The following is a 64,575-nucleotide window of genomic DNA, read 5'->3' as shown; positions in this document are numbered from 1 at the left end:
TGTTAGGTACGTGCATAATAAATTTTGCTAGAAACAATAATATTTCTGAGACCCTTATATTGGCATAAGAAGTAAGTGCGAGGTTGGCATGCCCTAAACGCGTTTAACCCCCCAGTTTCCTTTATATAGGTTACAGACCGTTCCAAGGCGGTTGTTTTCTGTCTGTCTTGTATTTTGTGTTGCGTATCTTGTCTTGTTTGTTGTTAGCGTTTCTTTCCTCTTTCTCCTCACTCCCCCTATCACCCCCATCCTTTCCCCTTGCATTTGTGCTCCCTTGCTTTGGCAGTCCCTCCCCTTTTACTATAAGTAAGTTATCGTGCCCACATTAATTTTGGCTGCCGGAATCCTAAGGCGGTCTCCGGTTGTGTTTTTTTTCCTGCTTATATTTGTGTGCTTGTGCGTTTGTGTGTCTTGTGCGGTGCCTTACAGTGTTGTTATATCTTAATTGTCTGTTTATCTGTTATTTATTTGTGTGTGTGTGTGTGTGTGTGTGTGTGTGCGTGCGTGCGTGCGAGTATATTCCAGATGATTGGGATCTGAACTACAACCTGTAGAAGTAGAAATATGTATACATTGTATATGCATACTTTTAACAGGCGGTATGGTAGGAATTGTGATGTCATGTGTTCTTCTTTTCATTGTCTGTCTTGTTGGTGGCGTCTTCATCTGTAGAAGGTAAGATATTAACTGTTACATTTGTTACATTTTTCATTTTATATACAAAATTACATACTTTGCTAATGACTAATTGAGATTTGAATAGACTTGGGGAATATTATGTGCTGCATATAAAATTCAGCAGAACTATGGTACAGAGTAAAGAGATTTTTTAGTTAAACTGATAGATTATATGCTGACAAACTTATCTTGGCAAGGTATTTTTGACCCTGCCTTATACTTAAACTTTTTGAAAAAATTTATTCCCAAAATTAATCTCTGTGTCAAATCTTATTACACTGGTCCTATCCTGTAACTTGTTTCTACTAAGCACTTGTTCTATTAGAGAAATAATTAAAATGTTAAACATCATGTCATGTCTACGATGAACACTTTGTCCATTGTGAATTTGAATTAATTCTACGAATAATGAAATAATTATACAGTTCTAATCACCAATATTTTAGGCGTTACAGAAAGCAGAACGTTGGATGCAACAATGTTTTATTCACAGCCTCTCCTGCTCATGAAACACGGTACAGGGTCAAGGTCACAGATGTTGTAGCTGTGTCAGGTGCATATAATTGCACCTCTGATGATGCGGATGAGCACAGGTGAGTGCTATGGTAACAGTATACTCATATTGCTTCTAAACACTTTGATGGCCTCTCTGAAAGTATCAGCTGCTGATTGAAGAAGATAAGGTTGGTCATTAGTTCATGTTGCTATGGTAACATTAAGCTTGTGATACTGCGATAACAGAATACTATTTTACATTAAAACGTCCAAGATCACGAATAAGTATACTTCCGACAATATCAGCTAAAATGGCATGTCGGAGGTAAAAGGGTGGGGGGCACACATTAAAAAAATCAGTCAACTGAAATAGAAAAGTAGGGGACCAGCTAGGGGTGTCCGGGAGCATGCTCGCCCGGAAAAGTTTGATAAAATACTTCAATACGCACTATTCAGTCTGAAAAATGCATAAACCTTTATTATGATAGCCGCAACTCTGTGTTGCTATGGTAACAATGTATGTTTATTTTAGTAGTTTTTAAAGGCAGTAGGATAACCTATTTTAGATAATGTCTATTAAGATATGATAGTTAGTGTTACTGTGGTAGCATACCTATAGACTGTATCTGTGACTGTTTTATATTTCAGCATGTTGTTGTTGTTTTACATCTTATTCACATTTTGGTGAGCTCTTAGCTACAAAATCTCAAGCGAGGATACAATACCAAAAAAGCAAAAATGTACAATATTATTACCTGCTTAGAAAATGTATGACTCATTTCTATAAGTTTCATACTTTGTATATTTTTTCGATCTTTTATACATATGACTATATCATTTCAGGTATGATTATATTGATGAGGGAGCGGTTGGAGGGCAATATGACTATTTAGATTACCTCCCTGTAAAGATATAAACGTCTATGACACTGTCACTACACACGAAGTTGCGGGGCCTGAGAAAGATGAAATAGGAGCTTGTGGTGAAGATGTCCCGCCCCCATGCCCTGGAATGAATGTTATAGAGTTTGTTCCGGAATTTTTAAAGGAAGACACAAATGTGTCACAAGTTCCAATAATTTAATGGCTATAACAATTTACCATTTGGTTGATAAAACAGGAAAGATGGACAGTGAGCTAATTCAGTCATTTTATAGCCTTCTTAAAGAAGAGTATTATAATTCTCCAAAACTGAAGAGCCATAATCCTGTAATGCAAAGAGTCATATATTATGTTTATGATCTGCTAAGATATAAGTGTTTGCATCTTTTTTTACTTTTATAGCCATTGAATGGATTAACAGAAATATTTTCAAGAAATTGATTATTAAATGCTGTTTTTGCAAAAAAATATATATAACTAAGTTTGCTGAAAAATACAGAAGCCTTGTCATAATACGTGCTGTCGACATTAGGCAAAATCGAGAAAATTTGTCAATAGTCATTCATGAAAAAAAAAAAAGATCATGAAATGTCATTGGGTAGATGATAAAACTGAATACATTAAAATGGATGGTACTAGGTAAATGTTATATTCCATTTGTAATTTTTATGTAATATCCTGCCTTACCTATTGTAAACAAGTCAGCAATATCATGTAAATTATATTCACGATTCATCCATGTAAGAATGATGTGAGTTTTAGCTATTCCTTTCTTTAGGAGATGAAAGTTGGATCATATCTGATATATCAACTATATATCCCTTTAGTGCAGCAAACTTTTGTTTTGGGTGTTGTTTTACCTTTAGTCTGCTAAATTTCTAAACTGGACTAGTCCATCATTCTGTTTGCGCAATACCCATGATCGAGTGCGTGCTGGCTGGTCTTGGTCTGCAATGGTCGCAAAGGCAGAATCACTTGCCCCCAGCAGGCTAAAGCTTAAAATCAACTAAGTGTAATCAGGAAATGTTCACCCAGGGTTTATGTGAAGGGGAATTTAATCATTGTTTTTTTTCTACTAAGTATTGGGTATTATCATACCTCATTTTTATTGCCAATGAAAAATTCGCATATATTAAACAAACATTGATTATTCTTACTATTTCAACTTTAGCTGTCTATTTTTAGAAGGTGAACGACAAAATGTTGTAAACGTTTACTGCCAGAGAAACTTGAAGTTTTTAGTGATTCGCACATTTTTTTTTAATGCAGGGCAGCTCAGTAATGGAGTGTATGTCTCTTATAGATTAGAAACTTTGCAGATCCAGAATTAATTTGTATATATTTAAAAGCATTCTAGTTTTTGGTATAATACAATAAATATATTTATTTTCATCACATTGCTTTTCTTGGGAGAATTGAAAAGATACTTTCACCAACCTCATCTTTACCTCAATTGGCAGCTATCTCCTCACTTTGATAATATTTATTTTCTTACTCGAAGTTATGGGATGTTTATATATTTTCCCATGTTTTAGTGGTCAGCAACCTTCAAAGTGGCAAAGCCTATTTATATCTAAATAATCTTGAATTGTCCATTTTTTAGAATTTATGAATAATTGTGTGCAATATTCTTCATTTCTATAGTGATTTGAACTATAAGTCAGATGTGAATAGCTCAAGGTAAAGCTTAACTTAGTTGAGATAAAATAATTTTATTGTCAAGTATTTAGTATTATTGTGCTTTACATTAGGTCCTTCTTATTTCCCAAAAGTAGGAATATAATTATCGTTCACAGTGTCTGTATGTATGTTAGTTCATTCATCTGTCTGAAAAAAAAACTTTTAAGTCTGCTTGATAACTTAATTAATTCAAGCAATTCTTATGAAACATAAATGGTACCTGATGAGAAGGTATATGGCCTTTACCTCCGGGTCAATGTTACAAACAATTGTCTTCTATTTCTAGGGCATCTGTACCTTAGTCTTGGCATCATTTGTTTATTCTATTTTGTCTAGTTGAGGCTACATAAACATATACACATTTTCCGAGGTAATGTGTAGCTACATGCTAAATTCTTATAGTAAATATTAATGTCCTGTATGACATAGTTAGCATTATCTGAAGACGATATGATGTTTACATTGTAAGATCAATGTCAAGGCAAAAGATACCTTGTTGTCAAATACACTTATGTGTACCTTAAATTGTGTTGGTCATGAATATTCATTAACATGATTTGAAAATATATAATTGAAGACATTTAAACAGGTTTAGAAATAAAATACTTTGATCTGCCTAAGAGAAATACGTGTTTCAACAGAGAACAGTTTTGATTAGAACTATACCACAGTTTTACTTAAATGAACAGAAATCTTAGCTGCTCATGTTTCTGTAATAAAAGTATTTTTTCCTGGTATTGGTGTTTTCCATAGTAAAACATTCTCACACAGAACTTTTTCAGTACATACCAGAGTTAACAGACATAACGTTCATACCATTTTTCTTTCTTGTCATTCCATAGCTTTGTACTCGAACCAAAACATTCCTTTTTTACATTTAGATCAGAATTTACTAATGTATTCTTACAAATGGTACTAAGGCCTAAATCAATTCTGTATTCCCCATATATAAGTCACTTCAGATCTCATATTACATTTTTAGCTCGACTATTCGAAGAATAAGTAGAGCTATTCTTCTCACCACGGCGTCGGCGTTGGCGTCGGTATCGGCGTCGGTATCGGCGTCGGCGTCACAACTTTGTTTAAGTTTTTCGTACCAGTCCGTATTTTGTCAAAACCTTATTAGATAAAGCTTTGAGACTTTCAACACTTGTCCAATTTTGGGCAAGGGTACATAACTCCATCAAGGTCTTTGACTGAATTATGGCCCCTTTTAACTTACAAATCTTGGTTAAGTTTTTCTTACCAGTTCATATTTTGTGTAAAGTGTTCAACATATGGCTTTGAAAAAAAAATGTGATACCATTTCACTTTCTTATTATGCCATTGCTTTGTACTCGAGCAAAAATATTCCATTTTTACATTTGGTGGGACAAACAAACCTACAGGTTTCAAAGCGTATGAATAGCTACCGTCATAACATAAGAAATTATGATGAATCGATTTCAAGTTATTTGTCCAATGTCGCTGTTTACTTTAATGAAAATGATCATTCTCTTGAGGATTTTTCATTTATGCCGGTTGATGTTATTCATGATGATATGAAGAGACTATGCAAAGAAACTTTCTGGATACGCAAACTTAAAACATTATGTCCAGACGGTATGAATGCTAAAGTGATTTACCATGCTTAACGACTACATATATATTTTATAGAAAATTTTTGTATCTTACTGATCCGATAGCCAGATATTAAAACAAGAGCTGTCGGAGGACAGCAACGCTCGACTATTCAACAGCCTTGTCAATTGAATTAATACGAAAGTCGAAAAAGGGGCATAATTTTGTAAAAATGGGGAAAAGGGTTATGGAACCTTCACAGTGCTTATCAGCTCATAAAGTGAACAAGTGCGTGAAGTTTCAATCCTTTCCCATAGGTGGATACTGAAATACCAGCTTACATACAAAAACTTAACCAAAAACTGCTGAGTCGAAAAAGGGGTATAATTTTGAAAAAAATGCGAAGTAGAGTTATGGGACCTACACTGTGCATGTCAGATCATGACGGTGAACAAGTGTGCGAAGTTTCAATCCATTCCCATTAGTGGGTACTGAGATACCAGCTTACATACAAAACCTTAACCAAGAATTTCTAAATCGAAAAAGGGGCATAATTTTGTAAAAAAGCAAATTAGAGTTATGGAACCTTTGCAATATAGGTCAGTTTATCACAGTGAATAAGTGTGTGAAGTTTCATTCCATTCCCACAAGTGGTTACTGAGATATCAGCTTACATACAAAACCTTAACCAAATCGGGGCCCCGACGCGGACGCCGACGCAGACGCAGACGCCGACGCCGACGGTTAAGCGCATCCACGCAGTCTGGTCAGGATCCATGCTGTTTGCTAACGGTTTCTCTAATTGCAATAGACTATCAAAGCGAACAGCATGGATTCTGACCAGACCGCGCGGATGCGCAGGTTCGTCAGGATCCATGCTGGTCGCAAAGCCACTATGTTGGTTTTCTCATGGCGCGGCTCATATGTTGGGGCGATTCATTGATTGAGGTTTTATAAGATCAACGGCACTACCCAGGTACCTGCATCTGCCTGAAACTATGTTCAGAGAGAAAACTGGGGACGTCATCCACCATTTAAGCTCAAATGTTGCCCTAGCACCTAAAATTATCTTGGTATGACTTGTAAGCCAACAAGTAGAAACAAATACTTTTTTCTACCTTACTGCAGTTTTCATATTAATTTTCTCTAAAATAAGTGAAAAAAATAACGCTGATTACCTACTGACTTCAGAATTGTATATAAGCACAGTAAAATGAATTTAACTGTATTTTTACCAAAGATATTTTCTTATAAGTAAATGCTATTCACTGAACATAATGTTCATTGACCGAAGAATTGTGTTAAAGTGTGCTTTTACCAAAGATATTTTCATATGATTAAATAGTATTTGCTGAACATAAGTTAACTGGCCTAAGAATTGTGTAAATTTGCTGTAGATGGAATCTGTGTTTTTGTCGAAGATATTTTCTTATCAACAAAATAGCCCCATTCAAACCTGTGTCACGAAGAGCACTGGATTTCTGTCACCGGTTTCTTAGTTGTCTCAACAAAAACACAGAACTTGTCAGTAATTGAAAATAGATGTAACATAATAAACAGTTCTTAGAAATATATCATGTTTAATCTGTTGGCATATATGCCTTGTTACTATATTACTTGTGTAATTGTTAATGTTGACATATACCTCTTTTTTTCAATTATTTTGATTTAATTGCATTTTGTTTAATTTCAAACCTTGTATTACTGATAAAAAACAGAGATTTTATTTTTTAAAAATACGTGCATTTTAGGCTGTAATCTTAAGTATGAAATGTTTATGTTGTATAAACAGCAAAGTATGTATGTGCCAGTAAACTTTTATAGAAAAGTATATTTATAAACTGTGATTTTTAATAGTGTCCTTTTCAAGATTTTTAATCTGGAGAATCTGTATTGCTTTGAAAATCATGTATTTAAATTATCTCTTAAAAGACATTTAAATGAATAATGAATAAAATCCTCATTGAATGTCAAAACAGCTTTACATTTGTTGTTAGAGCTGTTATAAGCTGAAGATAAATGTGCACATTTGTATATATAAATTATATAAAATATATAATATAATATATAAATATATATATATATATATATATAATATATATATGATATATATATATAATATAGGATTATGATTATTTCATGTATTATGATTTGTTTACTTAGTTACTCTGTATATATTTCCAGATGTTGAAGATTGGTAATGTCAATAAACATTAGAAATCATTCACCAAATAGATGTCAGTCTTATTTATCTTCAACATTTCAACAGGACGCTGATTTCAAATCTCACAGTATAACGACAAATCGCAACCGCTGGTAACCATCTTCAAAATGCCGGAAGTATCCTGCCCAGTTCCTGGCTGCGACTACAAGACACCGGATGTGGATGCCAGTATGATTGTTGAACTTATTAAGGCTCATAGTGTGACGCACCCAGCTGCTCCACCTGCTGCCGTCGCAAAAGTTGAACGAGTGCGCAGACCAGTCGTTACAGCTGCTGGAACTTCTGAGGATTGGGCTTACTTCCAATCTAGGTGGAATGACTATGTTACGGCAACAAAGATTGATGGACCTGATAAGGTCATCCAACTTATTGAGTGCTGTGATGAACCGCTTCGCAAAGATCTTACCCGGTCAGCTGGCGGAAGCCTTAAGGACAAAACTCATGATGAAGTTATGGCTTCTATTCGTAAATTAGCGGTGAGAGAAGAGAACACTATGGTAGCTCGTGTAACGTTACATAATATGCGACAGGATAGAGATGAGACAATCAGGAGTTTTGGCGCACGTTTACAGGGTCAAGCGAACATTTGCAAGTTCATCATCAAGTGTGCTAACTGTAACGAGAATGTTAACTATACAGAAGCTATAATGCGCGACGTTTTAAGCAGAGGCTTGTGTGACCCTGAAATACAAATGGACCTTCTTGGTGATCAGAATCAAGCTATGTCATTAGAGGATGTGTATAAATTTGTTGAAGCTAAAGAGGCAGGCAAGCGATCTGCATCTCGCCTCTTTGACACACAAGCTGTAGAAGCGTCATCTAGCTCATATAGACAATCTAAACAACAAGCGAACAGAACTGAACAGGAACTCTGTAACTATTGCGGGAAGCGCGGTCATGAGAAACAATCTTCACCAGCCACTCGCCGGTCAAACTGTCCAGCATATGGCCACAAGTGTGACATTTGCTAACGTGATAATCATTTTGAGACAGTGTGTCGCAGCAAGGACAAACCCTTCTCAAGACATCCATCCCGTGGTAGACCACCAAAGCCAACATCAAGCGAGGATGCTGTGTTTGATAATTTCTGTACTGTGTTTGATACATCCCCATTATATTCAAACAGTTCAAATTCTGAAGTGTGCTCTGTTAATAAAACTGTTCCTCTTGATCACCACGTGTATGACACGTTACATGACTCATGGGTACGACGGAACTCAAAACCACAACCATTTATAAATGTTGTTATTCAGACACTGTCACATGATTATGCTGTACTTGGTTTAGATACTATGCATGTAACCTCTATCTCAGCTCCTGTTACTGCCTTAGCCGATACCGGATGTCAGAGCTGCCTTGCCGGACTTAAGATAATCCACCGCCTTGGACTCAGCGAAAAGGACTTGGTACCTGTAACCATGCGCATGCATACCGCAAACAATGACGGCATAAAGATACTTGGCGCCATCCTCCTGCGCATATCTTGTACAGATCCTAATGGACGCACTGCAGTTACGAAACAAATGACTTACGTCACTGACAGCTCAGATAAGCTCTTTCTCAGTAGGGAAGCCTGTGTGGACTTAGGAATTATCCCACCCAATTTCCAACAAATGAATGTCCCAGTGGCAAAGAGTCTCAATGCCATCCATGATCCTACTGTAGCACCTTGTGGTTGCCCTTCACGCCAGCTACCCCCTCCATTACCGAAGACGCTACCCTTCCCTGCTACAGTTGAAAATCGTGAAAAGCTTCAACAGTACCTCCTTAACTACTATGGAGCATCCACATTTAATACATGTGAGCACCAACAACTACCTCTCATGGAATGTCCTCCAATGAAGTTAATGGTTAACCCAGATGCTAAACCGATAGCTCACCATACGCCCGTGCCAGTCCCACTACACTGGAGGGATGCTGTTAAGGATGGACTCGACCAAGATGTTCGACTGGGTGTTCTAGAGAAGGTTCCCATTGGTGACCATGTTACATGGTGCCATAGAATGGTGGTATGTGCTAAAAAGAATGGCAAACCGAGGCGTACAGTTGATTTCCAAGCACTGAATGTCCACGCTACTAGAGAAACACACCACACCGCCTCCCCATTCCTACAAGCCAGATCTGTACCAGCCGGCAAAAAGAAGACTATATTTGATGCTTGGAATGGATACCACAGTGTCCCACTCTGCGAGGAAGACCACCACTTGACAACCTTCATCACTCCTTGGGGAAGGTACCGTTACAGAACTGCACCTCAGGGCTACATTGCTTCTGGAGACGGCTATACTAGACGTTACGATGAGATTGTTGCCGACATAGCCGACAAAACTAAGTGTGTAGATGACGCATTACTATGGGCAGATACCATTGAAGACAGTTTCCATCAGGCTGCTAACTGGCTAGACGTCTGCGGAAGGAATGGCATTGTTCTTAACCCAGAGAAATTTGTCTTTGGTGCTGACACAGTAGAATTTGCCGGTTTCGTAATATCTCCAACTGAAGTTCGTCCTAGTCCAAGGTACATTCGAGCTATCACTGACTTCCCTGCCCCCAAGGATCTTACTGATGTCCGGTCATGGTTCGGTTTAGTTAACCAGGTATCTTATGCTTTCAGCATGGCGGACCGCATGCAACCATTCAGAAACCTGCTCAAACCAGACGTCCGTTTCGAATGGACTGACCAGCTACAAGAACTTTTTGAGGAATCTAAGAATGTGATTGCCAGAGAGATTGAAGAGGGTGTTACCATTTTTGACCCTGCTAAACTTACATGTCTGGCAACTGACTGGTCTAAAACAGGAATTGGTTTTTGGCTCTTGCAAAAGCACTGCTCTTGTCCTACTGTTAAACCGTTTTGTTGTCACATGGTATGGAAGGTTACACTTGTAGGTAGTAGGTTTACCCACTCTGCCGAGTCCCGCTATGCCCCAATTGAAGGTGAAGCCCTTGAAGTTGCAGATGCTCTTGAGAAGGCCAGATACTTTGTCCTTGGTTGTTCCGACCTTGTCATCGCTGTGGACCATAAGCCCCTTCTTAAGATATTCAATGACAGATCCCTTGAAGACATTTCAAACACTCGCTTGCGGAATTTGAAAGAGAAAACCTTACGTTACAGGTTCAGAATGATCCACATACCTGGAGTGAAACACCGAGCAACGGACTGCCTCTCAAGGCACCCTACTGGTGAAGCAGTGCAACTGGTCCTTTCTGACGATATTGCTATGGTAGATGTAGAATTTAGTGTCGTGTCCACTGCAGTACTGACTTTAAACGCTTTAAGCATCAGATCAGTCACATGGGATAGAGTGAGAACAGCCACTGCAAGCGACTATGATATGCTCCAGCTTTCTGACTTAATTGAACAAGGTATGCCGGCGACCCGCAGCGAGATGTCTGAGTCAATCCGAGACTTCTTCCAATTCAGAGAAGACCTGACCACCGTTGATGGCGTCATCCTGTACAAGGACAGAGTCGTTATTCCAGGCTCACTCAGGGATGAGGTCTAGCACCTGCACGCGGCACATCAAGACGTTACATCATGATTATCAAGGGCTGAGGTTCCGTTTTTTGGCCTGGCATCACCCAAGCTATCAGTGACATCAGATTGGAACTGCACCCATTGCAACCGTATTAAACCTTCCAATCTGTGCTCCACCCATACCACCTACCCTTCCTGAATATCCATTCATGCATTTGTGCAGACTATTCAAACAAGCATCCTTACGGATATTGTGACCTACTACTCAAATGACCAATATGGAGGAAGCACAAAGGTGCAATGGTCTAGTATCCTGTTTAGAGAACATGTTACATATGGTACTTCCGGACGAGCTTGCTAGATGGCGACCAGATTCATTGCCACAGTTACGCGTACATTCCTTCAAGACTGGGGTGTTCACCACAGACTGTCCTCAGTGGCATTCCCACACAGCAACTGCCGCGCTAAACTTGGTGTAAAATCAGTTAAACGGCTTTTAATGGACAACACTACAGAATCTGGCGGCATAGACACTGATAAGGTGCAACGCGCAATGTTACAACTGCGAAACACTCCTGACAGAGACACTAAACTTTCTCCTGCGATGTGTGTCTTTTGTCGCCCGATTAAGGACTTTATTCCAATACCTCCTGGCAAATACAAACCCCACAATACTTGGCAATCTACAGCTTTAGCTCGTGAAGATGCACTAAGAAATAGACATATGAAGTGTGCTGAACGTCTCAGCGAACACACAAAGCGTTTGTTACCTCTAGCAGTAGGGGATTACGTTCGTATTCAGAATCAAGTTGGTCCTCACCCCCTGAAGTGGGATAAGACTGGAGAGGTCATAGAGGTTAGACAATATGACCAATATGCTGTGCGCATCGATGGTTCAAGACGTGTCACCATACGCAACCGTAAATTCCTGCGTAAATACACTCCTGTACAGTTACCAGCGAAGAGACTCACAATCGAAACAGATTTAAGCATCACCAAGCCATCTCAGACCCCACCCGCACCTGTCACGCCCTATTTGCCACCTGTAACTCCCAATGTTCAAACCCCTCCACGGACACCAGCTGAACTTGCACCAAGCCCCATTGGCAAGATACCAAAGACAATACAAACACCAATAGGCTCAAGAACGACATCACCTGTCAGGTCTGCTGTCCACAAGGGCTTTGGACGCCGCCTGTCTTTCCCCACACACCCCTCGAGTCCCGACAACCAACCACAGAGTGGCAGTCATGATGACTCACAAACTGACATTGGAAAGACACCAGCCCCTCCAACAGACCCTATACCGACACTTGCACCCGTGCAGCCAAATCCTCGACGGTCAACCAGATCCAAGATTCCGCCAATTTGGCAGCAGGATTATGAACTTGACATGAGCTCAGTGCCATAGACAGACTGTTTTGTTGATGTGTACTTTTGTTTATTGTTCACATTGTTTATTACTATATACATGTATGTGCCAGTTTGTTAACTTTAAGTAAAAGTTTGGTTAATCAACATTGGACATCTAGTGAAATATATCAATTAGAGGATCATCATAGTGTTGGACTACATAACATGACAATCAAAATGATTATAAACATATATACATGTCATTTTCTTAAACTAGTCTTGTCATAATTATTTTATGTTTGATTCATTTCATTTTATATCTAGTCAGTCTTTGTTTCATACATAACAATACTTCATGCCCAAAGACTTGTGGGGAGATATAGGATTATGATTATTATTACATGTATTATGATTTGTTTACTTAGTTCACTCTGTATATATTTCCAGATGTTGAAGATTGGTAATGTCAATAAACATTAGAAATCATTCACCAAATAGATGTCTTATTTAATATATACCATGTTAATTTTAGATGAAACCTTCTGCATATTATATTGATATTTATGTATGTTCACGCATTCAGGTAGTTACGAGTGTAAGTTGAAAAAACAAGAAAACAAGTTTAAATGCTTCAGTAGGTAAAGAGCGGTGTTAAATACCTCTTTCTAATAAAGTTCAACTCCAGATAGATATGTTCGATACTATAGAAGCTGTACTAGAAAGTTTATTATGTCAAAAGGAACAGGATTTGGTTCATCTCAGAATTTCAGAGAAATTTATGTGTAGAAAAATACACAATTCTAGCTTCATAATTAAAATGGGCTGAAGCGACTTGAGCTGAAAATGACATATGAAAGCTTTTTTGGGTATTTTTGTCTAAAGTACACACTTTTAAACTTTCAAGTCGAGAACATTAATTAGTGAAATGTGTCCTTGTACCAGTGTTACAAAACTGGGTTTGTACAGTAATCTCTCAATACCTCTTCATTTGCCATTGGTTAATCAAAATTATGTGCCAAAAAAAGCTGCCAATCAGTTGCTGAAAATAGATACTGATCGTCAAGCTAAGACATAGGACTTTTGGAATGTAAAATCCTTTGATAATGTAACTTTGTACCTAAATGATATAAATAGTATAATGACTAAAGATTACATGAAGTAGCTTTAAGCATTTGGTCCTCTCCAGTCACATGGTAATGAATGCTGAATACAGGAGTTTTGAGACCAAAAGGTAGCACCTGATTTGACATTTCTAAGCTCAACAATGAAACAAACAAATTGCAGTTTAGCAAATGTTTGAAACTTGTTTTTAGATTTCAGTGGCGGAGCTTCCTGTAGGAAAGTGACTATTCATTTTTTTCGCAAAATTTGCCAAAACGTGCAATTGATTTTCTTTACATATCCCTCAAAATGCCAACAGAAGGTACATGCAACATTCTAGTATTTCAGAATTTTGCCAGAGGACATGCCTAGACTCCAAGGTAGCTGTGCCTGCACATTTTTGTGTATTACACATTATGCTATGCCCAAGGACTTTGTAACAATGGAGGCTACTTTTATTGGGATTTAAAAGCTACCTACTAAAATTTTACTAGACCACCAATTTTACACCATATATGTTATTTATTATAGTTTAGGATGGTCAGATATACATAACTTGCACAAAACCCTCTAAGAAAACAATTACGTTGTACTTGACATATTCGTTGGAATTATTTGCAAATAGAAACTAGTATTAAAAGGAAACTCAAAACTTAAAGTTGACAACTGTTCAGATACATAGCGTACCTTGTGATTAGAAAGGACCAAAACCTTGAATCTCTATGTCAAAGGACGGGATATGATAAGGTATGCAAAATGGCCCCCTAAATGATTAGAATATGAAAACTCCATAATTGAAATTTTAACTGTCTAAAACAAAAAAGAAGATCATAATCGTTAAAACTATGACTTTTAAAAACTTCAAAACCAAGTTATTTGTACGACTCAGACCTTTAAAATACTCGAGGTCCGTGACTTTTACCGTTTTTACACGCAATTTACACACTACATGCTCGAATTTCATTGGGAGCCGGAGCTGGTGTCAGGCTGAAGTTTTGCTGAGAAAATAAGGTTACTAAAATATACATTTTCAGAAAAAATCAGCTTGACACTCGGTCCGGCTCATATTGAATTTCCACTTTTTTCGCAATTTTTAGCCTCATTTTTCTTTGAAGGAAACAGGATAATGTGCTCATCTCTAAGCAACCGAGCATCAAACAGATACGCGGGAGTTTTGTTCTAATCATGAAACTGATACCCAAGAGTTGTTTTTTATAAGAAAATTAAATGTTTAGAGACGAGTTTTATGCAAAAGTGAAACTGAAAGTAGATCTAGACATTTTAATGATCAGTTACATGTTTTAGATCTACTTGAACTGTATTTCGGGATTATATTCAAGTTGATTTTATTTAAGCGGCATTTTAAAAGAAAGAATAAAGTGTAATTAAAAAGAAAATTGTTATTGTTTACATAAATGTTATAGAGACAAGAAAGATAACTCATGCACACCGCAACTAGAAGACACATGTAGATAGTTATTTTATGTAAAAATTATGACGTAGTTTGTATACAAGTCTCAGTGACGCAATCGGTACGCACGACGGTTGAAATGAAATTTTATGCCTGGTGTCATAGGTATGCGAGATCGATTCCCAACAAATCCTGTAAAACTTTTTTTTCTGTCAAAAACGACAGAAAGTACTATTCTTTGATGGTGAGTTGCAAACCATATTTAGATTTTAGATTTTTAGCCGCGAGTTAAAATATTTTAAACTATTTAACCGCGTTATTTCTATAATTAGTCAATTATTCTTTTACTGTATGTCTGTGATAAAGTTATAAACATGTGTTTTTATACTTCTATTTTGTGACGTATGAAAAATAGTAAGTCAACAACTCAGAATTGTTTCATCAATTTTAAAATACTCCGTTTCATCGCCGTACGAAGTTTCATAAATAAATGTATGTTGAGTCAATTAATGTCACTGACACGTCATTTCCGGTGTGAAATATTTTATTTTATGAATAAAAGATAAAATCCCTATATAACCATTTTTAAAACACAATAGCTAAGCTATATTTGTGTTTAAAAATATCTAAAATATCGAAAGACGCGTCATCTTATAATTGTTTTTAATAATTTATTGTAGGTTGATTGTGATTTGTTTTGTTTTGCGTTTTAACGCCGTTTTTCAACAGTACTTAACGGACAATTAACTTAACCAGAGTTCCTGGATTCCGTACCAGTAAAAACCTGTTCTCCGCAAGTAGTCGTCAACTTCCCACATGATTATGAGATGGAGGATGAATGATTATAGTAGATAGATAGATAACTTTATTACTTTCATATAGGCTACAAAAACCCATGATGACATATAATTTACATAATACAAGATATAGCAAAACAGTGGTGAACATCACACTATGCGATTTTTTTTTAATTGGAATTTAAAAAATTCTGTTCCGGAGAAGGTCAGAAATAGCTATGAGAAAAAATCTGTCCTCTAACCTTTTCATAGTAGTCGCAACTTGACCGCGATGGTTGACCTTAGGCTGATTATTCATATCGATTATTACATTGTAGAAATCAAGGGTGCTTAGGGTAGCCGTGTATATTTACGTGGAGTTAGTTTGTATACGATGCAGTATTAAAGTATATATACTTTCATTTGATCACTTAAAACTTTCCAATACACCAATTTATATTTACACAAATTTGTATTTCCTTTTTCTCGTGCAGCTCGTGTTTTACGTACACTCCTTTTCAATAATAGATTGTGCTTCATTATGTATTATAATGCAAAGGTCAACCATCGGGGTCAAGTTGCGTCCACTATACTACTGAAAATAATGCAAAAAAAAAACAACAAAAAACAAAAAAAACATTTACTGTAAATTGTTAAACAATTTGGGACTCGTGGCAGTAACTGCTCCAAAAGTGTTTGTTTTACCTGACCTTCAGTATATGTGTGTGTGTTCGGGTTTAACGTCTTTTTCAACAATTTTTCAGTCATATAAACGACGGTGTCTACTTGTAGCAGTGAGCACAATGCCCAACTTTATAGTGCTGCCTCACTGGAATATCACGCCGTAGACACGTGGCATGATACCCCACCCAGTCACATTATACTGACACCGGGCTGACCAGTCCTAGCACTATCCCCTTAATGCTGAGCGCCAAGCGAGGAAGCTGCTAGTACCATTTTTTACGTCTTTGGTATGACGCGGCCGGGGATCGAACCCACGACCTCCCGCACTCGAAGCGGACGCTCTACCACTAGGCTTCCGAGGCGGTTGACCTTCAGTATAAAAAAAAAGATACTCTTAGATATTTCTGACATTATCAAAATACCGACAGTGTAAAGAGTGCAAAATTTAGACTTGTTATCGGTATATAATAGATACATTTACATACATGAAAACAATAACAAAGACATATTACACCTATCTATACAGATATGCATGTGGCACATATCAATATATAATTAAAAGATTACGAAGAAAATTACACTCACAATTTTACATATACATACATATAATTATGTAACACATATAATATAATAACAGCATGTAATAACAAATATATTTTGTTAAAAATCAAAATTGTTGTGAGGTATATTAAATCTATGTTTATTATGTCCAGTTGCGCACTCGTACTTCTCTATATCTTTGATCCGTTCTCTACTTTTCTCTCTATCCTTGTTCTACTACCCTTTTGTCTTAGTCACTTTAGATACTGGTTAACCTCACCCTATGAAGCATTTAGTCCTGGTATTACCTAATGGCTATAGAACTAACCATGTATAGGGTGAGGATTGGACTCTTTGCCTTTTTTCAGATGAATATAAAGGGACTACGCCACTTTACAAATTTTGAGCTGATAACCTGGATGTCCATGATACTATTATGTGCTGGTGATATTCACAAGAATCCAGGTCCTGATTCATGTAGCACACTCTCATCTGTTCTATCTGTTTCTGAAGTCTTAGAAGACTTTCGAAATTCTCCCTCACTTGTACACTATAATGTTCAAAGCTTTTTCAATAAAAAGGATATTTTGCAAGGAGAACTTCAACATTTTGACGTCATTTCTTTTACCGAAACATGGCTAGGCAGTAATGCTGAGTCGGGTTCCATTAGCTTTGAAAATTTTACTGCTCCATTCAGAAAAGACAGATCAGGAGATAAGCATGGAGGGGTCCTTGTTTATATAAAAAGTCATATACCAGCTATTCGAAGGTATGACCTGGAGCCGGATGGAATTGAATGTATTTGGATAGAACTTAGAACTGGTCACAAGAAATTTCTTTATAGAACATTCTACCGTCCTCCCAACTCCACTCCTCTTGTTCTGTCCAGTATAGAAAACTCAATTGGTCTTGCTTTTGACACGAACATAAGTAACATAATAATTTTAGGTGACTTCAACTTAGATATGCTTAAGCCTGGAACACAAAGAAAAATTAATGATATAGCCACACAATATAATATGACACAATTAATAAATGAACCCACACATTTCACTGAATCATCTAACTCTCTCATAGACCTTTTTCTTGTTTCATCCTCATGTGATGTGTACACGTCAGGTGTTGGAGATCCATTCCTTGATCAAAATATCAGATTTCACTGTCCGATATATTGTTGTCTCAACTACTCTAAGCCCCAACTAAAGACTTACAAAAGAATGGTATGGAAATTTGACCAAGGTGACTACGACAACTTAAGACAAGAGGCAGCATCTACCAACTGGGACTCCCTAGCAGACGATGATATTGATACATATGCAAATAATATCACTCAACATATCATTTCAATATCAAAAAAACATATTCCTAATAAAATAACTACAATTAGACCAGCCGACCCTCCATGGATGCACAATGAAATAAGAAAACTCATCAGAAAAAGAAAAAGAGCATACGACAAGGCAAAACGTACACAGAGCGAACATCACTGGACCAAATACAGACAAATAAGAAATAAAACAACCCAGCTCCTCAGAAATGCAAAAACACATCATTCTCAAAAACTGTCAGATAAATTAAAAAATGAAAATCTCAAACCAACAGATTATTGGAAAATATTAAAGAAATTCATATCACCTTTAACTAACCCAGCAGTTCAAACCTTAAATGATAATGGTAATCTTATCACATCAGACACTGACAAGGCAAACCTACTTAATAACTTTTTCCAATCGCAAACATTACTTAAGGACAATAACAAAACACTGCCACACATACAATTAAATCCGAATCACGCAACACTAAACTCTATCAATATCACAGAAGATGAAATAACTGTAACACTCAAGTCACTTTCAACAGGAAAAGCAGCAGGACCAGACAATGTAAATAATAGAATCCTAAAGGAACTATCACAGCAATTAGCAAATCCATTTTGTAAACTCTTTAACATGTCACTTCGCACTGGAAAATTACCATCACAATTGAAACTTGCACACGTTTGTGCTATCTTTAAAAAGAATGACCCGCAATTAGTATCAAATTATAGACCAATATCTCTACTTAGCACCATCAGTAAAGTATTAGAAAAAATCATCCACAAACATGTTTTCAATTTCTTCTTAGAAAATAACTTTATTTCTTCTCTCCAATCTGGATTTGTCCCCAACGACTCAACAACAAACCAACTTGTCTCGATATACAATACATTCTGTCAAGCACTAGATGAAGGAAAAAAAGTCCGTGCAGTCTTCTGTAACATCTCTAAAGCCTTTGATCGCGTCTGGCACAAAGGTCTTCTTTTCAAACTCGAATCCACAGGTATCTCTGGACGTCTTTTAAACTGGTTTCGTGACTACTTATCACAAAGAAAACAAAAAGTAGTTCTTCCTGGTGGCTCTTCTGATACAGTTGTAATCTCTGCTGGTGTACCACAGGGCTCTATTCTGGGACCTCTTCTCTTTATTGTTTTCATCGATGATATTGTTCATGACATACACTCTACCATCAAAACCTTTGCTGACGATACAAGTCTATATATCATTGTAGATAATCCAATATCTGCTGCTGAATCTTTGAACTCTGATCTTTTAAAAATAACTAAATGGTCGAATGACTGGCTAGTAGATTTTAATCCAAATAAAAACAGAGTCTCTTCTTATCTCTCGTAAAGTTAATAAACCCTTACATCCTCCTTTAACCATGCATGATGTCCAGATCAATGAGGTTGAATCCCACAAACATCTTGGAGTTGTCCTCTCTAAAGACGGAACATGGCACGAACACATAGATAGTATCAAGGAAAAGGCGTGGAAACGTATCGGTATCATGAGAACCTTAAAGTTTATTCTTGATCGCAAATCCCTCGAAATTATCTATCTGTCTTTTATACGACCTCTTCTTGAGTATTCTGATGTGGTATGGAGTAATATTACCCACCAGGAAGAATTTGAACTTGAGAAAATTCAACTGGAAGCCTGCAGAATCATTACTGGAGCAACCAAATTAGTTTCTTTTGAGAACCTGTACAATGATACTGGATTTGAGCCCTTAAAATCAGGAGAAACAAACATAAACTGATCCTATTCTATAAAATGACTAATCTTCTGACTCCCCATTATCTCTCCTCCTTGGTTCCAGATGCCGTTGGCCAAACATCTGTATACAATCTAAGAAATGCAAACAATATCAGACACTTTCAGTGTCATACACAACTATATGCTAACTCTTTCCTACCATCAACCATAACCGAATGGAATCAATTACCACTAGATCTGCGAAACTCTCCCACACTAGCCATCTTTAAAAGGAGACTCTTTTCTGGAGGACATAAAGCCCCCGACCACTACTATGTTGGAGACCGCAAATACCAAATTCTCCATTGCAGACTCAGAACACATTGTAGTTCTCTAAATGAAGACCTCTTTTCCAAGAACATCGTTAATAGCCCACTATGTACATGTGGCGAGGTTGAAAATACATACCACTATTTCTTCAACTGTCCTATTTACATAAGAGAGCGCACGGAATTATTCAACAGCGTCCAATTAATTTCCAACATAACACTACATACTTTGCTATATGGTAATTCAACAATCACAAACACACAAAATAATTCTATCTTTCTACACGTACAAAAATACATACAGCAAACAAACAGATTTAAAACATAACACGACTCCAAATTATCTAATTTCTTAATTCAGACCCTTTATGAGTATGATATAAGTCCATCAAACATAACCAAGTGCTCTAAAGTGACCACTACGACCTATCTTTTCTTGCTTCTTGCTTTTCTGTCCTTCCTTTCCTGTACGTTCTCATAGATATGTTTTTGTCTTTACATTTGCTTTAAATACTAAATGAATACACGTATATTTATTTTCCTTCATTTTATGTCTAACCGGTTTACATACAATACTGTTTATTGTGAAGTTAACATGTTACCGAAACAAAATACCAAAATACGCAAGGAGAGAGTTTCAAATAAGCTTGGCTTTCTACTCAATCCTTCATGCTGTAACTACGTAAAGTTTCATGTTGTAAATATATATGAATAAAATATTGTTTAAACCAATATAATAACAAAGATGATATGTGACTATAAAACAGAACAAAACTAAACAGTTAACCTTTAACGAAAGGAGACAAAAGACAAAGGATAACTGAATGAGTTTCATTCCGACGAGATAGTACAAAAATTCAGGGTTTTTTATTAATTTATTTTATTATATATATATATTTTTTTCTTTTGGTAGCTCTTACCGAAAACCGAAAGCGTAAGAGTTTTTTTTTTTTTTTTTTTTTTTCAATTTGCACACAATCGATGCTTAAAACAAAAGTCGTTCCTAAATATTTTTAATGAAGATGAAAGCAAACTGTTTTGAAAATGTAATGTCCTACAAAATTGTTTTTCTGATTTCAAATGCATTAAGTATGAATTTTCCTAAATTTCGTACTATATTTTGATTTTCTGAATTTAAAAGTTCTACGAATTTGAACATATTCGGTCTGTGCCAGTATCTTTTTGGTATGAATTGTTTTCTTAAGTCCTTAAATATTTGACACTCTAATACAAAGTGATACTCGTCTTCAAGTGTTTGACATACAATACATTTTCTATCATTTACAGGAATACTAACTGGTCTAACCCATCTTCCTGCCTCAATCTGTAACCTATGAGAGGAAACTCGTAAACGCGAAATTGACTGGCAAAATTTATTAGTATTGAAACAACTAAGATACGGTTGAAATCTAAACGACGAAATGTGTCTGTACAATAAAGCTCTACTTGAATTATTTAGTCTTGAATTCCAATTTTGAATAAAATGGTCACTTAGTCGTTGTTTAACTAAACACAAGAACATATCTGAATTGCCAACACCCTGAAATATCCAAGCATCAACAAAACCTAAAGAACACAGTAAATCTTTAATTAAAGAACACCAATTACGTACATTGTTTTGTTCAAGATCATCCTTTAACAAGTTATATGTCATATACACATACTTATTGTGACTAAGTTGTAGTATTTTAACCAGTATTTTATAACATTATACATATGAACTGTTCTAAAAGAGACACGACCTAATTCACCATATATAAAATCATTTTGTGTACACTTTTTAACGCCTAAAAGTTTTTTACAAAATTGCATGTGTACTCTTTCAACTGACGGATCGTTAACAAAACCACGTACTTCACTACAATAATTCAATATGGGTGATACAAGCTTATCAAATAGGTCCAACTGGTGTTTTGGCGGTATGTAGGTAAATTTATGTAAATATTTATTTAACTTAAATATAGCTTTTTGTGCTTGACCAGAAAGCGTATTTTGCGCTGTGCTAAGTGAACCACCAGAGGTAAATGTAATCCCCAAATAACAAAATTTGTTAACAATTTCTATAGGCTGGCCATCATATAAAAACTCCGTTTTTCTAGAAATAATTCCACCTTTTCTAAAAATCATTACTTTTGTCTTATCAACATTTACTTTAAGTTTCCAAGTCTCACAATAACTATGTAATAGGTTAATATTATTTTGTAATTCCTCTGCTGAATTAGCAAATACCACACTACCAACTATCAAATCGTCACGGAGAAGAAAAGCCTCGCCCGGGGATCGCACTCGCGATCCTGCGATCCGCAAATCTGAGGTGTCTTTATTGAGCTTCAACTTATATAAATCAATTTCGACATTTCATTCCTGATGAATCCATTCATCGAAGCGGGCCCGGACTAGCTAGGGTCTCTGCACTGTTAATGAATACGCTTTTGAAATGAAGGCACATATACAGGTGTTGTGTTTTTTCTCTTTCTTTTCTAGAATAACAGTAATGATTTCTAAAAAACCGAGGAATGTATATACATGTAGTTAAGGTATCACAGAGGGGGACATGGATGTTTTTGTCATGCTAAAACGTGCGCACGTATTAGTTACTTCGTGCTCACGTAATATCTATTACTTGCGCACGTAATAAGAATTACGTTACGTGTTACGTGCGCACGTAATTGTATTATACCTCTGCGCACATATCACTCGGCATGATGGAAAGCTTACTATAGACATCACTTATTAGCTTATACGTGGGCACGTGCACAGATGTTTCTTAGACTAACACGTGCGTACTGAGCAACTATGCCGGTTCTTTATCGCTGCAGCCGTTTCGTCTCGAATCTGTCTGTCTTTCTATTCGAGGAAAGGAAAAGCGGTAATCCAGAGGAAAGCCGGGTCATCTGCTTCTCACTGTGCAACCATGACCTATTGTTATTTTGTAAAAATTTATACCTACCGCTCTAATGAATTCAGTGTTCAATACCATTAGAATAAAATCAAATGTCTTCATGCGCGCCTACACAATGTTACTACTTTTGTATATCCCAGGTCGTCTTGTAAACTGATTTTAATATAAACTCGATATATAATATAAATGCAACAATTGTAATTGGAATATAACAAAATGGACTAAATCAAATAATTTTCTTTCATCTATAATCCAAAATCTTTTGCAGGAAATCGTAAGCATTTTACGTTACATATATAAGGGCATTTTGGCGGGAAACTGCACGTGCCTTTCATGTCACTCTAGTCTGTGTTCAGACCCTATGTTTTGTTCACAGGAGATAACTCCTGAGGCAATACAAATTTTGTATCATTATGTCCCTTTTATTCTCAAAACATTCTGGTCTGAGCATCTCCTGAATTCTGGAGATCGACCTTTAAATATCTAAGGTCAAGCTATTACAGCTGAAAATGATCATGTTACATGACCTGGTGGTTCTGGGATATTAATTGCCATTCACACATGTTTATAAACAACCCCTTGATCTGTAGATTACAGGGAGCACTTTGGTAAAAATTATTGAACTAGAAAGAATACCTAATGAATAATTGATATATAGTGGATTAATGCTGTTGTTTAACTTTTTAGATATTATGTATTCTGTGTTTAAATTTGAATGATTTATTAAAAAAAGATGTTGCACAGATGAAAATGCTTCTATATAATAATTCATGTCTTAATTGCTAAAATAAGGAAATGCTGATTATAATCTACAATGGATAAGAATACCCGGCAATTGGAGTTTTAAGAACAGAACTAACACCTTCCTACAAAACAGAAATCATGTATAATGTGGGAAGAAGTGAAACTGCTCCCAAGGGACAGAAAGAAACTGACAACAGTTGGCAACCAAAACAATGATTTGGGTGTTTTATGAAACAACTGAAAAATATATCTGCCTATCACTGATCTGTTTCAATTCATTATTCTAAAATAAATTTCTTTATTTTGAAATAAATAAGCGTGATCTGTAAATAGTTTGCTTTGAATTTCTCTTTCTTGGTTTTCATTGACTTATTATGTACAACTCGCATGAAAGGGAAAAAATATAAGAGAACATCTGGAAAAAGGAAACAGTTGTTTCCTAAGTCTCCGCAGAAAGTAAACCAGTTTAAATCAATAATACAGTATGTTCTTTTTGCCCAGTTTTCCTAGTAGAAACTACTAGGGGCCCTGCTTACTTGTGAAACAATTAACCTTATCACTATAGCAGTAAAATTCCTGGCCTATGTAGAGTCATGGGACAACAGGTCATCACAATAGTGATTTGTTGTGGTGTATTTGTATCTGGATCATTTTGATATGTACTTGTATTGTTATAGCTTGAATCTATTACAAAAGGAAGTATGTGTTATTTATAATTCAATATTGTGAAATTTATTTCAAAAAGATGTGTTTGTTTACAATTGTGGCAAATGAAAACGTCAAATATTATATATCTTAAGCATTTTGTATTTTCTAATTAAGCCCCAGTTTGATATTCTATATCATCTGAAAATAATATTATAAAGAGTATTCCATATTCTATTTCCTAATTAAACTGCATGACCAAGATCAAATGCATAGAGCATCATGTGGATTTAAGAAAATGGAATAAAAGTGGTAATATGACAAAATCTTCAGTTTTAATAGAAAATCATTTTTAGCCAAAATCTGGAGTCCAGTCCCTTTGAGAAAGCGATTTGGTTTTAACAGTGTTTCAGGCTCATTTATTGAAAAAGTATTAAAGGCATTAACCTACATATCTAACCATCTATGATCTAACGTGTCACACACAATTAAGGTCAAACAGTCAAAGTCAGATGAGCGAATTCTGTTAAAAATAAGAAAAAATATCCTTATGATTCACATCATTTACGTAGTTTACATGATTTTGAAGAAAAAACGTGTATCTTTAATTAAGATGTTGCTGTTTTGAAACATTTGATATTGAGATGTACCAATAAATATTTATATATAACTTAATAATTGTTCAGCGAAATATAGTACAGTCCAACTTTGTTCAAGTGCTCCAACTTGCTCGGCCATGTACCAGGCTGGACATGATTAATTCTGCCTTTGCGACCAGTGTAGATCATGATCAGCCTGCATATTCGTGCTGTCTAATCATGATCTGCACTGTTCGCCATTCAGCCAGTATAATTTTGGTAAACATCCCTTTTAACAGTTAATGGTACTGTTCTAATTGAAAGATGGACAAGTTCATTATAGAAATTTAACAGTGTAAGGGTTAAAAGATTTGCTTTGATAGATGATGTAATAATGTCTTATTAGTGCTTCAAAACAGTTCTATTAGCTTGAACATGCTTGGCATCCGCGTAAAATACTAGTATGACGGTATATACTGATGTGTCAAAAGTGTAAATGCGTCACAAACCAGCACTAAATGATATTCGTTCTAAAAAAATATTTTATATATATATATTGTTGTGGGCTTACTTTGCAAATGCATGGCTTTGAGGCTGTGTTTGTGGTGCTGTGCTTCCAAGAAATCTACCGTTACCTATTATCTTTTATAATTCTTTGCTAAAACGTATTATAAATGAACATGGCATATCTGTCGTGTTCTAACCAACAAACAAAATATCCAAAAATACACAAATCTAACAGAACATAAAAAAAGAGAAATAACAGAAAAATCTGAGGTCTAACTGGATTTAGAACGCATATCACGTCAAACTATGTATTTCAGTCCGTTCCATTTCATTTCAAACCACAGTTTGTGGTTCCCATATCTTGCCATCCAAATTAATTGCCTTATTTTTTCAGTTCACTTAGAGATAATCATCTTTAAGATATGTAAGTGCTTTTTTGCATTGTTTTAAAGAAAAGAAAATGATATTCAAATCACTGAACTTAGCGCAAATATCGGTTAAAAACCAATAATTACCGGTATGTTGTTAGTACCAGGTAGATAAATGGTTTATAGCGGTGGAAGAACAATTCATCACTGTTGTACTGTTTTTCAAGGAATTTGTTTAATTTTTCAAAGTTTCTTTTTAAGAGTTTTACTTCAGTTTAGACCACAATTACTGTATGTGCTTGTGAACAATTGTAGAAAATATTATAAGTCTTCTTATAAAACAATGCATTAGATAAGGGGTTTCACATTCTGAGTACATTTTCATGTTTTTATTGAAAAGGGGAAAATCTGGGTGAATTCGCCAGTTTCACAATAGATACACTACTTATTTGGCAGATGTGAAATAAGTACATGCACTTGTTAAAGGACGTGGCTTAAAGAAGCTGCATAAAGATTTTGGGTATTTGATCTTTTCAAGGAAAAATAAGTTTTCTAATACCACTTGCATTTGGTCTCCATTAAATGTTCATTAACATTAAGTCACTGTTAAATTTTGATTGGAAGGTAGGTGATCAAATATTCATGCATTAAGGCTTTCATTGCCGGACAGTTACATATTGTGTGTGTTTTTGTTAAACATAACATTGACAGGAAAATGTGTCATTTGATGATTTTCCAGCCTTTCTGGTACTAGAGGAAGAATCCAGGTGCCCGTCAGGCACATAGGAAGCATTTTTAGAGTGGGGGCGGGAGGGCGGCACAAATTTTGAAAGTCAGCCGACCTATAACAAACCCAGTTCCATGAAATGTTAAACAACGTTTTTTTAAAAAAAATTTTGGTTGTTAAAACATCAAAAACAACTACAAAACTGCAGGGCACAGCTAAAATTGACTCGTTGTCAAAAGATTGCTAAGAGAATTAACTTAATTGGTCAAATTATTGGGAGGGGGGGGGGGGGGTGCTGTTCTTACGGCCATACCCATCCATGCATGGTACAAGAGGAAAACATCAGGTGCCCCTCCATGCATAGTACTAGAGAAAGACCTCAGGTGCCTCTCCAGGCATGGTATTAAAGGAAGCCCAGGTGCCCCTCCATGCATGGTACTAAAGGAAGACTCCAGGTGCCCCAACATGCATGGTACTAAAGGAAAACCTCAGGTGCCCCTCCATACATGGTTCTAAAGGAAGATCCCAGGTACCCCTCCATGCATTGTTTCAAGCACAACCATCCAACTAGATGGCTTCCTCACCCGAGAGTTCTGCACCACAAGCAAGGTTTCCAACCCACAGGGGTGAGTTTAAACTCGAAACTCACTTTTCTTACTCGAAACTCACTCGAAATTCACTTTTTTAACTCAAAACTCACTACTCAAAAAACAAAGAAATCCTCAAATTTATTTGAGCTATAGGTTGTTCGAACCAACTGAATTTCAAATATAATTAGGTAAGCTTCCTAGAGAAACATGATGTACTACATATCTTACTTAGCAATTGACTAAAGAAAGTATGGAAATGATATGAATTACAGTTTTATGCTTATTCAAAAAAAATCACATTAATTGTTTACCGTATGAAGATAGAGGTTTTATAAGGACCATAGGTCAAGAGCATAGCAGGCTGAGTTCGTGCAAATGAAGTTGAGTGTACCATAAACCTTTATACCATGCACTCAACGCTTTTTATCCATAAAACCTTTTTTATATATACTTCAAGACGGATATAACAGTCAAAAACATGTTTTTACTGCGTTTTTTTGCCCCTAAAAACTAACCAAATCTGGGAGGTTAAGAAGTTTACTAACTAGAAAATTTTAATACAATATTCAAAAACACATCATAAAATGCATTTTAATTATATGTAAAGTCTGTCCAACCTATCTGGTTAACATCATTTTTAAAATTATGATATGCGTTATGATGTCCTAAAATATGTTTTTATATAGCGCAGATCCATATCTCTAGGCACTTTTTTCATTTAAAAAAAAATAAATTTTTTTTGAAGTTGATATGTTCAATTTTGTATTTTTCCCCATAGACCGTAATGCTAAATGACGTCGCGTCGCTTCTTGTATGTAAACAATATGGCGGCGCCCTGTAATACTTTTTTTAGAGGACAACTCAAAATTATCGACGTTTAAATGTATTAGAAAATAAAACTCGGGCCGAGTTCACACTGTATTGCTAAAAAAGTCTCACTGTTGTTTTATGAATTAAAATAAATGTCTCGTTCATGAAGACGTTGCTTCGAGCTCACATACGTTATGAGAAGATGGCCCTACCGGAACACCGTGCGTAGACATCATGCGCGGATCCAGCCATTTTTCTCAAGTGGTGTTCCGACCGAACCTTTACCATGGCAAACATGTGTCTGTTTATATTTAATAATTTGAGGTTATTTATGTAGATGTTAGCCGTTTACAAATAAAGAGTTGTCAATAAGTATTTGTTGAACAGGCTAAAAGAGGAAATAGCGGGGCATACTCCCCCTGAATATTTTGAAATTCAGCCCTTCATTTCCTGCATTCTGGGACGTTTTAGAAGCATTTAATAACATCTTTTCCATTGCCACTGTATATACAATATACCCCTTATTTTCACATTTTTATGAGCTCACCTGTTAAATTAAAAGGTAGAATTATTCGTATCTTTGAGATAATTAACATAAATATGAATTAGCGCTCTACGTGAAGCAGCCTCATACACTTTGAATGCAACCCTAATGTTGCCTTTTCGAAAAATCATTTTCTTTCCTTCTTCTCTTCTTTCCTTTTTTTTAGGATTTTCCAAGGGGTCCGGACTACCGGACCCTCCCCCTCTGGATTCGCGCATGGTTAAGCTTACCTTTTTTTACCATAAAAACAAAAATTCGGCTCCATTTAAACATTTTGGTAAAATTAACATTTTTCGAAATTGTGATTTTAGAGCGGCATTTACACAGGAAAAAAAATTTGACAATAATAAAACTATAAAATTATAAATTCTTTTAAACTTTCAAAACCCTTAGAGATGTTTAAATGATGTAGATCTACATTCTAAATCGATCTGGCTCTATAGCATTTGACCCGCGATTCACGCTCTGAACATTACGGATTTATAGTTAGCAGGGGCGTAGCTGACTTTTTCGTCCTAAACAAAAGTTTGTGCATAAAATAATCTGAACCACGGGAAGACGTAGCCATATACCTTTGCTTTTTTATCGTTAAATTTGTTTTATCAGTTGTCACAAGTTCAAACGAAGATGGAATGCAGACGGAGAGAAATTTGCTTGAACATAGCTTTAAGTCACGATCTAGTATCTCAGATGTGAAACCGTTGATCCCATCTTATTTGTAAATACACTTTATGTGTGTGTGTGTGTTTTTTTTTTTTTTTTTCATCACGTTTCCTTAAAAACTCTTTCGATTTCGCTAATGCACGGTATCCCTCTCAGTCGGCGAAATTTTGCCCCTTTGCCTCACAGGATCTCTCTTAACTCCCTTCACCCGGAACGGGAACCCTCTCTGACACAATATTCTATCAGCACCGGCGCCCTCTCAATTTAACTTCAATGTTAGAATTATGAGATTGTATTCATATTTTATTTTAAGTAGCACAATAACGCAGACTTACAAATGTGGCCCCTCTTTGTATCAAATCCAATTATACAAATTCTAGTTTAAGTGATTTAAGTATCATTCTAATATTTTTAACATTTTCTTTTTATAAACAAAGGATTTTACCGTGTAGTGTTTTGCCGATTAAAACATGTTTCACAAAATGACCTACTTTTGGTAATGTGTCCATTTACGCCTAAAAAGGATTCCAGATTGAAATCCCTTCAATGGAAATAGATTTTAGTTTTGCGTGCTTTGTGGGTAAATAAAACTTTTTTTTTCGTTCATATGCGTCGTAATTAGGCCCTAATCATCTTTCTTATCCCATTGGTCAGGATAAGGTGGACCCGATGATGCCATTTTCAAATTTGGTGCCAAAATATTTAGTGCAGGGTTAAAAAGCGCTTATAAAATGTTAACTACAAGCTGCAAGCAATGTCTATTTTCCGACATTAACAAAGTTGCAGGGCGATATTTTGCGGGGCCGTGGTATATATATACGAGCGAGATAATAGTTAAACTACTGGTATCTGTTTTATCAATCACGGAAATAAAATTAATAAGCTCTAATTACATGTTCAATACGGATTTTTAGATTATCATAAGCTCCCATAGCCTTACCCCCACCCCTACCATTCTATTTTTATTGCATATTTAGCATTTTTATTTTTCGTTTTCCTGGATATCTGCACTCTGCAGGCCCATTAAATAACATTTCGTAAAAACGAAATAACTAATTCGTTTAAACGAAATGATTTCGTTTAAACGAAATAACATTTCGTAAAAACGAAATGATTTCGTTTAAACGAAATAACTATTTCGTTTAAACGAAATCATTTCGTTTAAACGAAATAACTAATTCGTTAATTTAACGAAATAACTATTTCGTTTAAACGAAATAACTAATTCGTTAAAACGAAATGATTTCGTTTAAATGAAATAGTTATTTCGTTAAAACGAAATGATTTCGTTTAAACGAAATAAAAAAAGTCTCACATTACCTAAGTGGAAAAAAAGTGCGTAACATGTCACTTTAGGGGTACCGTAGTTTTATGTCATTTGTGATGTCACTTTCAAATCGGACGCGATAGAAAAGTGTAGTGTGTTTTCAAAGCAGTAGTTTTATGGAAATTAATTTTGGAAAGGATGATATATCGAGGATAATTCTTTGAAATACATTCAATGGGAAGGAAGGATTTTTAAATCGTAGAATACAGGTTATTTTTTGAGCCATGCGTATGAAAAATGGTGTAATCAACGCATTGTTTCATATGTATGGTGCAATTGGTGTCTGAATATCATCTAGAGTGCCACTGACTGAGTGTAGTTGTTCGACATAGAACAAAAATGTTGTATTCTGATTGGACGGTGGAAAAATAAATGGGGAATTGATAATTTGTAAATCGGACCTTGGGATACAGCATACAGTTAACTTGGAATTTGCAAGTTGCATATGATGTGAGTAAATTTGTCTTCATTGCATTTGAAATTTGTTTTGAATATACGAACTGTTCAATCTGTTGATCTATCAAGGTCTATTTCAGTACAAAACGACGATTATTCATTTTTAAATTCATTTTGAGTTGCTCCCCAAGTAATTCACGTGGACTTTCATGTTCTCCTCCTTTTTAGAGAGTAAACGCCAATGGCGGCCGATTTTTTACAACAGTGAGCTGCCGTTGGAAAAATATATGTGGCATTCATTTAGCATTTCGAGTACTTAGAGAAAAATCCTTGAAATTCTCGAGGGTGACTTTTTTGTAGTTTAACTAACGCTATTTACTTTACCGATAGCTGCACCAGTTTTGTCACCGTGCATCCAAGTTGATGTTAACCGATGGGATGGGACAGACTTTAGTATATTGCACATACTTTTTCAACTTAAAAAATCAATTAAAATCATCATTAATTACGTTGTAAAACTTCTAATCCCTTCTCTGTAGCTGAATCCATTGTTAAAATATTCATTCTGCCTATGACTTCTTTTCTTATTATGCACTGTGCTATTAAATAAGACTTACTGGTATCAATAGCATAAATAGTTTACACATATTTATTTAATCTAACCAATAAGAAGACTATTAAAATAATTAATATGATTTCATTAAGGAATTATTGTTTTTACATAATTATGATTGAAGACAAAGGGCAATTCTGACCTTTTTAATTTTTTGGTGTATAATCAAAACTAGCCAGACTAAAATGAAAGACAAAATTAAACCTCAGCTCATGTGCTCACCACCTGTTAACTAAATGCTGATTAAGATCTCTATCCATAGGAGAAATTTATTGCAGTGTGCCATACTATGTGATCGGTCAGCTAACGGTTTATCATGAGATATCGGTCACAAGCTCTGACCAGAGTTTACCAGACTAGATAATCAGAGTAATGTCACTCCTTCGTAATGATCTTACATACGTTAATGTATATTTCGTGCTTCTCATATCGATATTATAGTTTCGTGTCAAAGGAAACGTTTTTGATTAAATCCAAGAAATTAATTTGAATAAACTACATAGATATGCTTCCATAGTTGTAATACCGATCTAACTCGTTTCCGGCGACATTTCTACGGGTACGTGTTTTAATTATGTGGTAAGGATTTAATAATATTTAACTTGTATATTATTTATTCAAGTAAAATGAACACTGTCGTTTTTTCAACTTACTTGATGATAAAAAATCACCGAAAGTATGAAAAATGTAAACTTGTAAGACAAAGTCATGCCTCCTGATTTATTCCACGAAGGTTTTGTTTTATACGAATGTCACACAAGAAGAACATTCCGTATACGAAACAAAAAAACCCACTAAATATGTAAGGAGATATAGAAGCAAAAATGTTTTTTAAAAGTTAATATTTCATCAAGTATGTGAAATAACTCGCTAAATTACTATAAAAAAAATGGTAACGCATATGAAATGAAAGTTTTGGATTTTAGTTTTAGAAATTTTCTTGATACGAAATAAAACGAAACAGACATAATAAGTAGAAAATACGCCTATGTAGATGTATAAAATATAAAAAAAATCTTATTTCTTAAAAGAGTTTTCGGTCGTCCTTACATGAGTTATCTCCCTTGTTTTCCTTGTTTTTGCACGATCATTCTGTCTTAGAATACAAAATAAAAATTCGTTTCAAGAAGTTGGATCACTGTGTATTGTGACGACATACAATTTATAGGGTTCAGCAATATAAAATAAAATATATTGCAAAATAGTTTTCTATACCCCTATTCTAAATGATCAAATATCTTTTCAGCGTAAGTCTTAGATAGGTGTAATAATCAATTATTTTTGGTTCATTACCGACGTCTGGTCATTATATCTTAGTGGATTTTGAAAAATATAGTTAATTACCAATGAAATGGTATTGTTTTACATGCATATTTAGTGGGGGCCATTTTTGGTCCTTATCATATCCCGTCCTTTGTTTATATTGTGATCGTGTACATAGCCTGGCTATTAACCAAAATAGACATGTGTCTAGTAATTTTATTGATACCATTGTACAGATATAGTTTTTAAAGGAACAAGTATAACATTGTTTTGTGACTTAATATTTGCAATCATTTATTCAACTTTATATGTTTTGTATGGTGTCTGATTTCTGCCATTTCGTGTCGGCGGGGTGAAATGTCGAAGTAATGAAAACACGAACGGTCGAAATAATGCTTATTTATCGTGTCGGCGGGTCAAAATGCCGAAGGCACGAAAACACGAAAAGGCGAAAACTGCTTATTTGTCGAGTGTTCGCCTTTCGACTTTCGAGGCGAACACTAGACGACACGAAACATTGAAGGCGAAATAACGAACATTCAAGGGCGAACACACAAACTTTTGTATCTTTTACTTTTCGTGTCGGCGGGTATTAAAACTTTGAGCTGTCACCCTTCATTTGTCGTGTCTTCGTGTATTCGCCATGAAAGTCGAAAGGCGAACACACAACAAATAAGCAGTTTTCGACCTTTAATGTTTTCGTGTCTTCGACCCGCCGACACGAACACACGACAAATGTTCAATTTCGTCCTTTCGTGTATTCGCCTTCCGGTAGACATGCGCATAACATTTACACATATGCTGCTATAGCTGGTATTGAATTTATACATACATTACGCTTCTGCCAGTCTTACGGAGCATCATTACGCCGCCCTGAGAATGCTATCTAAATAATGTGTTTTACAATTTATAAAATAATATTTGTCCTAAATCTATGAAAGATATTGATTTATATTCCATAAAAGATGTCATTGTAGATTCTTATAAATATTTTATCACTTGTATTGAATTTGTACATACACTAAGCTTCTATCAGTCTTGCGGGGCATATCATTACGCCGACTGAGCTTTGAATGCTATCTAGATAATGCGTCTTTACCATTTATACAACAAAATCTTCTCAATTTATGAAAGAAATTAAATGTTTCATACGCAATAAAACATGTCACTCTTCCATTGCTCATCAATTTGCTTCTTACTGCACATTACTGTGTTAAGGCAGACTCTATACGAAACATTTGTGGTGTGTTCGTGTCGGCGGGTCGAAGCAACGAAAGGTTGAAAACAGCTGAGTTGTCGTGTATACACGAAGACACGACAAAAGAAGGGCGACATCTGCCGACACGAAAAGTGATTAATACAAAAGCTCGTGTGTTCGCCCCTGAAATTTCGTTAGTTCGCTTTTCATGTTTCGTTACTACGTGTAGTCGTCTCGAAAGCCGAAAGGCGAACACACGACAAATAAGCATTTTTTCGACCTTTCATGTTTTATTTAGCTTAAATTCCATAAACGACCCATGTAATCTTTATAGGAATATTATATTTTCTTAATAGATTCCATTGTTGTTATTGTTAGTTTTCATAGAACCAATATTTTTATTCTTATTGAAATCATTTTGAGCATGTTTCGCTTCTGAAAAAAAAACAATAAAATATATCTGGTTTATACCGTCTTTCTTTTTAAAGAAATGATAGCGTCTTCTATATAGTACAATGTTTAATTGTTCCTTGAGCAACCCTGTCAGACCCAAACTTTATCTTGAACACCAGTCCCAACATTTTCAATCAGGCCAACCTTTCACTGGGACACAAGCCTTTAAACCTGTCAGACCATGACTCATACTTGTACACCAGACTCGAACCATATCAGACATAAAACTTTAACTTTGACACCAGTCTCGAACACTCTCAGGCCCAAATTTTGACCTGGGCATAAGACTTGAACGCTGTCAGACCAAAACTGTGACCTGGACACCAGCCTTTGAACCTTTTCGGATCCAAAGTTTATCTTGGACACCAGTCTCCACCCTTATCAAACCAAGACACTAGTTTAAAACCTTTCAGACCTAAACTTTATTTTAGACACCATTCTAGAACCCTGTCAGACCCAAACTATCTTGAACAAAGGCCTCAAAACTCATATTATCGCATGTGAGGTCCAATTCAAGACAGTTTTCGTATGCCACAACTATTTGATATGCCCAAAAATAAGTTTTGCTAATTTGGACAGCTTTCTATGCGGTAAATTTGTGTTGTCTCGGGACATTGTTCACAGGCTATGGAACTCTTTTCCCATCAAGTTCAGGATATGTCCATTTCTTTTAGAAGTGTGCAAACTGTCATATGAAAGTAAAGAGCAGCATCTTATCCTATCGATCTTTAAATCCGAGTCTGTCTTGTTTTGGGTTAAAATATGTTGTTTTTATACAGTCAAAATGTATTCTTAGATTTAGATTGTTTAGTTCTTAAAGGCAGTTTTATTTTGTTGTTGTTGTTTTTTTAATTAATAATTATTTGTAAAATTTAGAATGAATTCTTGAAAGCACTGTTGAATGTGTACTTGTACATACCAGTGTGATATAATAAAAGTTGACACTGTCTTGATGCCAGCTGGTGTGGTGTTTTGCCACGTGACATTGTGTTGATGCTAAGGTAGATACCGCTGTTGGTGATATTGTGATGTTGCCGCTGTTGTCAAGTCAAAAAGGGTTTTACCTGAAACAAAATTATGCTTGTGCTTTGCTAATTCAGAACAAACAGTTGATTGCCCGATATCGCTTACATGATCCTGTGTCTTTTGTTGAACCAAGTAACCTGTATAATATCATCATTCTTATATTATTTGAGTGAGAAAATAAAAAAAAGCATCAACGAAATGCCTTTCTGAAGGCATTTATCTCACTTCATTGTTAAATTATATACATTTATGGTTCCAAGGTTGTTAAACTGACTTTAGAGTCCCGTCTCAGAAAGATGTTCTGACATTGGCCATTTTCAAGACTTGGCTCAAAATCAAGCAATCAAATACTGGTCCCTGATAACTGGTTTTTAGTTCGTCTGATTTTGGGGTAAAATTCTACAAGGTATTGTCGTCACTTTATCGCCGGCATTGACGTCGGCGTTGGTTAAGGTTATAGTTTAGATCAACCTTTTCTCAAAAACTTTACTGAATAGCAAAAGAAACTATCCAGATGTATAACTGGTATATTTTGAAAAAAAAAATATTTCTTCAAATTTGAATTGTTTCTTCATACCAAAATTACTCTTGAAGACCTTCACGTGATAAATTTTTAAAAATCAATCAACCGTGAAGTCAGTAGTCCTACAATAGCCGTTTGAAAGGCTATATCTTCTGCGTGTCAGTTGCATTGTAACATCCCAATTGGGCGCTCGAGCTAAATTTGATTCAGTCGTGCGGTGCAACCAACAATATTTTTAAAACTTTGTTGTTTTTCGAGTTAGCCAATTATCAATATTTCCAATGACAATAAAATTTCACAAAGAAAACGTGAATTTCGTGCAAAACGGCTATTGTGGGACTACTGACTTCACGGTTGATTGATTTTTTTTTTAAATTTTACACGTGAAGTTCTTCAAGTGTAATGTAATATGAAAAACACAAATGATTTATAAATTAAAGATTTTAAATAAAAAATACCCCAGTTATAAAACTGGATAGTTTCTTTTGCTGTTCAGTATATAACAACTAGAACTTTGAAACTTTACAATAACAACTAGAACTTTGAAACTTTACAAACTTGTTTATCGTCATTAGTATGCGAAGCGCTAATACTCTGATAAGCATTTGTCAGCATTATGGCCCTTTTTGTATTTAGAAAATTTGAATTTCTTGGTTAAAAGTTTTGTTTAGGTCCACTTTACTTGAATACTATAAGAACACTAGCTTTGAAACGTTGCAGACTGGTTTATCATCATTAAATTAGTATTTAGGCCAAGAGCCATAAGTCTGATTTGCAATTTGTCTGAAATATGGTCCTTTTTGTACTTTTTAATTTGAATTTCTTTTTAGTTAGGTCCACTTTCCTTAAAATTCTATGTTAGTTATACCTTTGAAACTTTGTATTTTGTACACTTGTTAATTACCATTTGATTAGTACGAAGGTCAAGCATCATAACTCTCTCCCTCTCTCTCTCTCTCTCTCCCTCTCCCCCACTCTCCCCCTCTCTCCCCCCCCCTCTCTCTCTCTCTCTCTCTCTCATTGATATACTGTGTAATAATATTTGTAAAAAGCCTTAACAATTGGCTTTATCAGATGTTTAAGTAACAATACTCTATCCACTTGATCATTTATGAGAAAGAAATACTTAAGATTATATCCGACTGTATCTTTACCATTGCGTATGAGCTTGCTGTGTAAATGTCTAATGAATACAATATTCAATTTGTCTAAATCATGAACTTTATTTGATGTAACATGTCACCATCTATTTGATAACTATGCATTCCTTGTTTATTCTAATGATGTTTCTTGTTTTCTCCTGTACATGAATATAGTTGTCATACATGTTATAATCACTAAAAAGTGGAAATAAAAAGTAAATATATTTCCTCGTATTCAGGAAATAAATTCTAAGCATTTTTAAAAAAAAGGCAATTTGTTTCGTCTTTCGAGTGCCGTATAGAACTTATGTTATATTCCCAATAATTGTAATTGTTGTGTACATGTGTAACGATAGACGCCAAAACGAAAACACGAAAACTCGACAAATAAAGTATTGTCGTGTTTTTGTGCTGTCTTGTCGGCGGGGCGGAAACACAAAAATACATCAAATACTTTAATGTCGGCAGGGCGAAGTCAAGACAACACGACAGCACGAAAACTAAAGAGTGCCAACACGACATATTCACACCCACCAACACGAAAACTCGACAGAAAAAAATTGTCATGTCTGCGCCCTCTAAACGTTGACTTTTCTCGTAGAATGTTCTCGTTGCGCTCAAGGAAGAGCGCTGTTATATCTTATCTACTGTTTTAGATTAAGGGCATATTAGAATTGAAATAATTTATATTAAAACCGTGTTTTAACACTATTTATACACGCGGGCGGTAATACGTCGTACAATTACGCCCGACGTATAACCGCCCATCGTGCATAAATAGTGTTAAAACACTCTTTTGCTATAAATTATTTCTTAATTAAAGTACAAAGGATTTAAAAGCACTGACCTCCTGATTCTGGCTAAAATGATCTTTCTTTAAAATTGAAATTGGTCATATTATGAACATTAGAATATGAGTTTTTGTTTCTAAACTTTCTGAAAAATACCATATCAAGAAAGAAAAAGATGCCGGACTCGGGAATCTAACCCGGGCAGTCGAGGCAATAAAAACTTCACCACGGTCTTAACCACTACAAAAGCTTTTCAATTTTCAATGTAAAAATCAGTAAAAACAACTAATTTTCACGTGTTTCCATAACACATAGCCTGTCAGTAATTAGGTTTCAAAGGTTTCTTAAGAAATATAGCATTAATTTCCTAATACCTCAGTTGTTTCACTTTTTTGTTGTCGCTCGAACTGGAGGCCAGTGCCTTTAAATTAAAGCTTGCAATTTGACGAAATAGAATATGTTTACAGTTCAGTCCTTTCTAATTGAATAGTAAGATCTTTATAATTAATTAACCTAAATAGGCCTTAATTCATAAGCAAGTTACTTGACTTTAATGAAATATGAAAAGTTATATAACAATTTACATACGTATTGAGATGAACACCTGCAGCGCCTCATTTAATGTAATCTAATATGTACGGTCTTCCGTTAGGGCTTGCGCCTGCTCCCTATGAACGCAAAGCGCGATGGTATGACGGTGCGATGGCGAAGCCCGACAGTACGATGGCAAGCGCGACAGAACGATGGCGATAACATGACAGTATGATGGCGAAGCGCGACAGTACGATGACAAAGCGTGGCAGTCGATGGACTGTCACCATCGTGCTGTCGCGTTTCTCCATCGTACTGTCGCGCTTTCGCTAACGTACTGTCGCGCTTCGCCTTCGTTCTGTCGCGCTTCGCCCTGGTACCATCATACCGTCGCGCTTCATAGGGAGCAGGCGTTGGCTCTAACAGAACACCGCAGATTGACGATTTTTCTTCTCTTCCGATGTAAACAATACAAAAAGGAAACTAAAAATTTAAATTCATACATTGGATGTTACTCTCTTGAAGAGAGGTGCTTCAATCAATATTGAAGAAATATAAATGTAAAGAAGAGGAAGAAGAATGTCGGACAGTTTCACGTACAGTGTGAAATTATTCTGTAATTTAGCCATTTTCTGCAGATTTTTCGGCTTATTTTCCTGTGGTAAGTGTTGATATTTTTAAAGTGTTTCTGTGTTACAGATTTTTATCCCTCCAGTTTGAAAGGATGAAAATGTATTAAAGTCAACCAAAATTTATCATTGTCAGAATGGAAACAGCCATCAGTTTCATACCTAATTAATTAACATAAATTTTACAGGTTACAGGTTTTGTTTTCATTAATTAAACATCAGGCAGTCAAATTCTTTTCTTCAGTCATTTCGGATATTCCTAGTCATTGTTTTTCTTTCTTAGGTGTGATGTGTAATAAAACTTCTTTTCTTTTCTCTGTAAGTTTTAAATGGGCTCCTTAATGCCCGGGCCTTCCTCGTTTGACTTACTGGGACGGCTTATTTTATGATCTAATAATTCATAGTTGCCATTCGTCTGATGGGGACAGCTACATCCAAACGTTACCACACTGTCCCTAAACGTCCTATTATTTGGACTACTTATGCCCTTGATAAAATTCCACTTTTTTAGGCGTAGCTGTCTCAGCCAACATTTGACCTACTTAAATAACCAATAAAAAAATTTAGTTTATAATTCTTCGACCATTAAAACAGCCGGACTGAAAAGTACTGAATACATATACATTTTATATGTACAGTGAAATTAATATACTGTGTCACAAAAAGTTTCGTTACATTTCAACAGAATATTACATAGATGCAATAGATACTGCCTCAAATGACATTTATCGAATAAGGGCAAATGGTCACTGTAAACAGGAAGTATTTATATACGTAATATTGTAGTTTGGGTACACGAGTCTCGAGACTCACAATTTGTGTAATTATTTAGGTATATTGTAGTTGACGGTCGCGGTGAACTCGAGTATCTACGTAACCTCTGTAATATACTTGCAGATTGATTTCCATTGCTTGATCAAACTTATAGTAATAGATGCAAGTGTTTGATATGACTCTGGATGACAAATTGGTGTCTATTTAATGGTAGATCTACCGAAAAGTGTTAGAAATGCAGTACTAATTTAAAATTGCACAGAATATTCAAACTCTTTTGTAAATCGTCATAATTATGTAGAGATTTACCCTAAGCCTTCTTTACACAAGGGAAACAATCCGTTTATATAGTGAAATTGTTGAGTGAACACCGTTTCTTAATCCTAATCCTGCCCATGTTTTATCAGTGCAAAGGAAAAGTAACCTATCTATAATAATTGCCATGTATCATTACACAGTTATGCATCTAACAGTCTCGAAATTTATTTCTTCGATTTTCTCATATTTCTAGATATTTTTCCCATACTTTGACGCATATGTATGGGTAATTGATATTGTTCTCTTTCCAGCAGTAGCCTTTTCAATATATTTCACCCTGTAAAATTCTGTGGGTTTTGACTTTATCAAAAAATCGTCTGTTTGTTGACAAATTTCACCACAAAAATTGTCCTACTTTCCCCAAGGCAATCAATTATTTGATCTTTACACAGTTTTGTATTCAGGTTGCTAATCCATGTGGCAAGTATGCATGCTTTTTCATGGTTAGAGGTAAACGGTGGGTAGTTTGCACGAGGTTCTAGGCCAATAGTCACCTAAGCCTATCATAAAGTCTTTGCGGAGTTGTCTCCATTTTTTCCAAATATTTCATCCGGGATCATTTTTTTTCCGCTCAAATAACTCTTTTTCGGGAAATGGTATTTTAATAATTGTTTCAGTCCTTGTATTTTGATGCAGTTAACTTCACATATATCTAATATAGAAAGCTCCTACTTGAAGTTTGTATTTTTAGTTACAATGCCTAAATTATGTCAAGAAGTAATGCATTTCTTATATAAACAACGCACAGAAATGTCACATTTTCAATACATTAAATCCCCATCAACGTCCAATATCTTTTTTAAAGACATTTATTGTTTTATTATTTTCCGAATTACATAAGTACATGGTCAAGAATTCTTTCGCCATGTTATTAAGGTATCTTAATTACATACATAATACACTTTGCTCTGTGTCACCTAAAGAAAAAGTCCCTTTTTATGGTTTTTCAGGTACAGTGAATCAAGAAAACGTTGAATACAATAGGGTTATTATAATAGTAGCTCGATCTGGGATACTGTATTCGGCTCGAGTAGATTTTGCCAGACTGGATCTCACATGGCGCCGAAATGGATCCGTCCTTGCATAATCCACGAGAGCCGAATACAAAATCCCAGACTTAGCTACTGCTATAATGACCCTTTTATCATATACCTCCACCTTTCAGTTTGTTGTTTTGTTATCGAACAAAATCTTAAATGCTTGTCGATGTTAGAATAGAAATGAGTGAAGGTTTTGTGTGCACTGTTTGTAGAACGGTGCCAGGTCATGCATATTAAATGAAAGTAGTCCTGCAACATGCAATAAGGAATTTTTCTGCCTGTTCGTATTTACTTGTGAAATACAAGCTATGCTTTTGACAGAATTTATATAAGTATATAGTAAAGTGTTTTACTGTATGTGGATTATTTCCTTGTCGTTATAAAAAAAAAATAATAAAACAGGCATCTCAGGGGAACACCCAGCTTTTAAAATCAGTGCCTCTCACAAATACTGGGTCCTCGGGATCCCGGGTCATTGTTAATGCCGAGGCTTGTTAATTAAAATTCATTTTTGATAAATCCATTATATCATTATCTTTTGTCACCTTGTGAATATGACTTCAAAGTTATCATTCATCACTACACTAAAGAAATAATAGTAAGAACAACAGCAAAGCTATGAAGTATATGGTCATAAACGGTAACAATAGTTTAATATGCTCCATAATGTCAACGGGAAGGATAATATCAAGAGCTTTATTTCATCATCTCCTCGAACCACTTTATGATTTGATTAGCACGGCGCTAGTCAAAGGCTAGCAGCTTTTTGTTTCAATGTTGTTCTTCCTGTTTCAATCATGAAATTATAAGTGTATTCAGTTTACATGTTTTCTAATAAAGTGAAACGTTTTGATTTGCATACCGCATCTCGAAACCTCGTATTTAAAGATGTCCAATAAGTAATGAGTTAAGCCCATTTTGTAAAATGTGTATCACTTCATTTACATAAAAGCAGGAAAAGTGTCTAATGCACTTGAACAGGTGGTTATAGACCGGGAACACAATGCAAAAGGCCGACAGCCACACCTCACCGAAATGATGGCATTATCGGTATTTATGGAGGGAGATTGTGGCCGAACAAGCCTCAATAGTGGGTAAGAGAGTGTAAATGTGTTTGAAAACCCGATGTAGTTTGTTCGAGCCTCACTAGGGTAACAACCGCACGTCCTGAAACGCCACAAGTCTGTTTTACCAGGGAGCCCGCTCGAGAATATTTCATCGCGATCTGTTAATTTAGAATAAATTCATGACATGCTTATATTAGTAGAACTGAAGTTTTGAAACAGGTCAAGTTATTATACAATATTGAGAAAACTACAACAAGGATGTGCAGGCTGCTCTGGATCCATGCTGGTCGCAAAGCCACTATATTGGTTTTCTCATAACTTTAATAATATAAAAATTGCAAAGTTTTGTAAGCGCTGTAGGATTAGTACTAGGAATAGTGTAAGACATATAGAGGTCCCACTTTTTATCTATAAAAGGTCGGGTCCGAAATAATTCGTTCTCCGTCGCAGATTTTTGAGAAGTTTACGACATTAGAACGGTTTTCTACTTTGATTGCTGCTGTAAATGGGCTTTTGTCGTTTCAGAAATTTATTACTTTATTAGTAAGCAGCACTGGTTCAGTTAAATGGATGAAAGAGGGAACAAACAAATTAACTTTTTTTTAGTATGAAATGCATTGATTTGTTTATTGTACGCACGGAGACCTTCATTGTAGATTTTTATAAAACATTTATGTTTAAAAGCAATACAACTTGTCCTTTTTCGTTTCATTCACTGACTACATCCTTATATCTGAAGTATTCATCCACACATTGAAATGGGGGCTTTACTCCGCATAGTACAATAATACATGTAACCCAGCGTGTATTGTCCAATTTATTTGACCTATTAAAAAATGGACCCGGCTTTCATTATATTCTGTTCGAGCCTATATAAGATTAACATGAAAGCCGGGAACATGTTTTGACATGTCAATTAAATAGCACAATACTTGTATAAACACTACAGTATATGTTGTTTTTCTCAAAATTTGATTTCAGACAACAGTGTAACAAACAGATGTCCTGGAAACCTTCCAAAAGACAAATATCTACGTGTTCACGGGGACAAATGTTACAGATTTATAACAAGCGAAGTTAGCTGGACATCAGCACGTGATCATTGCAGACGAACAGGAGGGCATCTAATTTCCATCACGAGCCGTGATGTACAGATTTTTGTGGAACGAACATTGCACGAGCTTTGGTCGGAAAATAGAATGTGGATTGGGGCTTATGAGAAAGACTCGGAAATGGGCTGGTTTTGGGAAACAGGTGAGTACTAAAAATCATCTGTTTTGTATGGTGGCATATTTCTGCCAGGAGATAGCTAGGTACCTACCGCGACAATTTAAAAAGTTATCTTGATAAAGCGAAGTTTCCTGAAAAGATTATCTCAATAGTGGAAGGTTTCCTGGAAATATTATTGCGATGATTTACATTATTTTTCCGATACTTTTTGTGTAAGTGCCTACAACTGCCATTTGTTAGCTAGATTAGCTTTCTAGATACTTTCAGAAATTATCATTTCTGACAAGTTTATCGCAATAATAGCCTAAAGTTTCCTTGAAATAAAAAGCATATCGAGAAAAAAATATTTATTGCGATAATGTTTTCAGTAAAATGCACAACTTTGCTGGAAAGTTTAAAATATTATCGTGATAGTTACCGAGCATCTCGTAGCATTAACGCGAAATTTTACCCTAAAACGTTTACAGGAAATAAATAGGAATACCTAGAAAATATCATTTATTGCTGAAACGTTTTCAGAAAAAAAAATGCGAACATTTCCTGGAAAATTGACAAATTATTGAGATAGCTTCCTAGTTATGTCGTGGTAGAAATATCCTACCATAGTTCTGTATGGTACATTTCTGCCACGAGATAGCTAGGTAGTTATGTCGTGGTAGAAATATCCTACCATAGTTCTGTATGGTACATTTCTGCCACGAGATAGCTAGGTAGTTATGTCGTGGTAGAAATATGCTACCATAGTTCTGTATGGTACATTTCTGCCACGAGATAGCTACCTAGTTATGTCGTGGTAGAAATATCCTACCATAGTTTTGTATGGTACATTTCTGCCACGAGATAGCTAGGTAGTTATGTCGTGGTAGAAATATCCTACCATAGTTCTGTATGGTACATTTCTGCCACGAGATAGCTAGGTAGTTATGTCGTGGTAGAAATATCCTACCATAGTTCTGTATGGTACATTTCTGCCACGAGAGAGCTACCTAGTTATGTCGTGGTAGGAATATGCTACCATAGTTCTGTATGGTACATTTCTGCCACGAGATAGCTAGGTAGCTACGGAGATAGCTAGGTAGCTACGGCTATACTTGATAATATAAAGCGAAGTTTTCTGAAAAGATTGCATTAATAAACGAAACTTTCCTGGAAATATTACTGCGATAATTTATGTAAGTATCTCGATATGTTTGTGTAAGTGCCCACAGTTGCTATTTATTAGCAAGATAGCTACATTGATACTTTAAGCAACTATCTTTTCTGAAAATTTAATCTCATTACCTTAAAGTTTCCTGGAAATAAAAAGTATATCTTGGAAACGATGATTTGTTGCAATGATGTTTTCAGGAAAAAATGCACAACTTTTCTGGAAAGTATAGAATATTATCGTGAAAGCTACAAAGTATCTCATGGCAGTTTTAACCACTAACGCAATATTTTGTGCTAAAATCTTTTCAGGAAATTATGGTGGCAGTAAATTATCACAAAGACCACTTATATAACTTAACACGAAGTTATGCTAGTTAGTGCTTTGAACTGACACCACTTAAAGAAAATTTTCAGGAAAAGTTTCACGAAAGCAGATAATTTTTTACGAAAGCAGATAATTTATCATGAAACTAGATGATTTTTAACGAAACCACAAAACATTTCAAGAAAAGTTTTCATGAAAAGTTTTGCGAAACCAGATAATTTTTCACGAAATCAGATATCTAAAAATAGATAATCTCTCATTCGGCGAGCATTACTGTTTACCGTTTGGGACACAACTGGGAGGAGTATCGTATACCTTGTTCAGTGTTCCTGAACCACGTTACCCCAAGACAGAAGAATCGTTCCGAATATGTTCCGTTTCTATTCTTTGTTAACTACTTTCATGAAAAGGTATCATGAAAACTTTAACTGTTACGCTGTGGCAGTTTGAAGCAGTAACAAGCAAATTTTCATGTTAAGATATTTATCTTGCATTCATGAAATGATTATCTGTTTTCGTGATTTCTGTTTTACTTTTCGTGAAAACCTAAATTATTTTCGTGAAAGTTTTCATGAAACCTGATAATAAAGAGGTTGCAGTTTTATGCCACCATAGGAAACAAAATAAAATTAAGTTTTGCTGTATTATTTTCAGAAAAATGAACAAAATTCTTGGAAAGTTTACAATTTTGTCGTGATAGCTACCTAGCTATCTTGTGGCAGAAATATGCCACCATAATTTTGGCACGTCATTGATATTCTCGTAAGCAGGTCCCGTGGCATTTGGAAGTAAAAATGCCTGATACAAAGATCATTGTCTTTACCTGTGGAGATTCTTCAGCATTTCATCTCCTGTGTTAATTAAGACATAATTAGTTCGTTCCAGATCCAGAATATTTGTTAACAGTGACGGAACTACTTTGTGATATATGGGAAAGCAATGCTGTATTCTCCAATATGAGTTTCAGAAAACCTTTTCCTCACGACGAACCCAGGGTTTTGTCCCAAAATTATGATGTTCCTTTACTGATCCAATACTGTATTATACTAATTAATATTTTACTTTAACATGATGGCGAATGCTACCGACCACGCTGAACATGCTTAAGAGCAACAATAGATGTAACATGATCAAATGAAAATAGATCTGGTTATTTTCCTTTCAAGGTGAAGAGGTGCGCTCAGGATTCCAGAATTGGGACCGAGGACAGCCAAGCTGTTTACTTTTTTGGTGTTATGAAGACTGCGCATGTCTGAGGTTAGATAAAGATTACAAGTGGCACGGCTGCCTATGTAACACTCCCTTGAAGCGGTACGGATATGCCTGCCAATACAGTAAGTGTATATGGAAAAGCTTTCGGCATAGTGATAACACATTGCACGTATAACTCTCTTCTATGAAACAGCAACAAGTTTTGTGCATTTTGTGTTTGTCAGTTTCTTGAACATATAATCCAGATTGCTTTAACATTGAAAGTAAAAGGTGTGTCAGTCAGCGTTTGGTTTAACCAATCAGGATGCTCATTTTAAAGGCCTATATTCACTACTATATTAATGCCCCCACCCCTGTCACCGAATCCAGCAGGCATCTCCAACCTTGCTTCTTTGTGATTACATAGTATTTTAACACGACCAGCGAATAACCTACATATGTGTAAAACAAACTCTATCTCGGGTTATTCTGCAATAACCCACGCACGTACCACGGTCGTAAAAAGTAGTTATCATTTTTTTCTAACTCTTTTGATACTAGTACGTCGTGTTAGAATCGAATTAACAAGTTCCCAAGTGTGATTTATTATAGAATAAAACGAATGTTTCGTTCTTATGCGAAACAGTATATCACTCAGGCCTACGCCCTTCGTGATATATTCTTACGCATAAGAACGCAAAACATGGCTTATTTTACGATAAACCACACTTGGGAAGTTATTACGTTTTCATTAATTAATTGGAGGACAATCAGCACAGCAGGATGTCCGGACGTGTGCAATGGAGTTGAAAGCAATTAATTTTCCTTCCGTGAAGGTAGAATAATTAGAGAAATAATCTATCAGTGCCAAGATCAAGGCCTTTAAGCATTTTACGAAGTTAATATTAAAATTGAATTTTTCTGCAGACTTGCTTTCTCTCCCAAAACAACGTCAACAAAGATACACCATCACCACCACCACAACAACAACTCCAACTACATCATCCCCAACTACAACAACCACAACAACAACGACCCCAACAACAACAACCACAACTAGAGTCAACAACCCCAACTACAACAATCCCAACAACAACCCCATCTACAACCCCAACTACAACGACCCCAACTACAACGACCTCAACAACAACCACAACTACAACAACCACAACAACAACGACCCCAACTACAACAGTATTACCAACACGACCACGAACAAGTACACAAACTACAAGAAAGGAATTCGAAAAAAACCCAACGAAATATAGGGAAACGATAACGGTAAAGAAAACAAAAAGTACAACTAATCCTGAACAGACAACGGAGCTTAATGTATCTATGCGGGAAGTAACAGGTAAATCCTCACACTATCTCCACGCGCATTTAGATCCATACCTTTTATTGTTTACTTTAATGACGAAATATGTCTGTAATTTATTGAAGTATTTAAACTTGAATTGCATTTTCGTTTGAACAAAGCAATTCTGAAATTATCAACAAATTTAAAGATATTTGGTATAAATGTTAGGCTGAATTTTGTCTGCCTATGTTAATTTGCAGAGAAGGTGTTGTTTTTTTTTTTTGTTTGTTTTTTTTGGTGTGTGTGTTTTTTTTTGTTGTTTCTTTAAGTTTGTTCTGCATTGACACTGACATTTTCTTTTGATAGTATACAAAAAGCAAAATGTATTAATCAACTGCGGAAGATGTTTGGTTGATTTTAGGAAAAGCAATATATATATTATATCAGGTATATGGTCTGTACAGGAATGTAAGGAGTCATCTGATGCTAGGAAAATGTCAAAAACCTATACTTTTTTTTGCCATAGGATTGAAAATAGTGAAATCTACAAGTATGAAAAAAATCTACAGGTGAAACTTTATAATAATATAATTTTCTTTGGAAAAATAAAGCGCTGAAATAGTATAGATTAGTGTGTGTGTTCGGGTTTAACGTCTTTTTCAACAATTTTTCAGTCATATAAACGACGGTGTCTACTTGTAGCAGTGAGCACAATGCCCAACTTTATAGCGCTGCCTCACTGGAATATCACGCCGTAGACACATGGCATGATATCCCACCCAGTCACATTATACTGACACCGTGTATAGATTAGTAAAATTATAATATTGGTTTCAAACATGTAGAATTGTCTGAATTTAATGGCACTTTCTTGGCATACCATTCCAGCCTGCATAACTATATCGGCCCGATGTAGGTATAATGTCGGAATGTCAGCAAAATGTGCCGATGTACGGCCGACGTCGGGCGGCTGTAGTGCCACAAAATATTGAAATAGGTAGATCGACATCAATCAGTGTAACTATTTCTTACGTCGGATTGACATTGGGCCGATTTTGGATTCTCTAATAAAACTATATTTTTCAAAACATTATTGATAAATGTGGAAAAGTAATTTAATTGTTTATATGACTATGCTAATTTATTAAGCAAATATGGTGTATGCCAGAATTAATCAAACTAGGTTCCAAACAAAATTTGTAGACGGTAAATTTTATCAAAATTATGATCTCCCAATATCGGGCCTATATCATTTTGATGTTGGCCAAATATCGTTTGCCAATATCGGACCAATGTCATTATGATGTTGACCTGATACAGTCTGCCGACGTCGGGCCGACATCATTCCTATTTGCAGCCGAAATTGAAGCCGATATCGGGCCGTTATAGACAACGACGTCGGTTTGATATCGGGCCGATATAGAATGCTGGCTGGGATATTTTTGCACCATCCACCATGAAGCTTCGGGCACTTGCTGTGAAAATATGAAAGCTCGATTGTGCTGCACTTTGCCGTAAAAAATCTGGTATACCGGTATTGTGGTGGTGATAACTTCGTGTAAATTTTCTCTACTTATATAATGATTTATAAAAGTGAACTTGCATCCTCGTGGATCTCACGTATGGGAAAGTCAACTGTTTTGAATCTAATTAGATCCCGAAATGGAAACTATATAGATTCAGATCGAGGAAGAAAATATTGCTTTTCTCGTTCCAGTTAGTAAATAAAAAACTAAATGCCACTGCAGATTTATGAGACACGAAGACAGAGATTTGAGTATAATTATATGCAAATGTTGAACCAGTATGAATGTGTAGTACAATTCCGGTTTGTGTATAAAGCAGCATCGAAATTAATCTTACTGCGTTTTATTGCTAGGCACTTTGCCGTAATTAGTCTGGTATATGGTTGTGGTGGTTATTTCATATAAATTATTTGTACTTGTATATTAATATGTAGATGCGAACTTGTATCATTGCAGATCTCACGTAAGAGAAAGTCAATTTATATCTTTTGTATTCAGTTTGGATTTTTGTCCTAAACCATAAAAAGGTCTTTTTTTTGAGACATGATAACAAGGTTTTTAGTATATATATATATACAAATGTTGACCCAGTACGAATATGTAGTAAAATTCGGTTGTGTATATAAAACAGCATCGAAATTAATCTTATTGAGTTAATGGATGCAAACTCGTTTGTACTGCTAGGTGCTTTGCCGTAAATGGTGTGGTATATTATGGTGGTGATTATTCTGTACAAATTCTCTCTACTGAAATATATACAAACTTTTAACAGGCAGTGTGGTTGGAATCGTTTTGTCATGTGTTGTTTTCATCGCCTGTCTTGCTGGTGGCGTCTTCATCTGTAGAAGGTAATATAGAAACTGTTACATTTGTTATTCATTTTTCATTTTGTATACAAAACAACACACTTTGTTTATGACTAATTGAGATTTGAATAGACTGGAGAAAAAATATGTACTTATATCAAAATCAGCAGAACTATGGTACAGAGTAAAGATTTTTTTCTGTTTAACTGATTTTATATGCCGAAGAACTTATTTTGGCAAGGTATTTTTAATTTTGTCTTATTCTTAAACTTTTTGAAAAATTTTATTCCCAAAATTAACCTCTGTGTCAAATCTTATTTCGCTAGCCCCATCCTGTAACCTGTTTCTACCAAGTACTAACAACTAAAATATTAAACATACTTATGTCTAAGGTGCATATAAAGGTGGCATAATTCTGCATCCACTTTTGCAGATAGTTTTCGGAACAGTCGTATATGCAGAAATATGGCAACAAAACATTTGTTTTCACGAAAATAAAAGGTTTTCGCGAAAGTTTTTTCATGAAAACAGAAGTTTTCATTATACAGTTATCTTTATGCAGTACTGGGCACTTATTTGATATACATTTTCACGAAAATATTCCCCTTAATTCACGAAAGTTTATTCAATATTTTCCTGAGAAGTATTGGTGTTTTTTTTTTTGTTTTTTTGTCTCGAATGTTCATAAACTTTGCATGAAAATTGTATGATTATTGTATGCAGGAATATGCCACCATACAATGAAATAATAATACGATTCTAATAACCGGTATTTTAGGCGATACAGAAAGCAGAATGTTGGATGCAACAATGTTTTATTCACAGCCGCTCCTACTAATGAAACAAGGTACAGGGTCAAGGACACAGACGTTGTAGCTGTGTCAGGTGCATATAATTGCACCTCTGATGATGCAGACGAGCACAGGTGAGTGTTGCTATGGTAACAGTAAGCTCGTATTGTTTTTAGAACCTTCAAATAAATTGGAAGTATTAGCTGCTGATTGATGAAGATAAGACCACTAGTTCATGTTGCTATGGTAACAATAAGCTTATGATATTGTGATAACAGAATACTTTTTTACATTAAAACGTCCAAGGTCAAGGACAAGTATACATCTGACAATATCAGCGGAGGTAATATTGTTTATCAAATGATATTGTATCTATGAAATACTTCAATATTCAATATGTACATTTATAGACCTTCCTCATGATATCAACAACTCTGTGTTGCAATGGTAACAATTTATGTTTTATAGTTCTTAAGGGCAGTCGGATACCATATTTTAGATAATGTCTATTAAGAGTATGCTAGTTAGTGTTTCTGTGGTAGCGTACCAGTCGACTGTATCTGTGATTGTTATATTTCAGTATCGTATCTATTGTAAATATTGGCAGACCTATGTTGTTGTTGCTGCTGTTTTACATCTTATTTACATTTTAGTGAGTTCTTAGCTACAAAATCTCAAGAGAGGATACAAGACCAAAAAACACAAAAAGTACAATATTATCATTACTCTTTAAGTTTCATACTTTGTATAAAAAGTTACATTTAACTATAGTTTTCGATCTTTCATACATATAAATATATTATTTCAGCTATGATTGTATTGATGAGGGAGCGGTTGGAGGGCAATATGACTATGTAGATAACCTCCCTGTAAAGATATAAACAGTCCTGTAGAGGTCGCATACGTTAAAGAGAACATCTATGACACTGTCACTACACACGAAGAGGCGGGGCCTGAGCAAGATGAAGCAGGAGCTTGTGGCGAAGATACCCCGCCGCCATGCCCTGGAACGGATGTTATAAAGTTTGCTCCGGAATTCTTGAAGAAAGACACAGATGTATCACAAGCATATTTCAATAACTTATATGAATATATAACAAGTTACCATAAGGTTGATAAAACAGGAAAGATGGAGTTGATGGACAGTGAGCTAATTCAGTCATTTTATAGAGTATTACAATCCTCCAAAACTGAAGAACAATAATACTGTAATGCGAAGAGTCATATTATATTTATGATCTGCTAAAGTGTTTGCTTCTTTTTGTACCTTTATAGCCATTGAATGGATTAACCGAAATATTTTCAGGAAATAGATTATTAAATATTGTATTTGCAAATATATATTTATATAACGTTCAAAGTAGTATTGTATCTATTGTAAATATAGGTAGACTATGTTGTTGTAGCTGGTTTACATCTTATTTACATTTTAGTGAGTTCTTAGCTACAAAGTCTCAAGCGAGGATACAAGACCAAAAGCACAAAAAGTACAATATCATCAGTACTCTTTAAGTTCCATATTTTTTTCAAAAAAAAAAGAAGATAGTTTTTATACATTTAACTATAGTTTTCGATCGTTTATTATTTCAGGTATATTGATGAAGGAGCAGTTGGAAAGCAAAATGACTATGTAGATTTCCTCCCTGTAAAGTGTAAAGATATGTGTTAAAAAGAACATCTATGACACTATCACTACACACGAAGTGGCGGGCCTGAGAAAGATTAAACAGGAGCTTGTGGTGAAAAAGTCCCGTCCCTATGCCCTGGAACGATAGTTATAAAATTTGCTCTGGAATATTTGAAGAAAGACACCGAAAGCATATTCCAATACTTATGTCTCCCACCACACAGTGGTGTGGGAGACACATTAATTTACTCCTCTCTCCCTCTCTCTCTCTCTCTCTGTGTGTGTGTGTGTGTGTGTGTGTCTTCTGCACTGCTGTGGTTTACTTTGTAGGGTAACTGTGATTAATGAACGTAGCATTCCCTTTTGAATATTCATCCTTGTTCCACTTTTCCCTTCAACTCCCCCCCCCCCCCCCCCCAACCCCATTTCTACCCCTTACCCCATTCCTCTCCCCTCTTTCTATATTTTGCATAAAATTAAAATATACTTGTTGGATTTTTGAAGCAACCCGTCTGTAATATTTTTCTGTTACATCTTCTTTTTGTTGTGGGTCTACTTTGAAAATACGTGGCTCTGTGGTTGTGTTTGTGGTGTTCTCTGCTTCCGATAATTCTGCCCTTACCTATTATCTTTTATTGTAAACTATATTGCTTGAAGGATCGAATTCAGGTAATTAAAGATCTGTTAATCATAAACTTCCGGTAAGTAATGTTTCTCAGGTTTATTGGGGCAAATCGAAGTTATCAATAATTCATAGAATAATCATTCTTTGACATAAACCTTTTTTTACAAAATTTACCTGTTTAGACTAGCTCTACAAGATTGGGTGTTAACCACCCACATGTTTGAAGTCGCAGTACGTATTATTTTCCTGAATGAACATACATATATATATATATATTGTGACCGTAACTTATAAGGTCATGTATCTGTGTGCGGAATTTCAGTAAACTGTGATATTTTAAAAAATGTTAGGTATGTACATTACATTATAATTACTGATTATTTAAGAACTACCGGTATATTATTTTATGAACAATAGTAAAATTGTATTTTTTCTATATTTAGTACGGATGTCAGTGCTAAACCTTTATTACATTCTGGTATTTCGACAAAAAAGTGTAACTTTCTAAACTATCAGGTACATTAGACATTATATCCAAGCGTTCATGATACCGATTATTGAAATTTAATGAAATTCGAGAATGCTCTAATTTTACGCCTTTCAACCGCCTCGGTAGCCTAGTGGTAGAGCGTCTGCTTCGATTAGGTGGGTTCGATACCCGGCTGCGTCATACCAAAGACGTGTGCTCCCTTGCTCAGCCTTAAAAGGGAAACTGGCCTCTTCTCTCATACCCTCGTGGCGATGGATTCCATCAGGAATGAGGTGTCGAGAGTGATTAATATAAGCTGTAAAACTTGTTTAACAATCGACCTAAAATAAATTAGTATAAACTAACAGCGGTCGGTTATCACTATGCAGCGATGGCGTAACTTTCGCGCCTTTTCTTTTGCTGTTCATTCGGAAAAAGAATAGAGCGAATGTAAATATTTGTGTTTTACATTGTTTTATTTTCACCGTCTTGTAATATAGGAACATGGTAGGGGTTGAATAGTGAGGTTTTTTGCATATAAACGTATTTAAAATCCCAAGTTATGCTTTCTCACTGACTGAAGTGTTGTGTTCTTTCGCCATGTATATTTGTGTCTGTCTGTTACTTCTGTGTGATTGCATTATTTTGTGGTAATGTGAACATGTGCTCAGCAGTTGTGTACGTGCATACATTTCGTGTCTTTGTCATGATTATATATACAATACCAAAATAAAATGTAAACATAGAATACTATAATTTATATAATATACATTTTTGAACCAGTTTTATATGTTGAATCTAAGGCTTCGCTCAAGAAACTCAACTGTACTTCCATTTATTCGTCGAAATTTCATGAACATTGAAGTGTAACAATTCCTCAAGAATATTTTAATTGACCCTTAATGGTGTTTACCGGATCTGAAAGTTTATACTAATTAAAAATCCGAATATTGATTATGCTTATGCGAAAACTGAAGAAGTCGTAAAATGTGTCTTTCCTGTTTTGGGAAGACGGAACGATATCATATATTTTCATGAATATAATTTCTTAAATTGATTTTAAAGAATTAATCTAGCAGTTCACCTTTACTGTATATAAAAGCGACGTAGGTAAATATATTGTGGTCGGATAAACACACAAGTCGTTCAGATATGTATTACTAACTGGTACAAATGTATTCTTCAGTTAAAATTTGAGAGGGTTTTATCTTAATACCATACACTCGTTCCCCTGGGAGGTTTTGATTTACCGCTCTTAATTGCAACCATGCAGCATATCAATAACACCCGCTTTAATTAAAGTTTGTTGTGCATGTGTCCCTTCCTTCTTCCCCAGATATGTTTATTTATAAGTGACGTTTCTTGGATATCTAACTGTGTACAAATTGATATCGATATATGTATATTCATATGAAATTATATCCCTTCATTGCACTGGACATCCAGTTAGCTCAGAAGGCGGAACCAAGAAGCTGCTATACACTGGCGACACAAATGTTCACCGTGTACAAATACCGCATGCCGGTATTTGTTCTCCGCGGCAATTAAAAGACAGAAAATTCCGTATGACGTTATCTGTGGAAGTTACAGTTATTTGCAAAACAAACATGTCCATGCTAAACGGTAAAATGATTTACTCGGCGGAGCCAAAACACGTATTGACCGCAGCAGTTACGTCATGACAGACTGAATTTACAATAATGAAATTTCGTACACAAACGCCAGTGAAAATGACAAATGGCTGTGGCACTGATTGATTTTGTGAAATGAGAGTGATATTATTTTTATAATAGAAAGTCCTGTTTACATGTTTATTACATTTCTATCATGTATTCAACTCTTAGCCTTCATGACCGTCATGAATACAATAGGAAGTAAAATTTTTATGAAATAACTTATGACAAAGCACCATCTATCTATACAATGGCTAAGGTCCTGCCATGTAACATCATCACGGTCGACGTTGCTTGATTTGGCTTTCTGCTCTTTATTGGCTTCTCGAATTTGTTCAGCCTTTTCTGCAGCATCATTGTTTTCACTTTCGGCACTCTTTTGTTCAACTACTGGCTGTTCAACTCTGACAGCATGCTTTTTATTACGGCAAATTATTACGTGTGTAATGTGCACGAACCTTCTCACACTCATAGGGCAAAAAACCATCGTTTTTTAATTTGTAGATTTTTGTATTGAGAATGACAATAAACACGATAACAGCGTCCATAACGTACCATATACACACCAGGATCAAAATAAGTGGCAAAGACTCTGCCTTTTGCGGAAGATGGTAACTGACTATTGTCGTATATACAGATACTGCTAATAACATAGTCACTGAAAAACCGAGCCTTTCTCCGGACTTTTTCGGCAAGACAAATACGGTAGGTGTTAAAATAGCAATCGAAATTATAGGCAGTAAAATATGCAACATAATGAATAAGGATTTTCTTTCAAATGTCATAACAATTTTTAAAGTTCCATAAAACGAAGATTTGCTCGCTTCAATTAGTCTCCAAGGGCCATGCTCAGAAACTGAATGTGAAATTAAATCCTTCCAAGAAGTTTTTAAATGGAAATGAAACTTGCTGTTTCCAACGATGCTCAGTTTTATATCGCAAGTGTGAACATCAAATGGATAGAAGCTCATGTCGAGGTTGCATGTTGTCCTCGTGATCATCATTTCATCAAAAAATGCCAATCCCTTCGAGTCGTAAATTATCGAGTCCTGACAAAGTAAATATACATACTTTTTAAAAATACATTTGAAATAAATAACAAGAGTAATTATAATAATTGTCAATGTCAAGGATAAAGCGTAATTCTCTTTATTCCATGAATCACTTTCATCCGGGTTAGAAATTGTAATGTCCAACGGTTCAATTGAAACATGACTTCTCATGTGACACCCTTACTGGTTTTTCCAGTGAGCGGACTCGATAGTGGTTCCAATTAGCTTGAAGCTTTCATCACAATCGAGCTAAAACAAATAAGTATAAACTAACTAACTGAAACATTTGTTTTTAATGAATTACGAAAGGAATTCAAAACGAAGTCAGGAAATAACTATGTAAAGGACATTGATAACAAAAGCGATGTCGAGAACACTTTTCATGGAAGTATGTGAATCTATAGGTAAAAGTCCTAATCTAAGTCGTTTTGGTAACATTCGTTGCTTAACGAACAAAACAAAAGTACATTGATATGATTTTATAAGCATTATCAACTTGCGACTTGAACTTTGTCAGAATAATTTGTATATTTGATATATTGACAACGTAACACATAAGCACAGATAGTGTTTGACTCCCTTTTTATGTTGTCATTGCTATAATTATTGTTGAATTGCTGTAATTAATAGAATTTGGGTCATTTGTGGCTGATTTGGGTTCATTATATGGATAGCTGGATCCTATCATCACACATTATGTCATATACAAAAGTTAAAGGGAACCAGATATTTGATAGAGCAAGTACTCGTTGTAAAACGCTATGTTTAAATTTTGACCAATCAGAAACTAGTTCTAAAATAGCACGTCTGCTGAGGTATAAATAGGTAGATGGATGACAGAGAGCATTCGGTATCCGGCGGCGGAAGAAGACACATCGAGGATTCAACTAATAATTTATCCCAGTACCTTGATAAGGTGACTATTGCAGTTACCCTGTCAGGGCGGATAAATTATTAAAAAGAAGACGTTTGAAGTTCATAGACTAAAGAAGAGTTGCAGAATTTCAACAAGGTTTCGAGCTATAGGGCCAACGCATAGGAGTTTTACCTTAAAGGTAATTGAATGCTATAGACGATAGCAAATATAGGCTGAGCATCGGAAAGCTGAGACAGAGACCCAGAGTTTGGTAATCTATTGAGATAGTAAGAGAGTTCCAGCTTATAGACGGTTCAGCATTACTGGCGAAGTACAGCCAAGGCATCGGGGATATACCTATATGGTAGTTGAATGCTACATATGATAGCATATAGGCGCTGAGCATCCAGGAGTCAGGGCAATCTTAGAGTTTGAGAGGACAGAGGCCGAGCATCTATGCGATAGGACTCGTATGTTGTTGATTCAAAGACATTGTCTGACGGGAACTTCAAGAAAAAGACCAGTCAAGTATAGAGTCTCCAGCCTATAGGAGTTCGAGCTAATCATTTTTAATTGAAGATTGTTAGTTTGAAACAGTGATTTGCCTGATCCCTGAAATTGTCTAGCTCATAATAAAAATCATTTACGAATCATTGGTACACGAATCATTTAGGCAAGGTAGCCAGAGGAAAATTCTATATATGAGATATTTGGTCTCACCAGCTTTACGTTTTAACAAAGGTAGATTCTACATCGTTTGTCAGCCAGTCTAAGACATAGTCACCTTAGTGATTGGACCCAAACCATTGTTCAAGATACTAAAGGCGTAGGCACTTCCCTGGGTCATATAACCAGTATCCTGACAAACTTTTGTTACAAGTTGACACGATGTGTATGTCAATACGCCTGAAGATTCTTTCCCAGCAACATAAATTCACAATGATGAGGGACATATGTCATACGTGAGGCTTTTTTATATAAAAACTTGACGAACAAGCACATTCTCCTCTCCATAGAGACTATACAATATATAAGGTTCTATTTAGGTTTATGAAATTAAATATTAGATTAGATCCATCTTTTATGACCGACGGATGGACAAACAGACGGACAAAAGGACAAAATAGAAGGACCTGTTAATTCTTCAATTACTTTTTATCTACGTACGTTCCAGGTTTCATGAAACAGTTCTTGTAATTTAAAAGTGTTTTATGACTCTATATTTTGTAATTGGCAGTAGGTCAAACATACGGCCAAGCAGATGAACAAATGAAAAAAGAAACAAACTGATATTCATTTTCTCCACATTGTCTTCTCATTATCTGCTAAACATGAAAAAAGTCGTTTGTGCTTATTTATCGTAGAATCCTCTTTCAATATTTTCTTATCATTTGTTGCATAGCAACAACATAAAAGCACGTGCATATTTTCCATACTGCTATTTACCATTGTATCAACTTTCCTTAAAAGTTTTCAAGGTATCACAGGATCCCATGCGTCGAATTTTGTCATATGTTCAGAATGTTTGATGCTTTATCAAACACATTTTTGACATAGCAAAAAATTAAAGAGCGTGTGTATTCTTCATATTGCTGTCTATCCAGGTACAAAGGTTAATAAAAAAATATCTCATTCTTTCTACGTTATTGCTGGATTACATGACTGAATAACGGATAGATGGACGGACGAACTGTCGGACGGACGGATATACAGACGAAGGGCAAACCCTATGTCCCCTCATGTGAAACACCATAAGGGTACTTAAAAGAAAGTTAAGATATCTCTGACAGTATTACGTTCAGTAAACGCAACAAAAGTCACAAATCACATATCAGGCCATCCACAAATGGACACTACAGCCTTTTGAGTGCTTTAAAAAGACATTTACGAATTAAGTCTACGTGGACAGTGAACACCTAAGACGATCGATATTTCAAGGGGACTGTCTCAACATGATAATTTTAATTTATGTGTGGTAGGAAAACATTCCAATAATGATGGTACGGTCTGGCTTATTATGTTACCGCACAGGATAAGATTTGGATTTGTCTGTCCGTCTGTCTGTTCACCAGAGAGGTGTTTTGTTATGCATATCGCAAAATGTATTTGATCTAGCGTCATAACACTTTCCCGAAAGGTTCTTCAGTATTATAAGTTGCGCATCTGCGACAAAGTTGAAAAGATGAGCTTATCTGTTCGCAATGTATCCGTATTCCACCGTCGTCCGAAATGAAAATAAATCTTAACTGGGTTAGCTGGGATCAAAATGTAGGTCAGCAGGTAAAACATTGTGAAAACTGTAGAAAACGTAATATCTTGCGTCTCCATTCCTTTGTTGTTATTATACGCCCAAAGGAACGTGTTTTGGTGTTCGTCTGACCGTCTGTCTGTCTGTGTGTCCGTCTTAGGGGTCAAAGGTCATATAACTTTGTTTCGAGTGCGATGTGTAACTCTTAAACTGCTTGAAGGATTTTAAAAAAACTTGGCACAAATGTTCACCACATTGAGACGACGTGCAGAGCACATAGCTCGCTTCAAGGTAAAGGTCACACTTAGAGGTTTAAGGTCACATAACTTTGTTTTGTGTTTATGTTGCTTTGCATTGCGGTGCTCTTGTTTTTATTTGGCAGATTCCTTTTTTTGTTCACTTACAATATTTTATATTGAATTACTTCCCTTTTATGTTACTAGAAATAGGTTATTTTGTAGCTTTTTTATTATTAGCCGTAGGTAAAAACCGAGACCACTTTTCTTTGGTACAACATGGATGGTACCTGCAAAGTTAAGGTGTATTTTGACACATCTGTACCTGTTAATAATTTTAGTGGACTAAGAGTTTTTCGGGGATTTTCTTCCCTTTGTTGTCATTTTCCTTAGGACTTCAACAGTAAAGTTCTTTAAATTTTGCTCTTATCCTCTGATATTTGACTTTATCAAAACCTTTGGGGGCCTACGTGGCCGAGTGGTTAAGGTTGCTGACTTCAAATCACTTGCCCCTCATCGATGTGGGTTCGAGCCTCACTCGGGGCGTTGAATTCTTCATGTGAGGAAGCCATCCAGCTGGCTTACGGAAGGTCGGTGGTTCTACCCAGGTGCCCGCTCGTGATGAAATAATGCACGGAGGGGCACCTGGGGTCTTCCTCTACCATTAAAGCTGGAAAGTCGGCATATGACCTATCATGTGTCGGTGCGACGTTAAATAAAAAAAAAATATCAAAAACTTTTACCAAAAATTCTAAGTTAAAAAGTGACATAACTCTGTCAAAATTCAAATCACAGTTATGAGGATTGTTTTTCCTGGTGTAGACTTCGATAGTAAACAACTATTTTAAGTTTAAAGTCAATACCTTTGATAGTAACAGAGACATTTGACTTTATCAAAAACTTTAACCAAAAATTCTAATTTAAAAGGGGGCATTATTCTGTCAAAATTCAAATCAGAGTTATAGGGATTGTTTCTCCCGGTGTAGACTTTGATAGTAAATAAGTATTGTAAGTTTCAAGTCAATAGCTTTGACAGTAACAGAGATATTTGACTTTATCAAATATTTTAACCAACGGAGACGCCGACGCCAACGCCGGAGCGAATGCAATAGCTCTACTTTTTCTTCGAAAAGTCGAGCTAAAAACAGGCACATCCAAATTTTATATCACCTACGACAGTAACAGAGATATTTGACTTATCAAATATTTTAACCAACGGAGACGCCGCGCCAACGCCGGAGCGAATGCATAGCTCACTTTTTCTTCGAAAAGTCGAGCTAAACAAGCACATCCAAATTTATATCACCTACCGCATATTGATGATATAATTACTCAAACCCTATTGCCGTTATAAACTCTTTTTCATATCGCGCATAATATAATTAAACCATGTTGAGACGGTCCCCTTGAAAAAACTATCGCCTTAGGTGTCCACAGTCCACGTAGACTTAATCCGTAAATGTCTAATACCCATCAGCAAGATGCATATGCACACGCCATTATAATTAAGATATCAAAATGGAAGTTTTATTACATGCTCATTTCTATTCCTCGTTAAGTTACAATCGTATCGGAAACGTCAATATTTTTCTTTATACTGACGCCTGCATTTCATATCGGATGTGTGACGTAATTTAATGTGTGTCGTTGCATTAATTCCTTTATTTAGTTCAGTATTGTCAATATTATTCAGGCTATTGAACAAGTTCATATTGTTTACATCACATATGTTCGTGCAGATATGTATGTAATAAAAACTTTATTATCTTTGCATCGGGAAATATTCACTTGTTCTTTAGCAGAAGAATATTGCGTTCCTACTCGTGCATAGCTATGAATATTGAATCTCCGTCATCTTTATTCCAAAGTTACGTTATCATAAAAGGTCATTTATTGTTAGATAATATATGAACACTTTTGTGTTTTCAATATCTAGTGAGTTTTTTAAAAAGCCATGTTTAAAGCAGCTGTACACAGGATATAAGACAGAACCTGTTCGTGGTGATATTTATTTTACGAAAATTAGTACTTTTACAAAATTACACTGGATTGAACAGTTTTTGATAAGATAATTATTAAGTAATTGGTCTTAGTTATAGCCTTTTTTTTATGTATTTCTGCGATTTCACTTACTTGTGTTCGGTCGGTGTGACTGTTTGAAAAATCTGCATGGGGATTTCCTACTCGGAAAACGGGTTTCCATACATCCTGCCAGCCAAATATCACATATAATATATTATTGTCCCTTTCATTCCATTTAAAGCTTTTATCTGTCCACTGAAAATCATACTAAAGTTAAACAAACTTTGAATAGATTTCGACATCTGGTGCTTCTTGAGTTATCTTTTATTGGAAATACTCTGCTTTACAAAATTTGATATCATCGAAAATTACAAAAAGATGTTAAAGAAATGAAATTTGAATTGTATGATATAGAAATAAACACAACCAACACATTTGCAAGTATAAGAACGGGAAATAGAGAACTATAATTTTAATGTTGATTTAATGACGACCCTTCTTGACCGTCATGAATTAGCCCGACGTCGTCGTCAAGGATCTGCGGTCTAGTGTACATAGCGCATTATTACAATGTATATTAAAACACGGACGGTTTCCATTATTGTGGCTGTAAAGTATCCATTCAATAAAGAATTGTGGGTACATCTGAAGAAATTAACTATGGCAACACATGCTAAAAGTCTTTGTTGTAAAGAATCACACAGAGATAAGCTAAACTTGCCGCTGAAGAAAATTGAAGTGCCACAAACCATAACGTTCAGTTCGTAACATGACGTTTGTACTTCTGCGAAAATTGTCCGATGACTCAGTATAAAAAATGAAGAAGACTTGGTGAAAATGAAGAAGACTTGATATTTACAAACTACAAATCATAATTGTACTTGCATCCGAAACAATCAGCATGATCATTCAATCAAATTTTAGTTGTTTTGTTTAATGTTACATCAACACGATTTAGGTCACATAGCATCTAGTCTTGCTTGCGTGGTGGAGGAAGACACCAGCTGCTCCTCCGTGCATTGTATCAGTCAGTACCATCAATCTTCCCTCAGGCAAATGGATTGCTTCCCCACAAGAAGAATTCTACACACAAAATGTGGTTTCGAACCCATAGAGTAAGTTGTTTATATGTCAGCGCCCTTAATAACTATGCTGCGGAGGCCCCTCAAGCAATTACATTTTGCATTCTGTACCAAATTATTGCAAGTTATGATATTTATTCCCAGCTAAAATTGTTGTACAACTCATTGTGTCTTTAATAGCTTGATACATGTATCAAACATATGTTTATCAGTGTTATTTTTCTTAATCTATACGCGACAACTTACCATTATGTATTTTTCGACATTTGAACTGTATTATCTGTTGCTTCTGCAAAATTTCTCGACACCAGTTACACGTGAAAACCAAAATTTGGAAGACCATGTCCGACTGGGTCGTCATATATGGAAGGAAAATATACGGTATTCATATTTACGTTAATTGACGAAATGAATTGACAGAAATCAGCAGGAGGTAAAACAAAACATATTATTATTATTATTATTATTATTATATTGGAATTTGTTTTAAAAATGTCATATGTTTTCAAATGTTGCTTAGAAATATGAGAGGTCAGTGTCAATGATATAAATATTCTGTCTAGGCTATAATATGATTTTTTTTTCATCGGGTTTAAAACGATAATTCCCATATCAGTAAAATTAATTTGGATGAATATGAACGTAGTGTCATGATTGTACAGATTCTCGGTGCAACTATGCGGTTTCGGGAAATATTCAAAATAAGTATTTTAATTTATTTTTCGACGATACGCGATAAGGCATATCGCAGTTTCAGCAACATTAAAACACTCTATGACCTGTAACGTAAATGCGTGTATCTGGAGCAAGAATGTTGGTACATGTAGTACTAATATACGATAGCAAACGATAATTTCATATAAATTTTAAATAATTAGCAAAAAATATCGATAAGTTTAGAAACGAAATATAATCATATTTGCTGGATCTTCTCACCGACCTTCGTGTTATCTATTTCAACAACAAATCACTTCGTAAATATGACTCCTTTTTCTTACATCTATTACGGACACAGTGTAAAGTACTCACCTCGTATTCAAGCCCCATTACAGTTGACAGTTTTTGGTCAATTTCATCTATATCTCCAACTGCGACAAGATATACATGTATATCTATCTGCCAACGCGCACATACACATTTGTTTTTGTAAACGTATGAATGAACTGGGTCAATGACCGGTACATATATAAAGAAACTACTGACCAATCAAAATTCACAGTTCTACTTAATCCCCCAGTCGATTCATAATAATGATACCGTCAATGGCATACCTTTAGGTAGATCATGCTTTTTTCGTGATCTTATTCTCCCAACAAGTATCACTATTTACAAACCTTAGTGTAAACGTATTACGCTTTCTTTTCACTAAGTTTTACGATCTGTATTTATGATACTCTAAGTTTGTAAATTATATCTTTGTATATGATATATAATTATGTCTGTCCCCATCTAAACCCACATCTTGTTTGAAAAAAATGAGTCATGTTATTACATGTATGTAATCTGACATTAATAAAAGTAATTGTTGTTGTTGTTGTTGTTGTATAACAAACGGCCATGGTCCCTCAAACGGCAAGATATGTTTGCTATAATTGCTCAAAAGTCGGTCGGAGAGTTTCTTTATTTCTTTTACTTTGGGAACTGAATATTCATTACGATGGTGCGCCAGTGCGGTGCTCTGTGATAGTGAGCATAACATCAAGAAGAGTGAAGTAACCATTCCTAATATGTTTGGTTTATAATCCCTGCAAGAAAAAATAACACTTGCAAAACTTCCGATTTCTCTCATCATGTGTTATAAAATATTTAAGAAAAAGAATACATCTTTTTTTACGTTGACAAACTTATGAAAATTTTCCATTTGAATCCTTTACATAATATAAATACAATCCCTTAGCTTCAAAACAAAGCAGTTATAGTTATTAATTTGTATTCTTCTTCTTTTATTAGTACTTACTTTTGTCATTTCCCATTCAGCAAATACTTCTACCTTC

At 35.4% G+C, this 64,575-nt stretch overlaps 2 protein-coding genes across 3 annotated transcripts; one reads left to right on the top strand and one right to left on the bottom strand.

Moving 5' to 3' along the window:
* Positions 1 to 38,805: 38,805 nt before the first annotated feature.
* On the top strand, positions 38,806 to 52,224 carry LOC123528305 (salivary glue protein Sgs-3-like). The gene is made up of 7 exons (XM_053523857.1): positions 38,806 to 39,206; positions 43,355 to 43,627; positions 46,244 to 46,411; positions 47,196 to 47,622; positions 49,867 to 49,942; positions 50,679 to 50,825; positions 51,500 to 52,224. Exons 3-7 carry the CDS (start codon positions 46,397 to 46,399, stop codon positions 51,570 to 51,572), a joined length of 738 nt encoding a protein of 245 aa, XP_053379832.1. The 5' UTR covers positions 38,806 to 39,206; positions 43,355 to 43,627; positions 46,244 to 46,396; the 3' UTR covers positions 51,573 to 52,224.
* Positions 52,225 to 55,209: 2,985 nt separating this feature from the next.
* Positions 55,210 to 64,324, bottom strand: LOC128548583 (acetylcholine receptor subunit delta-like). 2 transcript variants are annotated; one of them, XM_053523850.1, is made up of 3 exons: positions 64,128 to 64,324; positions 63,611 to 63,697; positions 55,210 to 56,134 (listed from the first exon to the last, which is right to left on the bottom strand). In XM_053523850.1, exons 1-3 carry the CDS (start codon positions 64,299 to 64,301, stop codon positions 55,508 to 55,510), a joined length of 888 nt encoding a protein of 295 aa, XP_053379825.1. In that variant the 5' UTR covers positions 64,302 to 64,324; the 3' UTR covers positions 55,210 to 55,507. The 2 variants fall into 2 exon arrangements, 1 of the variants encoding a protein (XP_053379825.1); XR_008367170.1 differs by lacking the exons at positions 63,611 to 63,697; positions 64,128 to 64,324 and adding an exon at positions 61,611 to 61,668.
* Positions 64,325 to 64,575: the final 251 nt, after the last annotated feature.

The sequence above is a fragment of the Mercenaria mercenaria genome, chromosome 14 (genome assembly GCF_021730395.1).
Source record: "Mercenaria mercenaria strain notata chromosome 14, MADL_Memer_1, whole genome shotgun sequence".
Classification (NCBI taxonomy): domain Eukaryota; kingdom Metazoa; phylum Mollusca; class Bivalvia; order Venerida; family Veneridae; genus Mercenaria; species Mercenaria mercenaria.
Note: the sequence above shows the minus strand (reverse complement) of the source record. Positions and strands in the feature narration are given on the sequence as shown.

What these genes read in the sequence shown, in the direction of transcription:
- LOC123528305 (XM_053523857.1), top strand. An exon ending in GGCGTCTTCATCTGTAGAAG is followed by an intron (nt 49,943 to 50,678) that starts GTAATATAGAAA and finishes CCGGTATTTTAG; the next exon opens with GCGATACAGAAAGCAGAATG. An exon ending in GATGATGCAGACGAGCACAG is followed by an intron (nt 50,826 to 51,499) that starts GTGAGTGTTGCT and finishes ATATTATTTCAG; the next exon opens with CTATGATTGTATTGATGAGG.
- LOC128548583 (XM_053523850.1), bottom strand. Translation starts at nt 64,301, where the DNA reads ATGGTTACTTCACTCTTCTTGATGTTATGCTCACTATCACAGAGCACC. An exon ending in AGGGACCATGGCCGTTTGTT is followed by an intron (nt 63,698 to 64,127) that starts ATACAACAACAA and finishes GCGCGTTGGCAG; the next exon opens with ATAGATATACATGTATATCT. An exon ending in TAATGGGGCTTGAATACGAG is followed by an intron (nt 56,135 to 63,610) that starts GTGAGTACTTTA and finishes TTACTTTGTCAG; the next exon opens with GACTCGATAATTTACGACTC.